This window comes from Gobio gobio (assembly GCF_949357685.1).
Source record: "Gobio gobio genome assembly, chromosome: 7".
In the NCBI taxonomy this organism is placed as follows: Eukaryota; Metazoa; Chordata; class Actinopteri; order Cypriniformes; family Gobionidae; genus Gobio; species Gobio gobio.
In genome coordinates this window covers 4,445,890-4,506,837 of record NC_137103.1, presented here as the reverse complement: position 1 = coordinate 4,506,837, position 60,948 = coordinate 4,445,890, and the positions used below count along the sequence as shown (strand labels likewise).

The 60,948-nt window shown below is 43.1% G+C and overlaps 3 protein-coding genes across 4 annotated transcripts in view; 2 read left to right on the top strand and 1 right to left on the bottom strand.

The window, feature by feature from the left end:
* The first annotated feature begins 2,061 nt into the window (after positions 1-2,061).
* Positions 2,062-7,604, top strand: LOC307128960 (uncharacterized protein). The gene is made up of 3 exons (XM_079821051.1): positions 2,062-2,160; positions 2,596-2,722; positions 6,660-7,604. The coding sequence occupies exons 2-3, from the start codon at positions 2,641-2,643 to the stop codon at positions 7,343-7,345; spliced, it is 768 nt and encodes a 255-aa protein (XP_079677177.1). The 5' UTR covers positions 2,062-2,160; positions 2,596-2,640; the 3' UTR covers positions 7,346-7,604.
* Positions 7,605-9,356: 1,752 nt separating this feature from the next.
* On the top strand, positions 9,357-29,547 carry LOC307128948 (NACHT, LRR and PYD domains-containing protein 3-like). The gene is made up of 8 exons (XM_079821035.1): positions 9,357-9,443; positions 11,849-12,040; positions 15,053-15,166; positions 18,628-20,730; positions 20,976-21,149; positions 21,564-21,737; positions 23,141-23,187; positions 26,239-29,547. The coding sequence occupies exons 2-8, from the start codon at positions 11,886-11,888 to the stop codon at positions 26,784-26,786; spliced, it is 3,315 nt and encodes a 1,104-aa protein (XP_079677161.1). The 5' UTR covers positions 9,357-9,443; positions 11,849-11,885; the 3' UTR covers positions 26,787-29,547.
* Positions 29,548-51,810: 22,263 nt separating this feature from the next.
* LOC307129271 (piggyBac transposable element-derived protein 4-like) overlaps positions 51,811-60,948 on the bottom strand; it is a 15,757-nt gene continuing 6,619 nt past the window's right edge. The window contains exons 3-5 of one of the 2 annotated variants that reach the window (XM_079821531.1): positions 59,938-60,948; positions 59,467-59,783; positions 51,811-53,250 (exon numbers count right to left, since the gene is read on the bottom strand). The exon at positions 59,938-60,948 is cut by the window's right edge and continues 239 nt beyond it. In XM_079821531.1, coding sequence (XP_079677657.1) covers positions 53,211-53,250; positions 59,467-59,783; positions 59,938-60,948 — 1,368 coding nt within the window. In that variant the 3' untranslated portion in view covers positions 51,811-53,210. Of the gene's footprint in view, positions 53,251-59,211; positions 59,784-59,937 lie in introns of those variants that run through there. The other variant, XM_079821530.1, reaches the window with a different exon arrangement.

Here is a 60,948-nt window from a genome sequence, read left to right as displayed (position 1 = left end):
ATTCTACACTCGCTTTGAGACGGGCAATACCTGCTGACCATGACACCTGCCCTCTGGTTCTACCACACCTGAATGAGAGAGTCAACAGCCAGAAGGCTCCAGGTCCTGATGCCATACACGGACGTGTCCTGAGGGCCTGCGCTGTCCAGTGAGGCTTCACCAACATCTTCAAACTCTCTTTGAGTCTTGGGATACCTGGTCCCCCAAAAAACTGACAACACTGACATCAGTCATATATGATATATGATGATATGAAGTGCTTTGAGCGTCTAGCCAAATCCCAATTCTGCTCCTCTCTACCTGACACCCTTTCCAGTTTGCTTACCGCACTAACAGATCCACTGAAGATGTCATCGCAATGGCCATAGAATATACAACACAATACAATACCAAAGTACCAACAATTGCATGCTTTATTTTAAAGGTCTGCTTCAAAATTAGGCTTTATTCCACTCCACCGTTGGTCTTTTATTTGAAACTCCAGCAGAGAGCCTGTGCCTCTACTTAAGACAGCAGAACCTCCATCTCACAAGAGAAGGGTTTTTTTCGGCTTGGCTTTGTCCATTATTTTACCCAACAAATCTATTGAAAATTACTGGTTATTAAAATATGCAGCCAGATCATGAATATTCAAAAAAGGTATTCTTCATATAAAACCTCTATATAATGTTATTTCAGGGAGGGGACGGAGGACAACCTGAAACCACTACACCTGAGATAATAGTTAGATAATAGTTATTTATAAAAACCATCCTTGTGCAGTTTCTGGCGTACGTACGGTTTAATAAATCAGAAAACTTTTGTGTGTACGCACACTTTTAAGATGAAATCTGGTCTCCTTTGCCTTAAAAGAAGATCATCTTGGTGATGATAAAGATGAACTGCTGGATCTTCTGGGTCGTTTGGGTGTAACCACCATGCCAACACAACAAAACCGAGAAGAACTGATGCTGAAAGCTGGCCTCAAACAGATCATCCAACTTTTGGACAGCGTGTCTGGAGAAGCCAAACCGCCACCAATCCAGTGGATGAACAACAGATGTATGAAGACAAACGGTCGACAACAAGAAGGTTTTTGAAGTTGCTGGATGTCTCACCTCAAAATCTAAATAATCAGCGTCATTGCACCCAATTTCTGTTCACTGACTGAGAGATATGATGGTCTTGTGGTGTATTTGTTTGTTATAGTGCAGGCGGTCCTGCTCAATCAGTGATTGATTGCATTTTATAGAAAACCTAATAACATACATATTATTATATATTAAGATGACCAGATTTCTGAAAACGGGTACATTTCCTAAGTCACTGAAATCTCATTTGTTATTATCTATTCATTAAATAACGGGGAAATACATTTGGAATGTTGTTTTTCATTTGTTGTGGGTTCCCTATTATTATTAACATTAATTATTAGTATTATTTAGTTTTAATACAATACAATAAAATTACTTTTAATACAATTTATGTTAAAACCCAACGGAAACGGTTAATGGTAACCATTGTAAATAGCAAGCAGTTCAAAACAATATTATAATAAAACATTAATATGATATGACAGACTATTTAACAAATATTTTTACATTTTATAATTATATTTAACATTTAAATTTTCACAAGCTGTTTATGATACAGAAATCACAACGTTTTAACTTAATTGGGCTTGTTATTTTGCATTTTAGTCTTATTTTAAGCAGAAAGTGTGTGTATTCTGCAAGTAAAGTGAAGATGTGTGTAAATTACTGCGTTGTGACCGCGGGTCTTTTGGGGACGTTTAAAATTGTGCAAAACAATCCCGCATACAAACTAAAAAAATTAGCCTACTTTAATTTAACATGAATAGTTAGTATTTTACTACCTTCTGGTCACATAAAGGCTTATGGTTCTTTCTGGAAAAGATGGCTTGCTGAAAAATATATAGTTATTTTATGTATTTTATTAGGATATCATTGAACATACATTTAAATGTGTATTTCACTAAGAATTAAACGCAGTGTTTCTCTGATATGTTATCTTGTTTGCACATTTCTATGCACTTTAACGGGACTTTTATTTTGTTGTGACGTCATACCTCCGCGCCGCGCTCCTGCGCCTGTTGTGATGCAGCTGAAGCGATGAATGAGCGATTACTGAGCGTAACACTGCATTAATTAACGCTATTTTGTGAGTAATACACACCCACACATTCACACGCGCGAATAACAGAAGAGGTGCGTCTCATTTCGCTCCCTTTATCGTAAACAAGAAGTGATGGGAGAAACCGCTCCGAGTCATTTGAATCTGTTAAACGATTCCTCTGCTCGACTCACCGCGGACGAAACCTGATCAAAACACTGCAGCTATAACGAGAATAAGCGTTCAATGACAACTTTATAAACAAATATCTAATGTTGTCGTGAAAGTGGAGAGTGTTAATTATAACAGTTAAATATTTAATGTAATGAGTTCGTGGTTTTAAACGTTTTTTGTGTGTAATCAGGTCATGTAAGGCCATTAACCCTCACCAGTGACTCAACTAGAACCAGAGATTTGCTGTGTATTTATTCCTGTTTCTGTTAGTTATTCTCCTCTTAAACATGACTTTGTCCAAACACCCAGGAAAACTGGAAAAGCCTCTGAGATCCACGTGACACTGTTATAAAGATGGCATTGATTAAAGAGGAGAATGAAGACATAAAGATTGAAGAACTCCGTGTGAAACATGAAGAAACTGAGGAGCAAACAGGTTAGTGTCATTCTCAAAGCTCAACTCATTTGACCCTCACAGCAGGGTTTAATTCAGGGTTAGACATATCAGTGTCAATAAATAAGCTAAAATAAGCCTTAAAAATTATTGTATTTACTTGGAAATGTGGTACCCAATAGTATGCAGATATAAGACCATAATAAGTAAAAACTTGATAATTTAAAGCTGTGCAACGATTTTCTGTGCGAAAATGTAACTGTATTTTATCATAGCGGTGTGCTTATTGATAATTAACATAAAACTATAATAAAAAATATTCCCAAGCGCAATCAACATCCGGTATTCAAATAATATTGTATCCCAATCATATCTAGCCAGATCATATAAGAATGCTTGTTAATTAAAGTATTTCATAGACCGCCTTGTAATAATTCTCGGGTTCTGCTTAGGCAACTTCATATCTCTAACCACAGCGGTCACTGATGGCATTTGTGAATACAGAAAGTGAAGAGAGAAGGAGAAAATCAGAGGACCTAATACCGAGCCCTGTGGCACTCCATACATGTGTCTAATGAGTAGGGCTGGGTATCGAGTTCGATACTTTTTATGTACAATAATACCCATCAAAATAAGAGTCCCTCATTAGTAAGACAGATAATGCAGACCATAAACATATCTAAACTCACAGAAATATCAAAAATATATACAAAAACAAATAGTTTTTGTTAACGTTACATGACTTGAGAACAGTTAGTTAATTCGGTTTGTATGTTAGCAGGGGCTCAGTAACTTTAATCGTAACTTAAAGGGAGAGTTCACCCAAAAATGTCAATTCTGTCATCATTTACTCACCCTCAAGTTGTTCCAAACCTGTATGAGTTTCTTTGTTCTGCTGAACTGAAAAAGAAGATATTTGGAAGAATGTTTGTAATAAAGCAGAGAGAGCAACTATTGACTACCATAGTAGGGAAAAAAATACTATGGTAGTCAATGGTTGCTCTCTGTTTTGTTACAAACATTCTTCCAAATATTTTCTTTTTCGGTTCAGCAGAACAAAGAAACTCATACAGGTTTGGAATAACTTGAGGGTGAGTAAATGATGACAGAATTGACATTTTTGGGTGAACTTTCCCTTTAATGAGAGTATGACCACCAGAAAATCCTCTCAGGATCCCTGAAGTCAGTGTTACAGTACCTCAGGCACGACGTTTAGCATTTTTGTAGCATAAACACCATCAAACCGATGAGAGCTTCGGATTTTCCAATGTTTCTCTATGGCGCTGAAACCTAAAGATGTCCGAGTTCCGGTCCCAGCGCAACTGATACTCAACTGCCATTGGCTCATCGGCGTTCGAGGGGAGGGGCTTACCGATAGGTCAATTGCCTCTGTACTATTTCGAGAATTTTAAACGTTCTTGTCGTTCGATATCAAATTTCTATACCTAAGGGTTTAATCTTGTCAACGTCAGTGAGCCAATAAGCATTCAGCATGATTGGCTGTGGTGGAAAAAAACAAGTTTATGGCGGTTACGCTTCACCAGGCTTGATACCAACAGCACGCAATGCAATATTCATGACCAGATCATTGCTACTAACACCGACAACACGACAAATCTGCAGCACTTGACAGTGCACGGAATAAACGAAAGAGCAGAAAGTTTCCCCGTATTCGACTGGACCTATAGAAAGCTTGACATATCTATGTTTAAACAAACCAATTCAAATCGAGAACAAATACTTTAAATATTTAACCCGTATGAAAGGTGCATTTCCCTCACTACTGCGGAGATGAAGAGTCCGCATCGTCAACTTCATCTTTGCAGACCAACAAAGACTCAGAAAACACTAGTTTATTAAAAAACAATTAAAATGATTGTCTTCTTGCTATTTCTACATTTGTAAACATTAGGCCACTTTTGTGTGCGCTTGAGCGTGAGGCGTATACTCCGCCCCCAGTGCCCGAGTCTTTGAGTCTGGAAAACAAGTGGTTTTTTTAAAGGTAATGTAATCTTGTTAAAACAGAAAAATACATTTGGTATCGGAAAAAGTATCATTCAGGAACCGGTATCGATATCACATTTTTTAACGATATCCAGCCCTACTGATGAGACGTCGGTTCATTTAAACAGGAAATGGTAGTGGATAGATGGGACCTAAAAAGTGCTAGTGCTTGTCCACAAATGCCAGCATAATTCTCAAGATATCCAAGAAAATGTTGTGTTGTTGAAAGGTCTAACAGCACTAGAAGAGAGATGTAACATTCATGGGGTTTAGATACTGACCGAAGGACCATTTCAGTGCGAAACTGGACATAGTTGAGGAGACAGTATTTTGGACATGAGTAGCCGATTTGGCACCAGTCTTTAATAAGCCTATTTTCCTGGGTCAAGCTGTGTTTGATAAGAGTCCTAAAGAATCTGAAGTCGTTACAGTATCGGGATTTCAGACAACAGGTCTTTCGTCAACTTTTCGTCATGCGTCTCATGGGTAAATTGCCAACAATACATTGCAATTCGATTTTTCTTTTATGCCAAAAATCATTAGGATATTAAGATCATGTTCCATGAAGATATTTTGTAAATTTCCTACCGTAAATATATAAAAAATTTATTATTAGTAGTAGGGCTGCCACTAACAACTATTTTTATATTGATTAAGCTGTGGACTAATTTATCGATTAATCTATCGACTAATTTATCACAATAATTTTCAACAATTTTACTAAAAAACATTTAATTTAACTTGCATCGTTGGCCTTCAGTAGTGTACTATAAAAAAAGTATAAATGTAAACAAGCCCTTGACAAAAAACTAAGAGTAAAAATGTAAAATGGTACAAATTTGTAAACCAACATAACAAAAAAGAGAATATCAGCAAATACTTGTTATATAGAATAGTGTTGTCATGATACCAAAATTATGACTTCGACACGATACCAGACTAAAATACCTCAATACGATACTGAATCCATACCATGGTAAAAAACTGTAAAAGTAATTGAATAATATGACAGAACTTACTATTCATTGTTTTATCATTGTTTTAGGGTTAAAAACCCCCTAAAAACTCACTTGTCCGGCATGTTCCTGTCCTGCTTCACACTGAATATGAGGTCCGGCCCTTTAAGAGCTGCACGGACCACATTCATTGTAACACCCGATTTCTCATTCAACTCTGTATACGTTCACTAAAGACATACCCGACTGCGTTTACCCGAATACTTGCCAGGACGTGAATTTTTACAGATTTTTGACCATTCAAAGCCAATAATCCGCGAAACTGGCGTCGCGATCTGTCCGAGTGAAAGACGTGTGTGCGGCTGCGCTACAGGTCAGGGTCCGGCAGCGAGAGCACGTTTTCTGTTGCGTTCTTTTTCCTGAGCTGCGCAAATATATTTGACTGTTCTGCTTCCATTGTTTAGTGAACGGTCTCACACACACACACACACACACACACACACACACACACACACACACACACACACACACACACACACACACACACACACACACACGTCCTCACTCCTGCTGTCACACATTGACACAGATTAAGAAATACTGCTATTATTAGAGTGCTGTCGTTTTTAAAGTACTGGTACTAATACAATTTCATATCGTACCCAACTTACCCAGTCGACTAAAAATATTGACGTCAACTAATTAACAGCGTCAACGCAGTCGATTGTATCGACCAATCGCGACAGGCCTAATTAGTAGTGATATGCATTTGGATAAAGGAGATTTTCTCAATATTTAGACTTTTTTGCACCCTCAGATTTTCAAATAGATATATCTCGACCAAATATTGTCCTATATCAATGGAAACATAACAAACCATACATCAATGGAAAGCTTACTTATGACTGCTTTTGTGGTCCAGGGTCGCATTTTATACGTTTTTATGCTTTGTTGTTTTGATGTCTCTTTCTTTTGCCATTAAGCTGGTGTTAACTAATATTTGTATATTTTCGCTTTAGGTCTGATGCCACTGAAAGAGGAGAAACGTGATTTCATGATCGGAGAAAAACCCACACCGACTGAAGGGACTTGCGCACAGAAAGCAGCCCCGAAGAGCAGATCTATCCGTTATTACACCTGCAGTTATTGTGAAAGGAGTTTCGATCATAAACGAAACTTTGAAGTCCACGTGAGAACTCACACTGGAGAGAGGCCGTTCACCTGCCAGCAGTGTGGAAAGAGCTTCACTCAAATACAAAACCTCAAAGTCCACATGAGGCTTCACACCGGAGAGAAGCCATTCACCTGCCAACACTGTGGAAAGACTTACCATTTTAAAGGAAACCTGACAGTGCACTTGAGAGTTCACACCGGAGAGAAGCCGTACTCCTGCGATTACTGTGGGAAGAGCTTCACTCAGAATGGAAACCTCGAGGTTCACATGAGGCTTCACACCGGAGAGAAGCCTTACAAGTGTCCTCGGTGTGAAAAGAGCTTCACTTATCAGAGAGACCTCAAACACCATTTGCAGACGCACTCTGGACAGGTGTGGCATTGTTCTGAGTGTGGCAAGGTGTTTAAGAGATACAGGAATTTCAAAGATCATCTGCGCCTTCACCCTGAGGGAAGACCATTAAGTCCTGATGACCAGTGTAATAAAAACAATGCTTTTTCTGTCACACTTACAGATGCAACTAAACCGTAATGCAGATGTCGGACAAATCTGACTGTCCACCTCCTTCATGACCGTTTCTTTCTTCACCTTCTTATATTTTCTTTTGTCGTAGAGAACGGCCACGCATGACCACTTCCTTTGCTGTTGCTGTAGACAGCCTCTAATTTGGGTTGTTTAGAGGCGTCACACTATTTCATATTTTGAAATATTAGTTAAGCTTCTGTCTTTCTGTGAAATGCGATAATGTAAATGAAAGATTATAAATAAAACAGACTGAAATTAACATCACAATCTGTGTATCATTCGTTCATGGTTTTTTTACATTTGAATGTTGAATGTTGGATATTTACTCACACAGGCTATAGCAACACTAAAATGCTGTAGTAGGCCTCAATTTCTTTCCCCTTAAAAACCTCGGGCATAGCTCACCTTATAGGGATAGTTCAAAAATGAAAATTAGCCCATGATTTCCTCTCCCTCAAGTCATCCTAGGTGTGTATGACATTCTTCTTTCAGACGAATACAATCTGAGTTAGGACATTTTTTAATAAGATAATATTAAATTAAGTGACATTTTAGACAGAATATTGCCTTTTTTGCTATATTTCAGCAATGACTATTTCAGCAATCTAAAAACCCTGCAGCAGTGAAGGAGAAGTGTAACTTGGCCATGATGAGAGTGTCCTTCGTGGCTTCCTCCACAAATTAAAGTCATCAATAGATTATGTACAATAGTATTTTGATATGTATTTTAAGGCGGAAAATGCCAGAAAAGAGCTTTAAATGGAAATATTCGCCTCAAGTCTTTAACGGCATCTTTTATTAAACTGAAGAGTCACTTTTAGTATAGTGGGTTTCTTATGTCTTATTTACAAGTTTTTAAAAGTCTTTTAATAGAGAGTTGTTATCAACAGATTCACATGAGCGTCAGAAGCAACAAAAAAAAAAACATGTGGGTGGGTCCTCTCCCAGAAAATGTTTACTGGAGTAGATGCCATTTACATTGAGTACAAATCTACTGCCTTGTCTACTAAACGTCTGGTTGGGCCAGACAAAATGACGGAAAACACAGAATAATATACAGCAACAATAGCGTAGAGGTAAGACATGGCATCAAGTTTTGAGGCAATTCGACACGAGGTTCAAATCCGCCTTTTGCCGAACTCGCTATACTCCCTTTTCCCCCCACATATCAGATTTTTTAGAATAAAAATGTAGAAAATATTAGAAAAGTGGAAATAAAGCATCTAACGTGTTTAATAATAAGTGTTTATCGGTTAGGGATATGTGAACAGACTGAATTAAGAGACGATAAAAGTGAGTGGGTCCAATAGCATTGATTGTAAAAAGTTGGTGGTTCATGTCCTGACGCCCATGACAGATTCACATGTTATTTCATTCTTTTTTATTTATCTTCACGATCAACCCGAATTTAGTTTCACTTAAGGAAATGAAACGGCATTAATATTTATATGTAATATTTCAGAATTGATTAGCTTTGTGTGTTCGTTTTGTATCCAAGAGGATTCTCTATTTTAAGCTTCAAGCATTAGTGTTTAACATACCCTGTCATGCGCTTTGACAGATATGTGTGTGTGCGTCCTCCACGCAAAATGTTAATTTTACAGGTTATATCCACTGATATAAATAGAGAACAGGAGTTATATCCTCATCTGTAAATGCTACTAATTCATGCCAGTATGAAAAAGGGGGAAAAAAGAACAGAAAAAGGTCTTAAACCATGATTATTAGTGCAAGTGCAAGCCAAGTGTTTGTTTCAGTGATGTTCCTACTTCACGCTGTGTTAAGCAATTATGTTTAATTTTATGTGTTGATTAAGTGACTACAATCATTCTGGAAGTTTGTATGTCTTAAATAATATTTGTAGTATGAAAATGTATGTTTCTATGTTATTGTTTTCTTTTATTTGTCTGATATGGACCTAAGGGTCTGAAATAAAGAGGGAAATGAATTGACACAACAGCACAGAAGGTGGCGATATGCACACAGAATGAAATGCTCCAAACACAAAACAGGAAGAAGACAGAAATCGAAACCAAAAAGTTTGAATTCAGCTTTTGATAAGGCGCCATTTCATTCTGCAGCAAAGCAAAGCTCATTCTCACAGGTAAGTCCAGTCCTTCTCATACACATTTATATGACAACATCATTGACGTTATGTGTTATATATGTGGGTGTAGTTTAATACCAAATTACTATCATTTTACTATCAAAGTTTTGGCTGAGGAATCAGGCACAATTATGAATAGCTAAAGTTTTTAAACAATGTATTTAATACACATTTCTGCGAGATCTGTAGCTTTGAATCCGAATGCTAGAGATGTGACAAGAGCGATAGATTTGTTTACTATTCACAAACATAAAATCTTTCATAAAATTGGGTGCATTATTCAAATCAAGCTGAAGTTTCCCCTTTCCAAAAGATTGCTGGAGTTTAGGGCGTCTTTAGCATTTTATAAGGAGAGTGTCGGTTACACAAATTATAATCATTCATCATCGCAGAAAGATAATTAATAAAACTAAATAACAAAACTAGCCTAATAAAGCAGCTGTCAATGGAGTGGGTTTGTGCATAAAAGATCTCGGGATGAATATGAAATAGTGCCTGATACGTGGCCCATTAAAAGACATGTTTAGCGTGTGTGTGTGTGTGTGTGTGTGTGTGTGTGTGTGTGTGTGTGTGTGTGTGTGGCAATAACACGTCTTGGAAACTAGATAAGATACTAGATAGGGTACAAAGGTAAAGGCACACATGAGGAATCATGCTTTTCACTACTCCTGTAGTGTGTATGATGGCTCAAAACATATATACACAGTTTGTTTGCACTGAATATAAATAATACATAGTTTATTCTGTTTAAAAATCTTATAAATGTATGGGGTGGTGAATGAGGTCTTTTACCCCACAGACACACGATATAGATACAAATACTTCAGCTAAAATCATGTTTTTAATCATGTCTAAGTTAATAGTTCAAAACGATCGATCACTTTGGCAACGTTTGTACTATTTTCAGTTTATTTTGATAAATAAAATAATACATTTTTGTTCAATAAATATACTGTCATTAAAATATGTTAATATAGAAATATATTTTTATACAGAAACCAATTTTTAAAGAGTAAAGATTCTGAAAGCATTGAATGATATCCCATAATAATTTAATACAGATTTACAGTAGTAACAATAAATATATTTTATTATATGACATGATTAATATATATATATATATATATATATATATATATATATATATATATATATATATATTTTTTTTTTTTTTTTTTTTAAATATGATGGTTTCATTATAAATATGGGGATTATCTATGATATTTACAATCTGAATCTAACCATGTCATGTCAACAAATTCAGCGGCTGTTTATTATCATGTTAATTATTAATTATAGTCTTTCACCTCAACAGCAGCGGTGCCTTTTACCACAAATACCATACTTTTACATATTCTTCACTTATTGAAAAACGTTTGCTTTAATTAGCTTGAACAAATAAAAATATATATTATGTACACTTATATTTATATATATATATTGTACTCTCACACATTATTTGCTTCTATTTTAGAACACCTTGACTATCTAATAAAAAAAACAAAATATGTATTAAAATTACGATAAAAACCCTGAAATCGAATGTGTTTCTGTCGGTTACAGTTTGCTTTCTCATGTCACTCGCTTTAAATATGCCACTTTGCTGCATAACGAATGCATACGCAACCAGCTGGATATAAACATACGCAAATAGAGGGTAACAATCGTGACGATAAACATTTGGGTCGGACTTGCGTGTGTTTTTGTCACATTGTTTTAACCGCTTGAGGTATTGCTAATGTTAGCGTCCTCTCAGCCTCGACTGCAAACACACTACTGTTCTCCACTAATACAGCGTCTAGTCATCAAACTAATACTTTATAATGATAGCGCGCAGCCTCACGTGTTAAAACAAACAGCACGAGGCGTCAGTGATAGTGTTTATTTCTCCTTTAGAGGCCGCTCTCGTACTGTATAATGACAGCGGACCCTTCTCGGCCGCTCCAGCAACGGATGTAACCCGAAGAAACGATGGATTTTTTTTGCCAAGAAACAGTTCCAGCAATCAGTGACATTCAATCGGCAAAACCGTTCAACCGGACGACCTCAAAAATACAGTATGACAACAAATTCCAGCTTCAATACTGAAATGTATTGTTGCATTATTGTTGTAAAATTTGCCGGGTTTTTTTCTCCGTGTTCGGCCAGATGTCTTGGTTGTAGTGAATCACATGAACATGAACATAACTAGGATAAGTCTTTAATAATACCGCACACAGGAATATATCAACAAATCAAGTTTAAAAAAAGACCAGAGATAACAAGCTAACTAAAGGAACAACTAAATGTAGAAGACGTTAAAAGAAAAAAGGCTTCCCACAATCGACATTACAGAATGATATTGTTTATTAGATGTATTTTTTGTTGTTGTTGTGTGATTTATGTTCTGTTTCTGAATGCAGAACGAATGTAGGGAGACAGAAGAACATTGCTTCTAAAATGAGTCTCTATGAGGAGAGAAAGGAGGAGGATGTTGTTCAATCCCAGAACCGAAGAGCAGCTTCTCCAGAGCCCAGCTGTGTGTCTATGAAGAGTGACGCATCCATGACACCACCACCTCTCCTCAGGGATGGAGCAGTGACCACTGGCCTCAGGTGAGACATTTCTCTGCAGAAAGACACTTTATTGACTAAAATTGTCTTCTTTTTTTTTTTTTGCTTACCCTGCTCTTACCGCAGTATGACTGCACAGCAAACATGGAGCGTGACAAAAATATTTATTTTGGCTAAATGTCTTTGTTTGTCTTTTTGTAGTTTGAATAACATCAACAACATAGAGAGTGGCACATTTATTCGGCAAAAATTGGAGCTAATATGTGTTTTGTTTTTAGTTAGAATATCTGTTTAACAGTATTTCCATATTAAAAATTATTATGAAGATTTCTTTCAATACTTTTATTTTACAGCGATCACCACACATTAAAGAGACGCTAAACGCTATTTGTGGTTTACATTTCTATAAAAAAGACAACATTTTAAAGTTGAGACTTTGTTTCATATCAAAAGTAACTTTCTCTGTCCTGTCTGTCGGCGTGTGGTCAGTGTCCTCTTTGCTCCGCGATGTATTTTCTCTACGTGAGAACGTGTGTGTGTGTCGTGAGAGGCCCATGGCTTGTCGGACATAGCAACAGTAATTAAAGGGGGCAGGTCTTTGCGAACAGTCAATTCACCAGCATACGAACGTTCGTCATTCAACTGTTTGGCCGGTGACTGCGCGCACACAGTGGTGAAGTGGCAGTTTGAATTAAAGAATCGATTCTGAATTTTTGAGAATCGATTCTGAATCATTAGATAACGAATTGCGATGCATCAACCTTTTCTCCTACCCCTAATGGATCCCAAACACTGTTCCTGAAGTGTTCCTGAAGTGCAGAGACTGTGTCAATTAGACTCCCCCTAAAACTGCCTCATCGACACGGCATCCTCAATAAACCCGTCTCCGGCGTGTTGCCTCTGATCTTTCAAATATTCTGATCTATTATGACCTCTGACCTGTAAAGTTGCCAGAATAATAATCATACGCTGTTTGTTAATTGGCCAGAGGAGAACTGCCCCCCCGACTGAGCCTGGTTTCTCCCAAGGTTTATTTTTCTCCATTATGCTCCTGATGGGGTTTTGGTTTCCTTGCCACTGTTGCTTCTGGCTTGGCGTGCTCAGTTAGGGACACACATTTTTTTAAAAAATGTTCAACTAAATATCCAAATAAATCTAATTATTAAACTAAATTAACCATATAAACTAAATTACTGATCTAAAGCCAACACTGTCACTGTATGATAGTTGAAATGAGCTGATGACATTCCGTTTTCTTCAGAACGCTAGACGGCTGAATAAAATTATGCTGCATTATTTTGCTGTTTAACGCTGTGAAGCTGCTTTGAAACAATCTGCTTTGTTAAAAGCGCTATATAAATAAAGTTGACTTTACTTGACTTGACTTACTCATTCTTTCTGAACTGTTTACGTCTGTGTTTAAATTAATACTCACCCAGATGGGCATTGTGACATTATTTATGTGTATTTGACCATTAATAAGCTGGGAAAATGAGCTCATTTTTGCACTTGTATGTCAGAGGCGGCTTTATTACTGTATGTGTGTGCGCTTCACAGATGTGAGCGCGAAATCTGCGGGAATGAGTAGAATGATGTGTGAAATTCAGACCCGTCACACCAACACTATTTAACCGGAGTGAGTGAGAGGAGGCAGGTGTGTGTCAACTCGCTGTCGGTCGGAGAGGAGAGCAAGAAAGCGCAGCTGATAACGGTGTATCGTTTCATCAGGGCAGTGTGAACACAGTATGATTAAGAAGTGTTCCCCCGATTGTAAAATGACATTTTTTGTCAATTAGGCAAGTTTTTTTTCTGGAAGATCATGATTTTGGACTTTGACATGTTGATTGGTAAGGCCCAGTCGCTGCTGTACTGCTCTAACACCGAGAGGCTTTCGTGCAGACCCTCTTCATGAGGCGACAGCAGCAGAAGGTCAGCGTACAGGAGCCCTCGAGGGTCAGACCAGGACAAGAGGACTTCTCAAGTGCTGATGCCAACTCATTGATGAAGATGTTAAAGAGAGTCGGGTTGAGGCTACAGCCTTGACCGTCTGTCGTTGATCTTGACGCAGCACTATATATCTTTTATGAGATCATATGTCCTTCCTCCTATTCCACTTTGGATATGTTTAGAATGGCTTTTTTAAAATCAATGAACAGGCGAATATTTTTCCTTGGTTTTTTTTGATGAACATGTTTTTGGATCAGTGTGTAGATGTGGTTTGATGTTCTCTGATTGGTTATAAATCCGATTTGACAATTGTTTAAGATGTTGTGTTCTTGAAGGAACTGCACTAATCTGCCATTAATGATGGAGCAGAACAGTTTGTCCAGGTTACTGCTCACTGTAATGCCTCTATAATTATTTGGGTCGTACTTCTCGCCTTGTTTAAAAACTGGAGTTATCAAATGTCCTTTCCATATCTCAGGAAAGTGTCCTGATTTTAATAAGAGGTTGAACAATTTCACAATAGCATCTTTCAGTTTGGGGCTGCTGTGTTTCAGAATCTCATTAGAGATTGCATCCACGCCACAGGATTTCCTGTTTTTTAGGAATTTCATCTTGTCTGTCAGTTCCTTTTATGCTATGGGCTGGTCTAGCTGGTCTTTTATAGTGCGTTCCATTTTATGGAGTTAGGAGGTTAGATGTTTTTGGGTGAGGTTCGGTTCGTTTGGTGAATAGAGAATTCCAAAATATTATACAGGGCAGGTCTTTACTCCATGGGGGGGGGTACAGTTTAATCTTCTGATCTGAAGGTGGCAGAAGATCCACTGTGCTGTTTAGACTGAGGACTGTGGTCTGATAAAGGTAGCTGTGGCATAACTGCGAAATAATTGATTTTATTTAGGTCTAAATCTGTGATGGCGATCTAGATCTCTCTCTCGATAATTGATTAAAATAAATGCTATGATTCATTCTTTCAAATAAATACACACTACTTTGCTGGAAAATAACCATGGTATAACCCACGGCTATTTTAATGCACTTTGCAGAGTCAGGGCTGTCAGTGATATTGTGATATTTGTTTAATATAATTGTTTTTGTGTGTGTCTGTAGGGAGACGCAGAAGAACACAGCTTCTCCAGAGCCCAGCTGTGTGTCTATGAAGAGTGACGCATCCATGAATCCACCACCTTTCCTCAGTGATGGAGCAGTGACATCTGGCCTCAGGTGAGACAACTCATGTCTGTCCATCAATCACATGTTGGATAAACATGTCGAGTAAGATTGTCAGACACACCCACTGCACTGTAAGAAACTGCACCTTCAAAAACTTTGCATAGCCTTTCTAAAGATCTGAGCATTGGAATTGCATGGCTCAAGTTTATTTTTAATAATGTGCCAGAGCGACGGATAGATTGAGGCCCTGTAGAGTGCAGTTTTGTTTCCGTATGTCAGAAATAGAATAGAGCATCAGTTTGCTGTTGGGGATTAGTTGTGTCGTGTTGTCTTTTGTTGCATTGCAGACATTCAATTCAATTCAGTTTATTTATATAGCACAGTTAAAAACAGCTGCTGCTTACCAATGTGCTGTACAAAAAGAATAAATAACCGTAGGAAAAAACAGAAACAAAAAATAAGGTATAAATAAATAGACATGAAGACAATCCAGGAGAAGCCACAACAAACATGCAAGACAGATAACTCATGAATTGTAAGCCAAATCAAATAAAAATTATTTTAACTTTGATTTAAAAAGGGATAGTGTGGGAGCAGTTCTGATTTGTAAAGGCAAGCTATTCCAAAGTCTCGCGCCAGCGACAGAGAAAGCCTGGTCACCCCTAGTCTTTAATCTAGTTTTAGGGACCCCTAAGAGCCTCTGATTGGCAGACCTAAGGGCTCTCTCCCTGGGTGATGTTCAATCAGCAGGTCAGAGAGGTATTGGGGTGCTAATCCATGTAATGATTTAAAAACCAATAGCAGTACTTTAAAATCGATTCTGTGACGTACAGGCAACCAATGTAAGGAACGAAGAACAGGGGTAATGTGTTCACATTTGCAAGCTCCCGTTAGAACTCTGGCCGCAGCATTTTGAACTACTTGGAGGCGGTTTAAGGAAGATTGACCAATCCCCAAGTAGAGAGACTTACAATAGTCAAGCCTAGTGGTAATGAAAGGATAGATAACTTTTTCAAAGTTATTAAACGAGAGAAAGGACTTTGTTTTTATCAAAGCTCGCAGTTGATAAAAACTTGACTTTACAACTTGATTTACTTGCCAGACGTGGTGTTTCAGTGGTCCTCATTTACAAAATGAACGTATGACAGAAAATTGGGTGTAGAATAGGTTCGTCGCAAAACTTGGCATTATGGACGTGAGGGCTTTGATCGTATGGCTGTGATCAAATTTCATGTCAGGTCTCAAGTTGTGCTGGCAGGTTTCACCAAAAATCTGTATAGTTTTATCAAATTAAACATTAAGTGACTGTGACTGTACAGATGAAGTTCATGTGTCCTTGTATAGGGCGACAGCAGATGCTGAAATCATTGGGAGTGTTACACGCGCTTCAATACGTGTAGTAGTTGATGAAACTCTGGCGCTCAATCACACAGTCACGGCAAACCGACTTCAGATTTCAATAGCAGTCTTTTTGAGCTTTAATATTCACAGACACTAGTTCGTATCGATATCTGATTCATTGTACAGCCATGCTTTTGATCTATTCATCCAAAAAATGCCAAATTATGTGACCTTCCGTTTTCTAGCATAAGCTCTATTTGTGATTGGATTCTGTGATTTCTTCCGAGTTTTCCACATCGTGAAAATCATATAGCTGAAAATGCTATTTGCAGTATTAAATAGAGTTAGTTTTGTGAGTTATTTATTATTGTTTTATAAAGTTATTACCATTAGTGTACGAAGGATATAAGCAGCTTTTTCAGCAATTTCGCAACCGCTATGGCGGTTTTTGAAAAATGTATATCGGTTGGTTTACCGTCCAGCACTAGTCTCAAGTTTTTGGTTTACCGCCCAGCATTAGTCTCAAGTTTTTGAGTTAGTGTGGACTTGTGTGCAGCTTTTTGGGGAAGTGTTATGAGAGCATTTTGTTCATTTAGATTACTTTCCTTTGCCATTAGTCGATGAGGTGGTATTTTTAATTTCCAGGGCTTTAGCTTTATATGCGCAAGTAACAGCATAAACATGCATATTCACACATCGTCAAATCACACTTCTGTGAACCGAGAAAAACAGAAATTAAGTATATAAAAGGAATAAAATAATCAGAACTAAAATACAGGGCTCCAAACTGCGACTAAAACAGTCTCATTTGCAACAAAAAATATGAATTTGCGAATTATGTGAAATTTATGTTTACCGCCCAGCACTAGTCTCAAGTTTTTGGTTTACCGCCCAGCATTAGTCTCAAGTTTTTGGTTTACCGCCCAGCACTAGTCTCAAGTTTTTGGTTTTCCGCCCAGCATTAGTCTCAAGTTTTTGGTTTACCACCCAGCATTAGTCTCAAGTTTTTGGTTTACCGCCCAGCACTAGTCTCAAGTTTTTGGTTTACCGCCCAGCACTAGTCTCAAGTTTTTGGTTTACCACCCAGCACTAGTCTCAAATTTTTTGTTTAACGCCGAGCACTAGTCAAAAAGTTTTTGGTTTACCGCCCAGCACTAGTATCAAGTTTTTGGTTTACTGCCCAGCACTAGTATCAAGTTTTTGGTTTACCGCCCAGCACTAGTCTCAAGTTTTTGGTTTACCGCCCAGCACTAGTCTCAAGTTTTTGGTTTACCGCCCAGCACTAGTCTCAAATTTTTTGTTTAACGGCGAGCACTAGTCAAAAAGTTTTTGGTTTACCGCCCAGCACTAGTCTCAAGTTTTTGGTTTACCGTCCAGCACTAGTCTCAAGTTTTTGGTTTACCGCCCAGCATTAGTCTCAAGTTTTTGAGTTAGTGTGGACTTGTGTGCAGCTTTTTGGGGAAGTGTTATGAGAGCATTTTGTTCATTTAGATTACTTTCCTTTGCTCATTAGTCGATGAGGTGGTATTTTTAATTTCCAGGGCTTTAGCTTTATATGCGCAAGTAACAGCATAAACATGCATATTCACACATCGTCAAATCACACTTCTGTGAACCGAGAAAAACAGAAATTAAGTATATAAAAGGAATAAAATTATCAGAACTAAAATACAGGGCGACTAAAACAGTCTCATTTGCAACAAAAAATATGAATTTGCGAATTATGTTTTTGCTGAAATTGCCACTGGCGACAATATAAATGTACAAGTTATAATTAAAAATCGCGTGCCTTTTCACTGGCATGTTTTGTGATGAGTAACCAATCACATCTTTAGTTTTGTTGACGTAATAATGAGACGACGTGCAGCAAAATTGCAGTTGCAGTTTGAGAGCCAAAATTCGCACAGGGACAGTGAGGATCAGCTCTCCATGTCAGAAACGTGTGTCAAAATGATAAAAATCTGGCTCTTTCAAAGCCAAAGCCATCACTATCGAGCAACAACGCTGACAGCTGTGCCAGCATGAGATCGATAGAAAACAACGGCGACATGTCAATGAAACTGTAGCACAGGGTGCAGCACACGAATCAGGGGCACAAAAAACTTGATTGGGACATCCCTAATTTCTAATATAAATAAAAACTGTGTTTTCTTTCTCTCTTATATTTGCAGTGTGGAGAATGATCTGTTCCACCTTCAGTCCAAATGTGGAATTTGTGAGAAGTTTCTGAAAGATCCTGTCTCTATCAGCTGTATGCACAGTTTTTGCAGAAAGTGCATCAACAGCTACTGGGATTTGTTCAGTCCATCAAAAGACTTTGACTGTCCTCGATGTAGAAAGAGATCTAGAGAACGTGTTTTTTTAGAAAACGTCACAGGAGGATCCACTTCTGCTGGTTCATCTCATTGTTACACAGAAGAAGCCATGCTGAAGGAGACTAGCGAACTACAGCAGGATTCTCAACAACCAATATATGATGAACTGCAGAGAGTCAAAAAACAACACAAAACCAGCATGAAGAACAAGTATGAGAGATTATATGAGGGGATGAAACTCCAGGAGAATGAAACCCTCCTGAACAGGATCTACACACAGCTCTACATCATAGAGGGAGAGAGAGAAGGTGTGAATGAACAACATGAGGTTTTTCAGATGGAGAAAACAGCCAGAACACAACACTCACAAGACACTCCAATCTACTGCAATGACATCTTTACAGCCTCACCTGAACCAGGATGTGAGGAGAAAGAGCAGATCAAGACTGTACTTACTAAAGGCATCGCTGGAATCGGAAAAACCGTCTCTGTGCAGAAGTTCATTCTGGACTGGGCCGAGGGAAAAGCCAATCAGGATGTAGATTTCATGTTTGTGCTTCCATTTCGAGAGCTGAACTTGATCCGAGATCATCAGTGCTGTCTTCACAGACTTCTGCTGGACTTTCATCCTGAACTTCAAGATCTGGACCCAAAGATTTATGAGGAGTGTAAAGTTGTGTTCATCTTTGATGGTCTGGATGAAAGCAGAATCCCACTGATGTTTTCAGATGCTCAGGGAGTTTCTGATGTGACTGAGACTTCATCAGTGGGTGTGTTGATGTCAAAGCTCATTAAAGGAGAGCTGCTTCCCTCTGCTCTCATCTGGATCTCCTCCAGACCAGCAGCAGCCAATCAGATCCCCTCCAAATACATCAACCGTCTGACAGAGATTCAGGGATTTAATGAGCCTCAGAAGGAGGAATATTTCAGGAAGAGAATCAGTGACGAGCATCAAGCCAGCAGAATCATCTCACACATCAGAAGAGCAAGAAGCCTCCACATCATGTGCCACATACCCGTCTTCTGCTGGATCTCATCCACTGTGCTTCAGAAGCTCCTGGAAGAAGATCTGAGTGCAGAAATCCCTCAAACTCTGACTGAAATGTACATCCACTTCCTGCTGATTCAGATCAACATGAGGAATCAGAAGTATGAAGAAAGAGATCCAGAGAAACTCCTGCAGTCCAACAGAGAAATGATTGTGAAACTTGCTGAACTGGCTTTCAATCAGCTGATGAAGGGCAATGTGATGTTCTATGAGGAGGACCTGAGAGAGAGCGGTATAGACGTCACTGATGCCTCAGTGTATTCTGGGATTTGCACTGAGATCTTTAAGGAGGAATCTGTGATCCATCAGAGGAAAGTCTACAGCTTCTTACATTTGAGCTTTCAGGAGTTTTTGGCAGCATTTTTCATGTTTGTTTCATATTTACACAATAATAACGAGGTTTTGAAATTGTTTCTGAGAGGAAAGTCCAGAACACAACGTGAGAATCTTCATCTGGACGTACTTCTGAAAGGAGTAATAAATAAAGCCCTCCAGAGTAAAAATGGACACCTGGATCTTTTCCTGCGGTTTCTGCTGGGAATCTCACTGGAGTCCAATCAGAGACTCTTACAGGATCTACTGACACACAAAGAGAACAGCTCAGAAAGCATTGAAAAAGTGATCCAACACATCAAGCAATTTCAAAAGAAGAATGTCAAGCCTGAAAGATGGATAAATCTCTCACACTGCTTGCTTGAAATTAAGGACAATTCTCTTTTTGAAGAAATGAAGATATTTTTAAGCTCAGAAACAAGTAAAACACTTTCTCTTTCACAATGTTCAACTTTGGCAAACATGATTTTGATGTCAGAGGAGGTGATGGATGTGTTAGATCTTGGAAAGTATAACATAAAATCAAGAGATGGTCAGAAGAGGCTGGTACCTGCTGTTAGGAACTGCAGAAAAGCTCTGTGAGTGCAATTATCAACTGTAAACAAATGTGATGCGATTGAGCACAAGCATGAAGTCATGGGAGCTGATACCTTAACATAGATTTACTGTTTTGTTTTGTTGTGTTTTAATTTGCTCTTTCACTGTGCTATTAAATTCAGAGTAAACTAAATGTTCAGTAATGTTAAACTTAATCTAAAATTGGTGTAAAAGTTGTGTTGTGAAAACTGGTAGAAAACTGACACATTTGTTTTTATCTTTTAAGATTGGCAAGCTGTAACCTTACTGATCAGTGTTGTGAAATTGTGGCATCAGCTCTACAATCATCAAACTCCTGTCTGAGAGAGCTGGACCTGAGTAACAATGACCTGAGGGATTCAGGAGTGAAGTCACTCTCTGCTGGACTGAAAAGTCCAAACTGTCAGCTGGAGATCCTGAGGTATATAAAAGGGGTATTTAAATAGTCTGTCATATCAGGATAATATATCAGAATATAGCAGCTACACAGTTCATTACTGTCTGCAGGACACTGGCCCTCAAGGGTTGAAATTGAAGATCACTGCTGTAGATTATTTGACTGTTGATGCGTGTTTAAGTCTATAGATTTTCTGACTTGATTTGAGTCTGTAGAATAAGGGTAGCCAAACCGGCTCCTGAAGGGCTACCTTCCTGTAGACTTCAGTTCAAACTTTTGCTCCAACACACCTTCATGTTACCTTCAAGTAATTTTGAACAACTTGATTAATTGGTTCAGATGTGTTTAATTAGGGTCAGAGCTAAAATATAATGTAGATTTTATGACTGTTGATGCATGTCTGCAGATTATCTGACTGTTAATTTTTTTTGTCTGTAGATTGGCTGGCTGTATGTTGACAGAGGAAAGCTGCTGTTATCTGGCTTCAGCACTGAGTTCAAATCCATCACACCTGAGAGAGCTGGATCTGAGCTACAATCACCTGGGACAATCAGGAGTTAAGAAGCTCTCTGATACACTGAACAATCCTAACTGCACATTGGAAATACTTAAGTATGTATGGCACTAATACTGATCAAAATAATCCCTAATAATCATACTATACTGTGTGAGTGTGCCTGTTATAATCTTGAATTATATTGGGTTAATCACTGTTTCTCAAACTATAGGCTGCAGCTTCTTTGAAGATCATGCAAAAATACAAACATTCCTAAATAAGTATTGTGGTAGAAAGATGAGGCACCGACAACTTAGTGTTTATTAAAAAAAAAGTATTTTAAGTGGAGGATAGAGAATAGGCAAAGCCGAAAGGGGTCAAGTGCTTCTAGGCAGGGCAAGTGTTTTATCGGTGTAGATCGTCTTGTTGCCAGAGGAAAGCTATTGTTATCCGACTTGAGCTCATACCATTCACACATGAGAGAGCTTGCAGGTGACGGAGGAGAGTGAATTAGTTGATGGATTGCATTTTGCAGACTGAGAAAAAGCTCACCTGAGAAAAAGTCAAGACTTGCACGCTATAAAAACTGCTACTGCCAATGACCTTCTGGCAAGCCTTTACCACATTATACGGTGGACTGTGGTATGTGCTTTCAAAGTACTAATAAATAGCCAATATCCTATTAATAGTCATGGTAATAAGCAACTAGTTAATAGTGAGAACTGGACCCTAAACTAAAGTTTTACCAATATTGCTTACCCTCAGGACTCCATGCATTGGATAATATCCAAATGTTACCCCTTATCCCGTCAACTTCTAATCTTTTTCACCATAATTTTTTTTAAATCCTTTTGTATTCCGTGCATTAAAGTTTTTAACCAAATTTTCCTTTACTACTGGAGTCCAGGCTTTTTTTTTGTTCGCCTCTTTTTTATCAGCCCAGAATTGCCTTTCAAATAGCACAAGAGGCCTGTTTCGTCTACTTGGTGACAGATATTATGAGTTTATCTATTAGCAACAATTACAGAAACTAAGCATAATAATTGTAGCTTGACTGACTGCCTCATTTCCACTTAAGGGGTTAAAACTTTTAATAGTAGATCAATTGTTACTTGCATTGGCTTTGGTGCTCAACAGTGTATTTATAGATGTTATTTCAGAAAGTAATTATAGCTGTAATTAAATTTGCAATGTAAACTCCTGTATGTACACAACATGTGCATTATATCAAATTAATTTAAACGTTAGCACATATTATTTAAAGACACATAATAAAAAGTGGGACCTTTTATTTTAAATGAAGAGTGAATTAGAAAGAGAGGAGAGGATCTTGTGCTTCAATGCAGTGTGCGAATGGTGTGAACAGGGCTGTGTCTCAATCATCAGACTAAACTGTGTCTGCAAAGGGTCGGGGACCACCAGTTATATGTTATGTATGTGACTAATTTGTTTACAAATACATTAATATTGATTGAAATGTACAGAATGTGACATGTCTGTGCATGTTTTTTTTTTTCAGCATAGATCATGGAGGAGAGATAAGGATCACACCAGGACCAAAAAAATGTAGGTTTACACACACACACACACAAAGGCTGGGTGGAATAGCATTATACAGTTATCAGTGGACAGGACAGCTTTAAATCCTTTTTGTGGCACAATTGAGGGGTATTTAAATCACGTACATGTTTAAGTAGTTGAAAAAACATGGATGAATTAAAAAAGACACATTTGTGGCACAATTGAGGGGTATTTTTCAAACTTATTGGTCATAGCACACAAAATAATTGTATAATTATTTTGTTACTAATTATTATTAGTATTAATTATTGTACTAATTATTGTCCAACTGCTCTGTTTTAAAGGACCATCCGTCAAATGTGCATAGACACCTAGGGCCCTATTTTAACGATCTGAAACGCAAGTGTCAAAGCGCGAAGCGCAAGTAACTTTGTGGGCGGGTCTCGACGCTGTTGCTATTTTCCCGGCGGGATAAATGGCTCTTGCGCCCGGCGCAAATCTAAAATGGGTTGGTCTGAAGGAGCTTCATTATTCATAGGTGTGGTTTGGGCGTAACGTGAATAAACCAATCCGAGCGTCATCCAACATTCCCTTTAAAAGCAGGTGCGCAAGTTCCATTATGGATTGCTATTATTATGGCGTATTTACCAGGCGCACGCCAGGAGCGGTTCACAGCCGAGGAGACTGATGTTCTTGTAAGAGCAGTGAAAGACAGAGAAGTGAAGTTGTAATGTTGTACATTATGGTAAAGGTGATTTCACAGTCTTTTTTTTTTTCAGTCTTTCAGTTTTTTCAGTTTTTCAGTCGATTTTTTTTCCTGGTTCTTGACGGACAAACCAATTTGTCAGATGTCCTTATATACATATATGTCTTGCCACTATTGGGCAAACAGGTTTTATCCTTAATTATTACAATTAGCCTGAATCATTTGTAAGCTAGATTTATGCCTATTTTTTCACATCTTCGTGGCACACCACAATGATTTCCGTCATCTCATGTGTTAATATTTTTTTAGTGTAACAATTTATGATTTGCAAAAATAACTGTTGCATCTGTGTAGGTTACATGAGCAAAGTGTATGCGCGTTGTGCACGCTATACATTATGGTCAAGCATGCGCCCTTAAAATAGCATAATGAACAACGCGCAACGCGCCACTGACTTTAGACTAGGTTTTTTCTGGTCAGTGGCGCAATTGTTTAATGGAACAGCAAAATAGCACCAGGGATTGTTTGCGCCGGAACACGCCTCCTTTTTTGCGCTGAACCGCCCAGGGAGCGCAAGTTCATTCACTAGTTTAGCGACGTGCTTCTGTGGAGGGAAAAGCGCGCTTTGCGCGGGTGCAAAATAGGAATGACACATGCGTCGGTGTACAAAGTCAATTGCGCTGGTTGCAAGATAGGGCCCTTAGTGTTCTAAGTCTATGGCCGCCTATAAAACCATACAAAGGAAAGTTATGAAATATGGCACACATATAGAGAACAGTCTCTATATACCATAGAAAAATTTAAATCACAATTCAAACTCATTCTAGACCTTTTAACTAGTATTTGATTTGACTCACCATTAGGCCATGGAGGTCAGAATAAAACTTTATGAAAAACCAAACCGGTCTCATTTAACATGTTAACAAATTTGATAGGGAGCATGCTACCATTTGATGCAAGACTAAACCTGGTATATGACAGTTTCAGCACAGCACCATCTACAGGTCAAGAAAAAAGAAAAATGGCTGTTTTGTTTATAACATCTCAATAGTTTTTGACCAAAAATGATACGATTTAAATTTAGTGTAGCGTGCAGACTCAATTTTCCTGTGTCAATCATTTTGGGTGTTGGCCATTCTGAATTTTGTCATTAAAGAATTTTATATTGGCATATCATTTAGACAAATAAACATGAGCAAAAGTCTCAAAATCACACAGCTTCAGAAAGAGTTCAGAGACCACTACAAAATTAGCATCTCTCTGAAGTTAAACCATTAGTATTGCGTTGTTTAAAAATTACTATATATTGCCAGTAGTTTATATAGAATGTTGTTTTAGTTTATGTATATTAGGGGTGTAACGGTACACGTATTCGTACCGAACCGTTTTGGTACAGGACTTCCAGTATGGTGCAAGTGTGTACCGAACGCAATCTTTAACAGTCGGCTTGTTTTACGCGCGGAACATACTTCAATCACGAACATATTAAGTATTCAGTCCATTTATCACGAAATTCAAAAGATCACTGTATAGGCCCGTCAGTTCAAGCGTCGGCACGCAGCGTGAGTGAACGCGATCATCTCTTCCTAAAGAATAAACATGAATGAACAGCTGAAGGTATGTTGAGGATACATTAACACTGAAACATATCACATGTCGTGTAATTGCTCAATCAATGTTTCAACGGCGGAAACAATAAAACAGTGTCCCGTAGCATCACATTTACCTCAGATGTCCTTCAGTGTCCAAAGCTGTTAGTTCACTAGAGAAATCAACTCTTTCACTAAATATATGACCTATATTAGCCTATATATTCATTATATTCTTCTTCACCTATTAGTGATGTCTGGATTATTTAATGTGTGTTTAAATAAATCTGTCATGAAAATGACAGACACTGTGTATAAATGATTATATTTCAACAATGAATTGGAGAAAAAACATAATTTTATAATTAGATAAGTTAATGCAAAAACTGCCTAATGTTAAGTTTGCACACAATGTGTTATTTGAGTGTTGATTATTATATCTAAACATAAATATCAGCTGAATTTAGGCTAATAGTTTGGGCTCTTTTGTTATATTATAGTAATATGTGAGTAAGAGCTCCCTATAGTTTACAGCATTATCTTTAAGAAACTTTTAGTTATAATTTAATTAATTTAAGGCAGACACAAAATGTTCTGTAAACCGTTTAATATATCTTTAATATATATATTAGCTGAGTTGAGTTGTAAGTTAAAGCACACACCATATCGTTTGTATATTTCTTGAAATGGTGATACTTCTGGAAAGATGTGTAAACCGCATAAATCCTAGTGTTTGACTGTGGTCTAAACACTCGTGTTGAGAAGGCTGTTGTTTAAAATGTGCTCTCTTCTTGTGTTCAGATGCTTGTGATCTCACACTGGATCCAAACACAGCTCACACTTATCTCGCTCTGTCTGAGCAGAACAGAAAGGTAACATATGTGAGCGAGGAGCAGCCATATCCTGATCATCCAGAGAGATTTGAGCAGGTTCATCAGGTTCTGTGTAGAGAGAGTCTAACTGGACGCTGTTACTGGGAGGCTGAATGGAGTGGAGATGCTGATGTATCTGTGGCGTATAAAGGAGGAAGTGATGACTGTGAGTTTGGATCCAGCGAAATGTCCTGGAGTCTGATCTGCTCTGAAAACAGGTTCACTGTCCGTCACAATAATAAGAGAACTAAAACACGTGTCCCTTCAGGCTCCTCTAATAGAGTAGCCGTGTATCTGGATTGGTCAGCCGGCACGCTGTCCTTCTACAGCGTCTCTGACACAAACACACTCACACACTTACACACATTCAACACCACATTCACAGAACCCCTCTATGCTGGATTTGGGCTTTATTTCCACACCTCAGTGTGTCTGTGTCAGATTTCTGTTTCAGACACAAGACCCACACCGGACTGAAAAAAAACTCAAATAGCGAAGTGCATATAGTCCTGGTCCGTTTAGATTCCTGATCTGACTTAAAATAGGGCAAAGTATCATCCACTTCCTTTCAATATTTCACGATTAGGGCTGTCAAAATTAATGTGTTATCTTTTTCAGTTTAACATGTTAAAAATAATTAAGGTCCCACTTTATAGTAGGTGTCCTTACTACTACGTCAAAAAAGAAATACAATGTACTTACGGTGTTCATATTGTATTGTAAAACACATAAGCACCGATTTGTCTATGATCTAGGGCAGTGGTCACCAACCTTTACAAGCCAAAGATCCCTGACCTCAGCCTTGATGTAAGGCAAGATCTACCTATAGATTTTTCATGGCCGATTCATAGTTTTTTTTACAAGCAAATTGGCTATTTCCGATACCAGCTGCCGTTTTTTTTTTATTTAAGCAAATTTATTTGTTGTTTATTTACTCTAAATTTGCTCAAAAAAATTAGCCATATGAAATGAGAGGCAACCACTGCATTTTAATCACGATCCAAACAAAGATACACACATGTAGCATGAGCAGTTGTTTTTCATTTAAATTAGATTGCATAATTTCAAGACTTAAAGCAAATACAGAATGGTTTGACTTTAGCTTTGTGAAATTGTTACATAAGACAAAAGCAGATGGACTGAATAAATTCACTCTCTGACAGCAGGTGGTGCTTATGGAAAAGAAGCGTGTCTCTGGTACTGGTGTAAAAATGCCATCGAAACTATTCTGAAGACGGTTTCGTTCAGAGATACATTCATGTAACCCCCCTCCCCAATTCAATATTTATATTTTTCTTCCTATATTTCAAGCATCGCAAACAGTTATCTTGCTGGACCTATTTATACCTGGCCCACTTCATGTGTTTTTACAGATCAGATATCTATCTGATTTATCAGAACGAGTTAATTTACACTTGGTCACATAAATGTGTCTCCGCAAAACGGATATAAATCTGATCTTCAATTCCCGCACTATATGCATTTTTAATGGAGTTCACGTCACCGAAAACAACAGATATGAGCTGCATTTTATTAATCATCAGCTTTAAAATCAAAGACTGCCATAGGAGAGATAGTGGCATTAGCATTGATCATTTAGTTTCTTTACTTTTAATGATGACGATTCTGCAACTTTTACTTTCATTAGTGGCAGTTTGATGAAGAGATACTCAGCTGCTGTCTGCGGCGATGCGTGCTGCAGCGCTGTCATATCTAACTATAACATGTCATATAGCCCATAACATGCTATCACACATTGATTTATTAGCATTGTTGGGAGTAAAATTTACATGTGGTTTCAACAACCAGATGCATTTACACTTGTCCAGTTGCATCTGGAATGCGTCCCAGACCACCTCCTGTAGTGGCTTGAGTGCACTCTCCTCTTTGCTTTCGTCTTCAGCGTGTCCCATCAATGGCCTGTGTTACCGTCCATTAACAGACTTCGTAATATTTTCACAGAAATGACATTCGGGAAATGATTGCAATGCAGTTCATGTGCAAGTCCGTAATAGAGATCAGCCAAAATTAATCTAAAAACCGTCCGGTTGCTAATTGTGTGTTTGGAGCACAAAACCGGCTGTTTCTGATTTATGACCAGTTGATTTGTGCGGTGCGAATTTTGAGGTTGCAGAGAATACATTTTGGGAGCATATGGAGCAATTTCGAGCCTTGATAATGTGTTGTTACTTATTTTTTGGCGGTTATTTATCGGGAGCTACCAGGAAAGTGATAAAGATCTACCAGTCGATCGCGATCAACAGGTTGGAGACCACTGATCTAGGGCATTTGTCGTCGATTTCGCAAAACCTGTCGGCGAGTCAAAATCAGGGCTAAAATTGTGCAGTGTACTCACACTAGGCACGGTTGCCCCTGGCCTGCACTCACATTGCACTTAACGTACCGGACCGGAGCACGCTTACGTCATTCACGATGCAACTTTTTGTTTTGAAGAAGACAGGAAGAAAGGCGATACAATTCCTGTTCGTCAATAAGGTGAGAACCAGACCCTTTTTAAACCTAAATATACTCAAATTAATTGAAAAGTGTACTTTCCAAGTAGTACTAGAAGATGTTTGCTGTCGTAATGATGACAGTAGCACACACAAGAGTAGTAGTTGTTCCGTTATCACACTACATACGAACCCCACCTGAGCCCAACTGAACCGAGTCTGGTCCACCTCTTCCAAACGGGCCAGGGGCGGTTAAACGAACCGCGGTACAGAGCAAACCAGACTTTCCAAACAAATTAGATGTTAATTCGGGGTTAGATGAGGGCACGGTTCAGATTGCCTGTGAGTACACCCTTAATGAACTGCATTAAAAAAGTGGAAACACTAAAAGTATATTATGTTACACTGCTTAATTCTTGTGCTAAAACAGCAATGTATATCACATCCCGGGATGTGCTGTGCTAGTTTCTCTCTTGCTCACCGAAGCAAATTTGATCTTTTATTGTACTGGTTGTTGTTATTGTACACATTCTGGTTTTAAAAGCTTTAGAAATAAAGATGGGTTGAGTTTGTAGAGGATTGTGAACCATTTCTTTTTGGATTACAATAGTATCTCTCCTGTGTTTGGGGAGGGAGGGAAGGGAGTTTATTTCAGTTTATTCTCATAACTATTTCAGCTTCTAAACAAAGCCATTTAACCTGGGTTTTTGTTATTTTGTCATATGCCCATCCCTGAAGCCTTTCATATCGGCTATATAAAGAAGAAATAAAAAATGTATAATCAGAAAGATTTTGTTGTACATGTGTGTTTCATTATTTATGTTACCCTCGAGCCTAGGCTGTAACACAGCATCAGATGTCAGAGAAACTCACTCTCTTCTCTACACTGGCCAAAAGGGGATATTACAACTCATGAGCCTTGTAAAGGTGTAAAGTGAAGTAGCATGGCACGTTGAGTACATCGATCTAATACCCTGTTGACAATAAAAAAATATTGTCAACAGGGTACAACAATGACTCCCTAAACATTCTGGCACATGTACAGACCCTGGCCATTTGGCATCAACATTAGTGATGAGGAGGTTTCATCACATGTTACCTAGTTATAGGGGAGCAATAATGGGGGGGATTTAATGGCTTAAACACCCAAAGATTTAGAACCCAAAAAATCTGCACATTGATGCTATGGATTAACTTCCTATTAAACTTCATTGACTGAAGGAGCTTTAATAGGAATGTGGGATCCACCAATGCACCCAATGACATTTGGGAACCCTGACATTGAAAGTTATATAATTAGTAACATTATAAAAATGATGGTGGCTGTGTATGGATTTATGGATAGATTAAAGGTGCACTTTGTAACTATTCCGTCCGCTAGAGGTCACCTATTTAAAACGAAGGCATAGTTTGATGACGTCACGTTTGAGCGCAGAGTCTTGGGACATGTGGTCTTCAGCTCACAGCCGGTGGGAAAGAATCGGGATAGGAAATCATGTTGATGGATGTGATTATTAACGTTACTGTAGTCTGAAGCAGAGCAGGACCGAGTTCTGTGGAACTGAGGAACCGCTGGAGCGATTGTTAATAAGATGAACGCAACACACGCCTCGTGAGCAGGGGGACTTTTATTATGCCACAGTCGCCGATGCCACTTCCGCTTTTCCGGTCATGAGTATGAGGTAACGCAGCTCTGTTGATCATATTAGACACATCTGAGTGTGTTGATGATGTTATGACGTTACTCTGTGCGTTCGCTCAGCGGCTGCTATGACACTTGTTCACACTGCAGTGAGAGGAAAGCGTTTAATCATTGCTGGACTGCCCTACAGCACTTAGATTTCAGTGACGTTGTGCTGTCGCCACTCACACCCCGGCTGGTGATGGATTCAAAAGACCAAATTCTGCTGGATGGATGTTGGAGGATTGAAAACAATCAGGTCCTGCCTCACAATGCCCTTCGTGTGCCAGTCTTATGGTCTACAGGTGCTGGTCATATTATTAGAAAGTATAAAAAGTTGATTTATTTCACTAATTCCATTCAAAAAGAGAAACTTGTATAGTATATTCATTCATTACACACAGACTGATGTATTTCAAATGTTTATTTCTTTTAATTTTGATGATTATAACTGACAACTAAGGAAAATTAGAATTGAACTTAAAGGTTCAATATTGAAGACACCTGGTGCCACACTCTAATCAGCTAATTAACTCAAAACACCTGCAAAGGCCTTTAAATGGTCTCTCAGTCTAGTTCTGTAGGCTACACAATCATGGGGAAGACTGCTGACTTGACAGTTGTCCAAAAGACAACCATTGACACCTTGCACAAGGAGGGCAATACACAAAAGGTCATTGCAAAAGAGGCTCGCTGTTCACAGAGCTCTGTGTCCAAACACATTACAGTTTTTTTTCAATTGCTAAGAAGCGTTTGCCAATTCTTAAAATATTTTTTTCTAAACTGTTAACACAGCAACACACCTACATCACACAATTAGCTAAATAGTTAATTTTCTGCCCAAAACCACATTTTCTTAAATAAATACAAACTCTACATTTCAAAATGCAAAAAAACTATTTCAATATACACTAACTCTATCAAAACACTGCAAACCCCTTTCAAAATAGAATAATTTCGTTAAAACTCTAGCATTTGTTTTCTATCCAACATGAACATATGGGCAATCATAGTGCAATGACTGTCAAAATACTAACAGTTGGTGGCATTTACAAAAACTGCATTACTTGTCATATTTCAGCTCTATCTGTATAGAACATACAGAATGAAATCCATTTTTTTTTTTATTCATTCAGCTGTGTGTGTGTGTGTGGGCATGTTTTTGTGAAATATAAGGACACAAATGTGTATAATGACATGGGTATGACATAGGTATTACAAAAAGAGGGTGAAATATGAGGACGTTCCCCATGTCCTCACTTTTCAAAATGCTTATAAATCATACAGAATGAGGTTTTTTTCACAGAAAGTAAACTACACAGTCTCCTGTGATGGGTAGGTTTAGGGGCAGGGGCAGTGTAAGGGGATAGAAAATACGGTTTGTACGGTATAAAAACCATTACGCCTATGGTGTGTGTGTGTGTGTGTGTGTGTGTGTGTGTGTGTGTGTGTGTGTGTGTGTGTGGGCATGTTTTTGTGAAATATCAGGACACAAATGTGTATAATGACATGGGTATGACATGGGTATTACAAAAAGAGGGTGAAATATGAGGACGTTACCCATGTCCTCACTTTTCAAAATGCTTATAAATTATACAGGATGAGTTTTTTTTTAGTACGGTATAAAAACTATTACGCCTATGGAATGTCCTCACATTTCACAAAAACAAACGTGTGTGTGTGTGTGTGTGTGTGTGTGTGTGTGTGTTCATGGTGCATTAGATAGTATATTGTACACATAGTCATCAATACTTTATAGAATGTACAACTGAAAATAAAAAAACAGTAAGTGACAGATTTTCTGCAGTAAAGGCGTTATTAGCAATATGAAATTGCAGTCAGTGATCAACAAAACGAAACAAAAAAGACAAACATACATGGCCTTTGGTTTACTAAAGTGTGGAAAAAAAAAAAAAAAGAAAAAAAAAAGTCCTGTTCTCATCTATGCGATCTTCATCATTTGGTCACATGTTCCCTTTCGTTCAGTCACTACGACGTACGTTAGTGACTAACGAATGGGGGTTTCGCTTAGAAGCCAATCATCTTCTAGTATTCAACAGCGCCCAATGGCAGTGCCAATGCCATGGGCATGCGGAATTTGCATGCGTAACTCCGCCCCACCTCGTGGGTATATAAGGAAGTACGCTGGCAACATCGCATTATGTTTCTGCTTTGGAGCCAAGAGGATCTCTTCACTCCTACAAGCCTGATCTGAGTCTTCGACAGCTTTTCGAGACGAGCAGCTTTCCAGAGGCGTTGGTGTTACGGCGCGTTCCAGTGATCATCATACTGCCTGCCTGCTGATCTGCGCAGTGGTCCGCTGACAGCTGGTGTGTGGTCCCTGGGCGCTTCGGCGTTCTCTGCGAGGCTTTCCTCTCCTAAAAGAGCTTACACGTGGCGCGTCCTTTTCAGGATGTCTCGTCCGTGTACTTCTGGGTGTGGTCGGTTGCTTTCTCCCTCTGATGGGCACGAACACTGTCTGGTATGTTTGGGCTTTCAGCATGCCCAGACAGCGTTCGTGGATGAGTCATGTTCTCACTGCGGGAACATGACCATCGCAGTGTTGCGGTCAAGACTCCATGACCTTTGTAAAGAAGTGAGAGTCCCCTCTACCACACCCCGATCTACTGAGTCCCAGAGGCCCAGTACTTCGGCTGGTGGTCAGGGTGACTTGACGGTTACGGTGTGGAACAAAGCCCCGACGCTCATGCCTCGGGCCACACCCCCGTCTTGCACACTGCAACCCGCGAGCGTTCAGACGCAGATCGCGGGGCCGGCTCCGGCCCCCCCGCGCATCTCGTTTGGCGCTCCGGAGGAAGATGCGATGTCGATCACCGCATCACAAGGTGGGCTCGATTCCTCTGGAGATGATGATTCGGCTGTGCTGCCGCCTTCGGGCGCGCCAGCATTGCCCGAGTCAGATCCAGAGCTGACAGCCATGTTGTCTCGGGCAGCCGCGAGCTTAGGGATAGAGTGGAACCCTCCACCCTGTCCCGAACGTTCAAGGCTCGATGATTGGTTTTTGGGAGCCCGCGCTGACACCCGTCAGTCCCCGCCCCCAATACCTTTCTTTCCCGAGCTGCATGAGGAACTCACGCGGTCCTGGAAGTCCCCGTTGTCTTCCCGCGACCGTTCGGTGACTTCCTCCGCCTTCTCCGTCCTCGATGGGGCGGCAGCTAAAGGGTACACTGGGATCCCTCCAGTTGAACGTTCTGTTGCGATGCAACTGTGTCCTCAGAGCGCTTCAACCTGGCGTGGTGATCCTAAGCACCCCTCCAAAGCCTGTCGGTTCACATCAACCTTGGTGTCGAAATCGCACAGAGCCACGGGGCAGGCTGCCGCTTCGTTGCATGCCATGGCGATCCTCCAGGTCTACCAGGCCAGGATCCTCAGGGACATGCACGAGGGTGGAGTTGATCCGGGGCTCTTAAATGAGCTGCGTGCCGCCACCGACCTCGCTCTCCGGGCGACGAAGGTGACCGCACGCTCCCTGGGTCAAGTGATGTCCACAAATGTGGTCCAGGAGCGTCACTTATGGCTGAACCTGGCCGATATGCGGGACACCGAGCGGACCCGGTTCCTCGATGCCCCCATATCCCAGGCCGGCCTCTTCGGCGGGGCGGTTGAGGACTTCGCCCAACAGTTCTCAATCGCCCAGAAGCAGACTGAGGCTATAAAACACGTACTGCCCCGGCGGCCAGCCGCCGGCACAGTCGCCTCAGTCTGCTCCACGCCGAGGACGCCCTCCTAAGGCTCCCGCCCCTCCCACCCGGTCCAAGCAGCAGCCTTCACCCGGGCCGGGTCGCGGAGGAAGCCGTAGGAAGGCGTCCAAGTCCCCTCAGGCCGCCCCGCGCCCCGCTAAACGCCAGGCCAAGCGGCGCTCCTGAGACGGACGGCTCAGGGATGGGAAATTCTTTCAAGGAGATGGTAGCAGGACCACTCCTTCCCCCGGTGGAGGGCCGGGGGAGAATCCTTTGTTCAGCTGCTGGCCCCCGGGTCAGCAGCACCCTATGTTGGTCAAAGAAAGAATTAACACTCCCATCCCAGAGCCCACCCACGGGTCCCGCCACTCGCATCCCACTCTGTCGCCAGCCTCCTGGCAGAGCAGACCCCAGTGGAACGTGCGTCCTTCCCTGGTCTCCTCTGTCAGGACGCAGCTGTCAACCGTGCCCCCGCACCAGGACGCCCCACAGCCTCCCATGTCCGGGCCGGTGACGCTGCATCGCTGCAAGCCCACACCGGGTACGTCTGTACTCCGTATGACCCCGCTGGTGCAGTTTCTGGATGTCTGGCTTCAGCTTCCAGGGCTGTCCCGCTGGGTCGCGCGGACCGTGAGGCGCGGCTACGCGATTCAGTTCGCGCAGGTTCCTCCCTGCTTCCGGGGAGTCCGTTCCACCATGATCGGGGCCCATGCCCCCGTCATGCGAGCGGAGATTGCCACCCTACTGGCGAAGGGTGCAATCGAACCTGTCCCTCCAGCCGAGATGAATTTTTTTTACAGCCCGTACTTCATTGTACCCAAAAAGACCGGTGGGCTACGGCCAATCCTGGACCTGCGCGTCTTGAACCGTTACCTTCACCGGTTTCCGTTCAAGATGTTGACAGCGAAACGCCTTTTCGAATGCGTTCGTCCACACGATTGGTTTGCAGCGATCGACCTGAAGGACGCCTACTTCCATGTCTCCATTTTGCCTCGACACAGACCGTTCCTACGGTTTGCTTTCGAGGGGCGGGCATATCAGTACGCAGTTCTACCATTCGGGCTATCTCTGTCCCCTCGCGTCTTTACGAAGATTGCCGAGGCAGCCCTTGCGCCCCTTCGGCAGCACGGGGTTCGGATCCTGAATTACCTCGACGACTGGCTCATACTGGGTCACTCTCGAGAGCAGGTTTGCGGACACAGAGATCTGGTGCTCCATCACCTAGCCCGTCTGGGCCTTCGGGTCAACTGGGAGAAGAGCAAACTTTGCCCCGCGCAGAGGATCTCTTTTCTCGGTATGGATATCGACTCGGTCGCCATGTGCGCGCAGCTTTCGAGCGAGCGCGCGCAGTCTCTGCTGACTTCACTTCGGCAAATCGAGGGCAAGAGTGCGGTTCCACTGAAACTGTTTCAGAGGCTCCTGGGGCATATGGCATCTGCAGCCGCGGTAACGCCGCTCGGATTGCTTCATATGAGACCGCTTCCGCACTGGCTACGCGATCGAGTCCCGAGATGGGCATGGCGGTCTGGCACGCTCCGGGTACAAGTGACTCGGGCCTGCTTACAGACACTCACCCCGTGGTCGAACCTCAGTTTTCTACGGACCGGAGTGTCCTTAGAACGAGCTTCCAGGCATGTTGTTGTGACAACAGATGCATCATCCACGGGCTGGGGTGCCATGTGCAATGGACAAGCAGCCGCAGGCTCCTGGACAGGACCCCAGCGCCTTCTGCATGTCAATTGCCTCGAGTTACTGGCAGTACGGTTCGCCCTGCACCGCTTCCGAGCGTTGCTGAGGGGTCAACATGTACTAGTCAGGACAGACAACACGGCCGTAGTAGCGTATATCAACCACCAGGGCGGTCTACGCTCCCACCGTATGTCTCAACTCGCCCGCCATCTCGTTTTGTGGAGTCAGAAGCGCCTGAGGTCCCTTCGTGCTGTCCACATCCCGGGAGACCTGAACCATGCAGCCGACGAGCTCTCACGGATTCAGCCTCTCCCCGGAGAGTGGAGACTCCACCCCCAGACGGTCCAGCTGATATGGGAACGGTTCGGCGACGCACAGGTAGATCTGTTTGCCTCCCAGGACTCTTCCCATTGCTCCCTGTATTATTCCCTGTCCGAGGGCACCCTCGGCACGGATGCACTGGCGCACAGCTGGCCGTCAGGGCTACGCAAGTATGCGTTTCCCCCAGTGAGCCTTCTTGCACGGGTACTGTGCAAGATCAGGGAGGACAAGGAGCAGGTCATTTTGGTCGCCCCGTATTGGCACGGCCAGACCTGGTTCCCAGAACTTTTACTCCTTGCGACAGCCCCTCCCTGGCCTATTCCTCTGAGACCGGACCTCCTCACTCAGAGACGGGGCACCCTTTGGCACCCGCGTCCAGCGCTCTGGAAGCTCCACGTGTGGCTTCTGGACGGGACGCGGCAGGTTTGAGTAGCCTTCCACCTGCGGTGGTCGCTACCATCACTTCCGCTAGAGCTGAGTCTACGCGACGCCTCTATGCGTTGAAGTGGAACCTCTTCGTCACATGGTGCTCTTCCCGCCAAGAAGACCCCTGGAAATGCCCGATCGGGTCCGTGCTATCGTTTCTCCAGGAGGGGGTGGAGCGAAGGCTGTCTCCCTCCACCCTTAAAGTATATGTGGCCGCAATATCTGCCTACCACGATCTCCTGGGAGACAAAAAGGTAAGTCAGCACGACCTGATCATCAGGTTCCTGAGGGGGGTGAGGAGACTGAATCCTCCTCGCTCTCCTCTCGTTCCCTCTTGGGACCTCTCAGTAGTCTTAAGTGCTCTGCAGAGGCCTCCCTTTGAGCCTTTGCGGTCGGCTGAGATTAAGTTCTTGTCTATGAAGACGGCTCTGCTGACCGCATTGGCCTCGCTTAAGAGGGTCGGGGACCTGCAAGCATTTTCGGTTGACGAAGCGTGCCTTGAGTTCGGGCCGGCTAACTCTCACGTGATCCTGAGACCCCGGCCCGGATATGTGCCCAAGGTTCCTACCACTCCGTTCCGAGATCAGGTGGTGAACCTGCAAGCGCTGCCTTTGGAGGAGGCAGACCCAGCCTTGGCATTGCTCTGTCCAGTACGCGCTCTCCGCGCCTACGTAGACATGACGCAGTGTTTCAGGACCTCAGACCAGCTCTTTGTCTGTTATGGTGGAGAGCGGAAGGGAAGTGCTCTCTCAAAGCAGAGGTTGTCTCACTGGATAGTGGACACCATTGTTTTGGCGTACCAGCAGCAAGGCCGACCATGTCCCCTTGGTGTGAGGGCACACTCCACCCGGAGTGTGGCCTCCTCTTGGGCTCTAGCGCATGGCGCCTCGCTAACAGACATCTGCAGAGCTGCAGGCTGGGCGACACCCAACACATTCGCCAGATTCTACAATCTCAGAGTGGAGCCAGTGTCCGACTATGTACTCGCCCCTACGGGTGGCCGGTAATGGGCCAGGCTCAGGTGTCTTCGCTTGCTCGCCATTCCACTCCCAGGACTGGATACGTGCGATATTTTCCTCAGGTGAGCTCCCCGAGAGCCCTGAGCTCCTCCAGCACTGCTTACGCCGACATCAGTTCAGTCTGCCCTTTCGAGCCCAGACCCTCATGTCCGGCCAGGTGCTCCGTGTGCATGGTTCCCTCCGGCGACCCCCACACGAGTATTTCCACCGTAAGCCTCCTCAGTGAGCAGGTGTCTTTCCCTTGGCAAGTCCCTGCCACCCCTAGGGTTAAAAATCCACCTTCGGCTGGTACCCTAGTGATCTTCCATATGCAGCCCTCAGCGGGTCATATGTGTATTCTCTAAGCCCTCCCTACGGTAGGCATCTTGGCATTCCCTCACTGGGATATGCTTCCCAGTGTACCTTGGTATTCCTGTGATAAGTGGGAGTCCTTCGTCCGTACTAGTCTTACGACAGGGTACTCACACTTACGCAGGGCACTGGATGACAGCTGAGTGGCGTTGTTGTATTGGAACCCCCATTCGTTAGTCACTAACGTACGTCGTAGTGACTGAACGAAAGGGAACGTCTCGGTTACGTATGCAACCCTCGTTCCCTGAGGAGGGAACGGAGACGTACGTTTCCTTTGCCACGTCAGCTGTGCTGCACTGGAACGCGGAGTTCAGTCTTGGCTCCTGCAGCAGTAACATAATGCGATGTTGCCAGCGTACTTCCTTATATACCACGAGGTGGGGCGGAGTTACGCATGCAAATTCCGCATGCCCATGGCATTGGCACTGCCATTGGGCGCTGTTGAATACTCGAAGATGATTGGCTTCTAAGCGAAACCCCCATTCGTTAGTCACTAACGTACGTCTCCGTTCCCTCCTCAGGGAACGAGGGTTACATACGTAACCGAGACGTTCTCGTCAACATCACATCGTATGTTGTCCCTCGCTATACACCTTGGATAGAAACGCTTAGCATGCCTTATCCACCCCTGACAGTCTTCAATTGAGATGTCTCTGCAGCCAGCATCCATGGCATCCAGAAGGGACATTTGGTCATGTGGCCGATGATCATATACTTTCCACCTCCAAGCAGAAAAAAATTCCCTCAATGTGGTTGAGGAACGGAGAGTACGGAGGAAGAAAAAGGGAAATCACTCTTGGATGTGCTGCAAACCAGTTTGTGATTGCATGTGAATGGTGGAATGCTACATTGTCCCATGTAATCACAAATGTCCTCATGTTTCCTCCCACCTGTTCTGCTTCTGGCACCAGTTGTTGGCGGAGGTCATCTAAAAACCAAAGAAGGCGCTCTGTGTTGTAGGGACCAATCTACCAGGACCAAACCAGCACTTGAGATTGCAGCACACATTGTGATGTTTGCTCCTCTGACCCGGCACATCAACGGTGGCACTTTTCCCAATTACATTTCTTCTTTGTCTACGTTTTTGCCAGGTTAAACCCTGCCTCGTCTACATAAGTGAATTCATGCAGTGTCTGATTAGCCTCCAACTCCAAAATCAATTTTTTTTTACATAAATGCTTTCCATTATGTGGGTATGTTTACTTGTAGAGTAGCTATAGAGAATAGTAAAAAAAAGTAGTGTGGAATAGTCACTGTAGAATCAGACATGGTGTATAGACATCATACCTGGACGTATTGGTGCCGGAGTTCCTTGACCCGATCACTGTTTCTCTCAAAGGGAACCGTGCACAGCTGTTTCATCCGAATTCTGTGTTTGGTCAGAGTCCGAGCAATGGTAGCCAGGCTGATGCTTTCCACATTCTGGAATACCAGGTTGTCCTCTACAATTCTGGTCTGAATTTCTCTCAGTTTTATTGCATTGTCAGCAATGATCCATGCTACAATGGCATGTTCTTGGTCTTCACTGAGAAGCTTTCTTCTTCCCCCAGAGCGAGGAAGTCGTTGTGTCCTTTAGAAGAACAAAAATACAACACATCTGTATTTGTAACTCCTGGTGGCCAGCAGTTACTGTAATACCGTAAATAGCAACTGCATTGATAGCCCTCATGAAATGCATGACTTACCTGTTGGTTTGTTGAAATATCCGGATAATGGAAGCAACAGTTGACCGTCTGAGATTAGGCTGGACTCTTTCACCAGCCTCTCTCAATGATAGTCCATGGTTTATCACATGGTCTATGATGGTGGCTCTTATTTCATCCGTGACATTCGTGTCACATCCGTGGACATCTCCTTCTCCCTTGTCCTGGTCCAACTAATTCTCCTCTCCCTGGTCCAACTAGTCCTCCTCTCCCTGGTCCAACTAGTCCTCTCCCTCGACCATCTAGTCCTCTTCCTCGTCTAACTAGTCCTCTTCCTCGTCTAGACATTTTCTTTCTTTTTTCTTTTTTGCTCCTCTGTGTTGTTCTGTGTTGCTTTGAACAAAACCAATCCAAAGAGTGCCTTTTTATTGTGTATGTCCATGTAATGGAAAGTCTTCAACACCTGGCTATGTCTCTGATTGAGATTGGAATTAGCTATTTCTTACTCTAATGATCAGCTAATTTAAAAATGCTTATCAGCTGCTTATCATATATTTTTTATTTTATTTGTTTCAATATTTTTGAGCTGATATTGTTGGAGAAGTAGAGACTTTATACTATATCTATGGTTTGGAACATTAGGTCTTCATTTTTGGCATGTTGCGTTTAAGCATTTGTAAAAAAATACTATAAAGATCTATGATTTTGGTATTGGGTGTGCTTATATGTAAAGAAAATGTAGGTATTCTAGAAACGTGTTAATTGACTGCATTTTGTGTGAAAACAACATGAATTGTGTTAATGGTATGGTCACAACAGACAGATGTTGTGCTAATTGTGTTTAGAGTTTTGAAAATGTGACTACAGATTGGACAAAAGGATGGTAACAATTGAAAAAAACTGTAATAGAGAGGCGAAGGGAAGGAAAAGATGTGGTAGAAAAAAGTGTACAAGCAATAGGGATAACCGCACCCTGGAGAGGATTGTGAAACAAAACCCATTCAAAAATGTGGGGGAGATTCACAAAGAGTGGACTGCAGCTGGAGTCAGTGCTTCAAGAACCACTACGCACAGACGTATGCAAGACATGGGTTTCAGCTGTCGCATTCCTTGTGTCAAGCCACTCTTGAACAACAGACAGCGTCAGAAGCGTCTCGCCTGGGCTAAAGACAAAAAGAACTGGACTGCTGCTGAGTGGTCCAAAGTTATGTTCTCTGATGAAAGTAAAGAACCCACATTTCCTATGGAAATTAGGGTCCCAGAGTCTGGAGGAAGAGAGGAGAGGCACACAATCCCAGTTGCTTGAGGTCCAGTGTAAAGTTTCCACAGTCAGTGATGGTTTGGGGTGCCATGTCATCTGCTGGTGTTGGTCCGCTGTATTTTCTGAGGTCAACGCAGCCGTACACCAAGAAGTTTCAGAGCACTTCATGCTTCCTGCTGCTGACCAACTTTATGGAGATGCAGATTTCATTTTCCAACAGGACTTGGCACCTGCACACAGTGCCAAAGCAACCAGTACCTGGTTTAAGGACCATGGTATCCCTGTTCTTAATTGGCCAGCCAACTCGCCTGACCTTAACCTCAACTTTAAGGTATTGTGAAGAGGAAGATGCGATATGCCAGACCCAACAATGCAGAAGAGCTGAAGGCCACTATCAGAGCAACCTGGGCTCTCATAACACCTGAGCAGTGCCACAGACTGATCGACTCCATGCCACGCCGCATTGCTGCAGTAATTCAGGCAAAAGGAGTCTAAACTAGGTATTGAGTGCTGTACATGCTTATAGTTTTCATGTTCATACTTTTCAGTTAGGCAAGATTTCTAAAAATCCTTTCTTTGTATTGGTCTTAAGTAATATTCAAATTTTCTGAGATACTGAATTTGGGATTTTCCTTAGTTGTCAGTTATAATCATCAAAATTAAAAGAAATAAACATTTGAAATACATCAGTCTGTGTGTAATGAATGAATATAATATACAAGTTTCTCTTTTTGAATGGAATTAGTGAAATAAATCAACTTTTTATACTTTCTAATTAAATGACCAGCACCTGTATACTCCATGATTTAAAAAATAAATAGAAATTATGTGCTTAAAAAAAACGTCTAAACTGCTCAGGTGGTTATTGATCGTTGTTTTGTCGACATCTTATTTATTTACAATTTAATTTATACATTTGGCAGATGCTTTTATCCAAAGTGATTTACAATAACAGTATGAACAATAACACTAATATACAATGCCATGTTTATTAGACACGATTAGGAAACAAGATAGAGGAGAAATGCAGGGAAGAAAAAGACATTTGTGTGTGTGTGTTTGTAAATGCATTGGTTTTAAGGTGTGGGGTGGTTAAGTTCTTGCAGAAGAGGCAAGGCAAGATGAACAATCCACCGGAAGTCTCAAACTGGTCATGAAAAGTCTTACTTTGGACTTACTCGTACAGTTTTACAGGGTAATAAAATGAAGAGACCAGACGCTGACTGTATCTGTGCTGGGGTGAGATGGTGTCCATGATGAAGGGATGAAGGGGAATAGGTGAGCTTGATTGATGGCGACATCCACTTCCACCAACAAAGGGAGATAGAGGTTGGGATGAATACTCTTTACACAGTCATGACATAAAACTGTTCTCTGCCGAATGAATCCGCATGTGGCATTTAAGGGTTGCTTAACGCAAGAAAATCTTCCCACACTCATCACATGTGAACGGTTTCCCTCCTATGAATGTTCATGTGATACCAAAGATTTACTACTGTTGTGAAGCTCTTTCCACATTGATCACATATGAACAGCTTTTCTCCAGTGTGAATTCTCATGTGGATTTTAAGGCTGTTTTTATCTGAAAAACTCTGTCCACAATGAGAGCAAGAATAAGGCTTCTCTCCAGTGTGAATTCTCATGTGGTCTTTAAGGTTTTGATTTTGAGTGAAACTCTTTCCACACTGTTGGCAGGTGAATCATCTGTCTCCAGTGTGAATGCTCATGTGGACTTTAAGGTTTTGTTTTTGAGTGAAGCTCTTTCCACACTGTTGGCAGGTGAAACGTTTCTTTCCGGTGTGAATTCTCTTGTGGACATTAAGGCTTTGTATTTGAGTGAAACTCTTTCCACACTGTTTGCAGGAGTAAGGCTTCTCTCCAGTGTGAACTCTCATGTGGACTTTAAGGGTTCCTTTTATATTGAAACTCTTTCCACACTGTTTGCAGGAGTAAGGCTTCTCTCCAGTGTGAACGCTCATGTGGACTTTAAGGCTGCTTTTATGTGCAAAACTCTGTGCACAATGAGAGCAAGAATAAGGCTTCTCTCCAGTGTGAATTCTCATGTGGACTTTAAGGTTTTGATTTTGAGTGAAGCTCTTTCCACACTGTTGGCAGGTGAAACAGCTCATTCCGGTGTGGATTCTCCTGTGGACATTAAGGCTTTGTATTTGAGTGAAACTCTTTCCACACTGTTGGCAGGTGTAAGGCTTCTCTCCAGTGTGAACTCTCATGTGGACTTCCAGGTTTTGTCTTTGACTGAAACTTTTTCCACACTGACCACAATTTAAATAACTCTTAGATTTGGTCTTCTGAATCTTTTCCATCTTCATGGATTTCTTTCCAGAGATGAAATCCTGATGTTTCTCACACTGATCTTTATCTTCCATATTATTCAGTTCCTGACTCTCCTCTTTCAGCGGCATCAGGCCTAAAGCGAAAAAAGACAAATACAAGTTAACACCAGTTTAATGGCACAGAACAACAGACATAAAAAACAACAAAAGGCATTAAAACCTACGGAAATAAGTTTACTGAAGAGGGGTTTAATATGGAGTCGGCCCACCCTTTGCAGCTCTAACAGCTTCAACTCTTCTGGGAAGGCTTTCCACAAGGTTTAGGAGTGTGTTTATGGGGATTTCTGACCATTCTTCTAGATCGAATGTGTGAAGTCAGGCACTGATGTTGGACGAGAAGGCCTGGTTCTCAGTCTCCGCTCTAATTCATCCCAAAGTTGTTCTATCGGGTTGAGGTCAGGACTCAAGTTCCTCCACACCAAACTCGCTCATCCATGTCTTTATGGACCGACGCTTTGTGAACTGGAGTGCAGTCATGTTGGGACAGGAAGGGGCCGTCCCCACAAAGTGGGAGCATGAAATTGGTCACTCCAGAGAACACGTCTCCACTGCTCTAGAGTCCAGTGGCGGCGCGCTTTACCCCACTGCATCCCACGCTTTGCATTGCACTTGGTGATGTAAGGCTTGGATGAGCTGCTCGGCCATATAAACCCATTCCATGAAGCTCTACACACTGTTCTTGAGCTCATCTGAAGGCCACAGAAGTTTGGAGGTCTGGAGCTCTTGACTCTGCAGAAAGTTGGCCACTTCTGTGACCCTCAGCATGCGCTGACCCCGCTCTGTGATTTCACTTCGTGGCTGAGTTGCTGTTGTTCCCAATTGCTTCCACTTTGTTATAATCCCACTAACAGTTGAGCATGGAATATTTAGTAGTGAGGAAATTTCACGAATGAACTTATTGCACAGGTGGCAACCGATCACGGCCCCACGCTTGAGTTCTCTGAGCTCCTGAGAGCGGCCCATTCTCTCACAAACGTTTGTAGAAGTGTCTGCACGCCTAGTGCTTGATTTATACACCTTTGGCCATGGAAGTGATTAAGGGTGTACTCACACTAGCCACACTATTACTCGCAAAATACAATTCATGTTCATCAATAAGGTGAGAACCAGGACTGTTATAAAGAGTGTATCAGTTGTTGTTTGCTGTCGTAATGATGACAGTAGCGCACAGCTGTTCCGTGCTCCAGTACTACTCTGGCCCACCTCTGGCGCCCATTTCAGGCACAGTTCGGCACAGTTCAGATCGCCTAGTGTGAGTACACCCTAAGAAACTCAGACATATATTGTGGCAGGAGGGTTGCGTCTAGTACACATTTAGTATGCCTCCCTAATCAAACACTCCAGATTCAACTCATGATGCACCGATCATGATTTTACATGGCCGATTCCGGTCCCGATTTTTTTTCAATAAAACTGGCCGATTCCGATATTTTTACACAATAAAAGAACAAAAGTATACATGAACAAGATGTTTATTTGATATTTAACAGGCTAAATTGGCTTTTGGCTAATGAAAACAAGTCCGCAATCTGAAATGAACGGGAAATTGAATTGGAAAATAAAAGGCTGTAAGGTGAAATTAAAGGCAACAACTGCATATTCTGCAATCCAAACAAAGATGTTACTTAAATCAGCATTTGTTTTTAAATTCTGTGTAAAAAGAAAAAGTCTTTACCAGTGAAATTAAATAAAACCAAAGTATATAATTGTTCCAAAATGTTAAATCAAATAATGTTTAGTGCAACGAAAAAAAATAAGATGCTACAGCAGGTGCTTTTTAAATCAAATTAAGTCAATGTAATTTTAAGGTAAAATAAAAATGATCATCCTATACAGAACTGATAGTATTTAATTTCAAACGTGCATGCATGTTCTTCTTTGGACTACAAAAAGAAGTATTTCGGCTTTGTCACAAGTTAGTCTGTTTCGTTCTCATCCGATCCAACACGTGAGAAGCTGAGCTGAACAAACGCTCACTATCTGCGCTTGTGTAGGGCGTGGAGAGGTAGGCTCGAGCAACTTCAGCTCGCGCAGGAAAGCGGCTCTTCATTCCCTTCAGCATCTCGTCTCTTCCCTCAGTTCTCCAGTTTCCGTTTGTAACACAGTGACATGTGACATGTTCGTGTTCGCGAATGATTGCAATATAGGCGCGTATGTGCACGCGGGTGCACTTCCGGAAAAATCGGCAGAAAAATACAAAGAAAACCTAGAAGCACAAATCGGCCGGTTCCGGTTTTTGGCTGGTCAACCGGTGCATCCCTAATTCGTAGAGACTTCTGAAGTGGATGTACAGCCGTGGCCAAAAGTTTTGAGAATGACACAAATATTAATTTTCACAAAGTCTGCTGCTTCAGTGTTTTTAGATCTTTTTGTCAGATCTTATGGTATACTGAAGTATAATTTCAAGCTTTTCTTAAGTGTCAAAAGCTTTTAATGACAATTACATGAAGATTTTGCAAAGAGTCAATATTTGCAGCGTTGACCCTTCTTTTTCAAGACCACTGCAATTTGCCCTGGCATGCTGTCAATCAACTTCTGGGCCACATCCTGAAGAATGGCAGCCCATTCTTGCATAATCAATGCTTGGAGTTTGTCAGAATTTGAGGTTTTTTGTTTGTCCACCCGCTTCTTGAGGATTGACCACAAGTTCTCAATGGGATTAAGGTCTAGGGAGTTTCATGGCCCAAAAATGTTGATGTTTTGTTCCCCGAGCCACTTAGTTATCACTTTTGTCTTATGGCAAGGTGCTTCATCATGCTGGAAAAGGCATTGTTCGTCACAAAACTGCTCTTGGATGGTTGGGAGAAGATGCTCTCGGAGGATGTTTTTGTACCATTCTTTACTCATGGCTATGTTCTTAGGCAAAATTGTGAGTGATACCACTCCCTTGGCTGAGATGCAACCCCACACATCAGGATGCTTTACTGTTGGCATGACACAGGACGGATGGTAGTGCTCACCCTTTTCTTCTCTGGACAAGCCTTTTTCCGGGTGCCCCAAATAATCGGAAAGAGGATTCATCAGAGAAAATGACTTTACCCCAGTCCTCAGCAGGCCAATCCCTGTATCTTTTGCAGAATATCAGTCTGTCCCTGATGTTTTTCCTGGAGAGAAGTGGCTTCTTTGCTGCCCTTCTTGGGAAGAGAATCACTGACATGATGTCAGCTGGTCCTTTTGTGGTAGGGCTGTTTTATTTTTTATCAAAGTGCATTTTCATGGCAAAGAGGGACTTTGCAATTAATTGCAATTCCTTTGATCACTCTTCAGAACATTCTGGGGTATATTCAAATTGTCATCATAAAATATTAGGCAACAGACTTGAAAATTTATATTTGTGTCATTCTCAAACCTTTTGGCCACGACTGTACTATATACATTGAGTATATTGATGGGTTAAAAGTTTTTGTGCATCAGCTTATCATTGCAGCTGGGCAGCTTGTCAGGCACTTAAACCACAGCATCCCTGCATGCAAGGCACTGGAGGCAAAACAAGAACACAAAGATCCAAGACACAGATCATTCAATCGTGCAAAACAAGATGAAACTCAGTGTGGGACATGTTCGGAAAACGTCTCGGTTACGTATGTAACCTTGGTTCCCTGAATAGGGAACGAGACGCTGCGAACTGTCGCCATGGGAACACTTCCGGGGTGATGATTGTCTGAAGCCATTATACCATCACGCCAATTCATTGGCTAGTGGCGCTTAGCGCTGCCCTGAAATACGTCACGTATGGATCGTCATGATGAAGCGTCAAATATTCAGATTTCAGGACGAAGGAAACTACTACTCGAAGAATGTGAATGGCCGGAATCACAGCGTCTCGTTCCCTATTCAGGGAACCAAGGTTACATACATAACCGAGACGTTCCCTATCATAGGTTCACTCAACGCTGTGAACCGTCGCCTGTAAGTCTCCAATCCTCTTCAGAGAGGATAAAGCAAACAAGAGAACAGTTTTGAAAGTCAGAATCTTCTCTGCCACTGACTCCAAAGGCTCAAAGGGACCGCCCATTAGAACTTCTAGGACTATAGAAAGATCCCAAGACAGAATTCGTGCAGGGCGGAAAGGCCTAAGCCGTCTCGTCCCTTGCACAAAGCGAGAAACCAAAGGGTGTCGTCCTACCGAAGCACCCTGTACCTGTACATGTTGGGCAGAAATGGCGCCACATAAACTTTCAAAGTGGCCAGAGCAGCTCCTGCTGAAAAACGGCTTTGTAGAAACTCCAGTACTGAACCAATAGGGCAGCATACTGGGTCCTCATTTCGTGACAGACACAACGACGCAAAAAGCTTCCACTTAAAAGCATAAAGGCGTCTCGTAGATGGTGCTCTGGAGTTGAGAATGGTCTCCGAAGTCTCTGCCGAGAGACCATAACAATCTAGTGCGCCCCGCTCAGAGGCCACACCCATAACTTCCATAATTCCGGACGAGGGTGTCGAATCATGCCTTGAGCTTGCGTCAGCAAATCCGGTCTGAGGGGAACCTCCCATGGAGGGCCGACTAGCAGACTGATCAGTTCCGAAAACCAAACTTGAGTGGGTCAGTGAGGAGCTATCAGTAACAGATGTTCCACTCTGTCTGTTCGCACCCTGAGCAGTACCGCTGGAAGTAAATGAACCGGATAGAAAGCAACGAGAATGGTCTTGGGCCATGAATGGGCCAATGCGTCTATCCCCAGAGGAGACGGAGGTGAAAGGGAGAACCAAAGCGGGCAGTGCGTAGTTAGTGATAGTCTTGCAACGACAGCACAACCCTAGCTGAACTCCACAGCAGAGCAAAGGGAGCTTTAACCATGGACGTAGGGCACGAAAACCCCTGCGAGTCACCAAGACTTGGCGAGAGGGATGGCTGTGGGGCGAAATCCTCATGCTTTTGGTCCACCATTGAAATGGTCTCATATGGAGCAGGCCCAACTGTACTACAGGGGATGCCACTGCCATCATACCCATCAATCTGCGGCAAAGACCGACACAAACAAGATGGCCTATCTTGAAGTGGCTCAGGCAGTTCTGCAGAGACTGAATGCGTGCAGGAGACAGCCGTGCCCGCATTACATTCAAATCCAAATCCACGCCCAGAAAAGTTGTCTGCTGGGACAGGTGCAAAACGCTCTTCTGGTGGTTCAGACGGAAACCCAGGTTCCTCAGGTGGCAGAGAGTTAGATCTTGATGAGCCACAGCCCGTTCCTGAGATTTAGCTAATATTAGCCAATCGTCCAGGTAATTTAGGACATGGACGCCCTGGAGCCGCAATGGGGCCAGAGCAGCGTCCACACATTTCTTAAAAGTCAGAGGGGCTAAGGCTAGCCCAAAGGGAAGGACACGATACTGGTAAGCTTTGCCCTCGAAAGCGAACCTGAGGAACTTCCTGTGTCTCTTGATGATCTGGATGTGGAAATACGCATCCTTTAGATCGATGGTTTCAACCCAATCTTCGGTTTGTATCTGGGTCAGGATGGACTTTAACGTCAACATTTTGAACTTGCTTACTCTGAGTGCAAGATTTAAACGACGCAAGTCCAGAATCAGACGCAATCCGCCACCCTTTTTGGGCACCACAAAGTAATGGCTGTAAAAGCCCGCTTCTGCTTGGGAGGGGGGGTATTTCTTCTATAGCCCCTTTTTCCAAGAGAGACATAACTTCCTGTCTCATAGCTGGGGCCTCCCATGGACGCACTGACGAGGGGAGAACCCCGCCTGAAAGAGGTGGGCCTTTGCGGAACTGGATGGTGTATCCGTGACGGATGGTGCGCAGCACCCATTGTGAAACCTCGGGCAGGCGCTGTCACGCGGCCCAGTGTTCCGTTAATGGAATTAGACGATCTGTTTTGGATACGTGTCGTCTCGTAGGTGTCGATGTAGTTCCTGATTGCAGAAAGTCATCGATGTCTGTGGAACCAGGAAATGCATGTGAAACAGACATGTTTTCTCTCATAAACATGCCTGACTGCATGACGCTCCGAGGCACAAAGGTGGCTGAGACATCTTGCACAAGATACTGTCCAATTACCTGTTCGGGCTGCCCCCCATCCCTGCGCTGGGAGGGTCGAATGCCGTCATAAACGGGCCACGTGTGTGTAACCCTAAGGTTTCTTCTTGGACACCAGGAAGAACAGTGCTCGTTGATAGTGGCCGGTCCGAAACCACCCGAGGCGCATTTAGCGGCGGGACGGTTAAGGCCGGAGCCGGGAGGCCACAGTCAGAGATGCGAATACACTTGCGTGGTTCGTCCAAACTCTCCAATGGAGGGCCTGGCCTCCGAAGACGAGCGATGAGTTCAGGAGTTATTCTTGGGGACCTGAGGACGAGAGGTTTTAGCCGTTGACATCAGGTCTACTCGTTTGCGTTGGTAGTCGTTTGTCATTGGTGGGCGGGTCCTAGGTCCCCAGTCCTTGCGAAGGGGATACATAGGAGAGGGTTCGCTTCGTTGAACTTCACGCCGTTGAAGGGAAGACGAGCGCGAACGAGCCGGTTGCGGTTGGCGGTCAAATTCCCTAGACCGACATGGAATAAGCTGGCGAAACATGGCAGATTGTTGTTTCGCTGCTCAAAATTTCTCCACTACCGTGGTCACGGCCTCCTCGGAAAGGCCGTCGTTGGAAATGGGAGCGTCCAACAAAAAGGATTTCTCCTTCTCTTTAATGTCAGTGAGAGTAAGCCAAAGGTGGCACTCTACTGACACTAAACCAGCCATAGGCCTGCCTACGGCACGGGCAGTATGAGCTTGGTGGCTCACAGCGCCAAGTCAGTAGCCCGTCTGAGTTCTTTGACTGCCTCCGGTGTCATGCCCTGCCCTTCATCAAGCTCTTTTAATAAATCATCTTGATAAGCCTGAAAAACGGCCATGGAATGAACGTTGGCTGCTGCCTGTCCAGCTGTCATGTATGACTTATTGACCAGGGAGGAGGTCACTCTGCATGGTTTGGAGGGCAATAAGGGGCGAGACTTCCACGACGGAGCCGAAGTAGGCGCAAGGTGGGCCGCGAGGGTCTCTTCAACAGTTGGCAAGCTCGCGTAGCCAAAGTCCGCCATTTTAGAAATTTTGGCGAAATCCGCAGCCGCGGGTTGGTAATACGAGCCGAAAATGGTTGCTTGCCGTTTTCCAACGGCAGTGGTCGACGGAACTGAGTAGGCGCGGCTAGTGAAAAAAACGATTGTCCAGCTTCGATTGGGTTCGATCTAGCATGGGCTCGCTGTCCCAATCCAGGCCCAGTTTGTCTACAGCGCGAGTGACAACTTCTATCAGTTTGTCATACAACTGGGAAACTTGTCTCTCCTGACCGCTCGGAGGAAGAGAGGCGGCTGATTCGCCCGCGAGTTCCTCGGAATCGGAGGCCGCTGTAGAGAGCACATCATCATCGAACAGGCCGCACCCAAAAGAAACCGAGTCCCGGGCTTCTGGGGTAGGCTGCAGTTCGTCGTGCATAAACAGAACGGGCTCGACACGGTCGCGATTCTCAAGCGAGCAAACCCGACCGGGGGAAAGAGAGCGAAAAGGATCGTAATCCATCCACTCACTATCCATAAACTGTAATTCGCCAATGTCATCCCAAGCATCCAACTGCGGTATGGGCGTGCTGGATGCCCAAACACATCACGCACCTGTCATGAGTGTCGTCTCCAGCAATGAACCTGTCGCACGGGTCCAAACATTTCTTGAAGCTCATCGTGTCCGCTTTGAGGAGTAATGGAACTGCTCAAACAGGGTAAGTAGCTGAGAACACGATGGGTTAGCTTTTCAGTAGCTAAAATAGCTTTCCTAAGGGGACAGATTATCCGTTTCCTGAAGGAATGAAATCTAACGGTTTGATGCTCCATACGTGACGTATTTCAGGGCGGCGCTAAGCGCCACTAGCCAATGAATTGGCGTGATGGTATAAGGGCTTCAGACATCCGTCACACCGGAAGTGTTCCCATGGCGACGGTTCGCAGCGTTGAGTGAACCTATGATAGGGAACTTCTTGAACAACGGTGTGCTGTTACAGCCGTTCTGTCTGACCGAATGGTACCAATGGTTCTCTAGATAAGACCCTTATTCGTCGTCTGGTATCGTTTAAAGCCCTTTGAATCTGCACTGAAACTGTCATTTGGACCTTGAACTAATTGGAGCCCATTGAAGTCCATTATATGGAGAAACATTCTGGAATATTTTCATCAAAAACCTTAATTTCTTTTCGACTGCAGAAAGAAAGACATGGACATCTTGGATGACTTGGGGGTGAGTAAATTATCAGCAAAAGTTTATTTAAAAGTGAACTAATCCTTTAATTGTTCGTTCATGGACAAATGTGGGCATAGAGGTCTCAGGTGTGAATTTTTTATTTATTATATATGTTATATCACTGTCTTTGATAAAATTTATACTATCCATTTATGGTGTTTTTTATTTTTGAATTTATTTACCTCTAAAAGTACAACATTTTCTATGTAAATTATGTTTATTCTCTTATGAACTCTATGTATAAAATTAATTTGACCTCTTAAGTTTTTGACTATCACAAGTTAAAATTGTTATTTAAAAAATATATCTGTGTTAGGTGAGACTCTACAAAGATGCCAAAATATGCTTAGATAAATATGACCAAGGAAAAGACAAAGTAGTAGATCATTTATCATTTATTTCAAACAAAAAACATCAAATTTCAATAACTAATTAGTACCAAACGGGTAAGAATATACATAACAATAACTAACTCTTTACACAATCATGACATATATAATGATAACGGTTCTCTTCCGAATGAATCCTCATGTGGCAATTAAGGGTTACTTAACGCAAGAAACTCTTCCCACACTCATCACATGTGAACGGTTTCCCTCCTATGAATGTTCATGTGATACCTAAGATTTACTATTGTTGTGAAGCTCTTTCCACATTGATCACATATGAACAGCTTTTCTCCAGTGTGAATTCTCATGTGGATTTTGAGGCTGTTTTTATGTGCAAAACTCTGTCCACAATGAGAGCAAGAATAAGGCTTCTCTCCAGTGTGAATTCTCATGTGGGCTTTAAGGTTTTGATTTTGAGTGAAACTCTTTCCACACTGTTGGCAGGTGAAACGGCTCTTTCTGGTGTGAATTCTCATGTGGACATTAAGGCTTTGTATTTGAGTGAAACTCTTTCCACACTGTTTGCAGGAGTAAGGCTTCTCTCCAGTGTGAACTCTCATGTGGACTTTGAGGTTTCCTTTTATACTGAAACTCTTTCCACACAGTTGGCAGGTGAAACGTCTGTCTCCAGTGTGAACGCTCATGTGGACTTTAAGGTTTTGTTTTTGAGTGAAACTCTTTCCACACTGTTGGCAGGTGAAACGGCTCTTTCTGGTGTGAATTCTCATGTGGACATTAAGGCTTTGTATTTGAGTGAAACTCTTTCCACACTGTTTGCAGGAGTAAGGCTTCTCTCCAGTGTGAACTCTCATGTGGACTTTAAGGGTTCCTTTTATATTGAAACTTTTTCCACAATGTTGGCAGGAGTAAGGCTTCTCTCCAGTGTGAACGCTCATGTGGACATTAAGGTTTTCTTTTTGAGTGAAGCTCTTTCCACACTGTTGGCAGGTAAAACAGCTCTTTCCGGTGTGAATTCTCATGTGGAATTTAAGGCTGTTTTTATGTGCAAAACGCTGTGCACAATGAGAGCAAGAATAAGGCTTCTCTCCAGTGTGAATTCTCATGTGGGTTTTAAGGTTTTGATTTTGAGTGAAACTCTTTCCACACTGTTGGCAGGCGACACGGCTCATTCCGGTGTGAATTCTCTGGTGGACATTAAGGCTTTGTATTTGAGTGAAACTCTTTCCACACTGTTGGCAGGTGTAAGGCTTCTCTCCAGTGTGAACTCTCATGTGGACTTCCAGGTTTTGTCTTCGACTGAAACTTTTTCCACACTGACCACAAATTAAATTACTCTTAGATTTGGTCTTCTGAATCTTTTCCATCTTCGTGGATTTCTCTCCAGTCATGAAATCCTGATGTTTCTCACACTGATCTTTATCTTCTATATTATTCAGTTCCTGGCTCTCCTCTTTCAGCGGCATCAAGCCTAAAGCGAAAAAAGACAAATACAAGTTAACACCAGTTTAATGGCACAGAACAACAGACATGAAAAACCAACACAAGGCATCAAAACCTACGGAAATAAGTTTACTGAAGAGGGGTTTAATATGGAGTCGGCCCACCCTTTGCAGCTCTAACAGCTTCAACTCTTCTGGGAAGGCTTTCCACAAGGTTTAGGAGTGTGTTTATGGGGATTTCTGACCATTCTTCTAGAAGCGCATGTGTGAGGTCAGGCACTGATGTAGGACTAGAAGGCCTGGCTCTCAGTCTCCGCTCTAATTCATCCCAAAGGTGTTCTATTGGGTTGAGGTCAGGACTCTGTGCAGGCCAGTCCAGTTCCTCCACACCAAACTCGCTCATCCATGTCTTTATGGACCGACGCTTTGTGCACTGGTGCGCAGTCATGTTGGGACAGGAAGGGGCCGTCCCCACAAAGTGGGAGCATGAAATTGGTCACTCCAGAGAACACGTCTCCACTGCTCTGGAGTCCAGTGGCCACGCTTTGCATTGCACTCGGTGATGTAAGGCTTGGATGAGCTGCTCGGCCTTAGAAACCCATTCCATTAAGCTCTACACACTGTTCTTGAGCTCATCTTAAGGCCACAGAAGTTTGGAGGTCTGTAGCTCTTGACTCTGCAGAAAGTTGGTGACTTCTGTGACCCTCAGCATGCGCTGACCCCGCTCTGTGATGGCGGAGTTGCTGTTGTTCCCAATTGCTTCCACTTTGTTATAATCCCACTAACAGTTGAGCATGGAATATTTAGTAGTGAGGAAATGTCCTGAATGGACTTATTGCACAAGTGGCAACCGATCACGGCCCCACGCTTGAGTTCTCTGAGCTCCTGAAAGCATCCCATTCTTTCACAAAAGTTTGTAGAAGTGTCTGCACGCCTAGTGCTTGATTTATACACCTTTGGCCATGGAAGTGATTAAGGGTGTACTCACACTAGCCACGCTATTACTCGCAAAATACAATACATGTTCATCAATAAGTAGAGAACCAGGACTGTTATAAAAAGTGTATCAAAGTAGTAAAAGTTTGGTGTCTGCTGTCGTAATGATGACAGTAGCGCACAGCTGTTCCGTGCTCCAGCGTGGTTAGCGATTACACTACACTACACTACACTACACTTACTGCGCCCGAGCTCAACCTTACCACGCTCTGGCCCACCCCTTTCAAGTGGGCGAGGGGCGGCTAAATGAATAGCGCCCGTTTCAGGCACAGTTCAGATCGCCTAGTGTGAGTACACCCTAAGAAACTCAGGAGGCAGGAGGGTTGCGTCTAGTGCACATTTAGTATGCCTCCCTAATCAAACACTCCAGATTCAACTCATGAACTGATTAGTAGAGACTTCTGAAGTGGATGTACAGCCGTGACCAAAAGTTTTGAGAATGACACAAATATAAATTTTCACAAAGTCTGCTGCTTCAGTGTTTTTAGATCTTTTTGTCAGATCTTATGGTATACTGAAGTATAATTACAAGCATTTCATAAGTGTCAAAGGCTTTTAATGACAATAACATGACGTTTTTGCAAAGAGTCAATATTTGCAGTGTTGACCCTTCTTTTTCAAGACCACTGCAATTTGCCCTGGCATGCTGTCACTCAACATCTGGGCCACATTCTGACTAATGGCAGCCTATTCTTGCATAATCAATGCTTGGAGTTTGTCAAAATTTGAGTTTTTTTGTTTGTCCACCCACTTCTTGAGGATTGACCACAAGTTCTCAATGGGATTAAGGTCTGGGGAGTTTCACGGCCCCAAAATGTTAATGTTTTGTTCCCCGAGCCACTTAGTTATCACTTTTGTCTTATGGCAAGGTGCTTCATCATGCTGGAAAAGGCATTGTTAGTCACAAAACTGCTCTTGGATGGTTGGAAGAAGTTGCTCTCGGAGGATGTTTTTGTACCATTCTTTACTCATAGCTATGTTCTTAGGCAAAATTGTGAGCTGAGAAGCAACCCCACACATCAGGATGCTTTACTATTGGCATGACACAGGACTGATGGTAGTGCTCACCCTTTTCATCTCTGGACAAACCTTTTTCCAGATGCATCAAACAATCTGAAAGAGGATTCATCAGAGAAAATGACTTTACCCCAGTCCTCAGCAGGCCAATCCCTGTATATTTTGCAGAATATCAGTCTGTCCCTGATGTTTTTTCTGGAGAGAAGTGGCTTCTTTGCTGCCCTTCTTGGGAAGAGAATCACTGACATGATGTCAGCTGGTCCTTTTGTGGTTAGGACTGTTTTATTTTTAAGAAAGTGCATTTTCATGGCGAAGAGGGACTTTGCAATTAATTGCAATTCCTTTGATCACTCTTCAGAACATTCTGGGGTAAATTCAAATTGTCATCATAAAATATAAGGCAACATGTCGGAATTTATGTACCTCTAAAAGTACCACATTTTCAATGTAAATTATTTTCCCATTCAGTCGGTCACTCTCGACGCCACGTCGGAGTACCGACGAATAGGAATCTCGCTCGCGAGAGCCAATCTACTTCGAGTGTAACTAAACGAGCCAATGCACATTGGCATGCAATGATTGCACCAGGTGCTCATGCCACGCCGTGCGGGTATAAATGAGACAGGTGATTGCATCAAATCAACCTTTTGCTTCGGAGCCGAGTGGTAGATGGTAACGCCAGATATCACTCACTACTTCGCAGTCCTGACTGAAGACGGAAGCCGCCTTTCGGAAGCGATCTCTTCAGTCGGTGTTGGTGTGACGGCACAGCAGCGGGTCGCGTGGTTTTCGGATCATCTCTCTGTGTTGTTTGTTAGAGCAATCACAAAGGCTGTTCTCACAGCTGGTTCGGTGCGCTAGGTGGAGAGCGGTGAAAAGTCGTTCTTACGGCTGGTAAGAGAGCGCCTTCGTGTGAGAGAGCGCGCACGTCAGGCTGCACCCACCCCCTGACTGTGTCGCCACGACCCCACCCCCTGCGTGCTTAAGCACCAAGGAGAGCGTCCTTCTGAAAGAGCAAACACAGATAGAGCTTGCGTCTTTTTCAAGATGACATTCTATCTGTTTGTTTCTGGATGCGGTGGTTACCTGTCACCAAGGGATGGTCACCAGCGCTGTATCTCGTGTTTGGGCGTTCAGCACGCTGAGGCAGCGCTGGTGGATGACTCATGTTCTCACTGCGGGAACATGACCATCTCTGAGTTGCGGTCTAGACTCCATCTCGCAAGGGGTGGAGTCCCCGTGCCTCTGCCTCGATCTAACCCGCCACAGAGGGTTACTTCAGGCAGTAGCACGGGTGATTTGAGGGTTATGGTAAATGCGCTTCCCCCAGGGAACCAACCCCCGGGGAACCCTCATCCCTCTCGCACTCCGTAGCCAGTTGAGCTGCCGTTGGAACGCAGTGGGCCGTCCTCGAGATGTGCACCATCCGTATCCTTCGGGGCTCCCCCTGATGATCAGATGTCCATCAATGCATTGGAGGGGGGGTCAGACTTCTCTGGAGATGACACGTTGGCGCAGGGGGCTCCTTCGGGAAGATCTGCTGTGCCCGATACAGATCCAGAGATGATGGCCATGCTTTCCCGGGCCGCCGAGAAGATCGGGCACATGTGGAACCCTCCAACGTATCCCGAACCTTCAAGGTTGAATGATTGGTTTCTCAGGGTGGCCCGTGCTGGTTCTCAGTGCCCCACCCCAGTTCCTTTCTGGTGCACGAGGAGCTCACTAGGTCATGGACGGCACCTTTTACTGCCCGAAACCGGCCCAGTGGATCATCCTCCCTCACCACCCACGATGGCAGACCTGCAAAGGGTTACACGCAGGGTCCTCCCGTGGAACGGGCCGTTGCTATGCAACTGTGCCCTAACTCCACATCCAGGGGGAACCCGTGTCTCCCCTCCCGAGCCTGTAGGTACTCGTCCGATGTGATCGGAAAGGCCTACCAGGCTTGTGGAGAGGCAGGCTCCGCCTTACACGCTATGGCGTTGTTGCAGTATCATCAGGCCCAGGCACTGAGCGCCGTCTACAAGACAGGCTTAAGCCTTGAAGTGGAACCTGTTCGTGGAGTGGTGTTCTTCTCGCCGGGAAGACCCCCGAAGATGTTCGTTCGCGTCTGTGCTTTCCTTCCTGCAACAGGGGCTGGAGTGTAGGCCTCCACCCTCAAAGTTTATGTTGCTGCAATATCCGCCTATCACGACCATGTAGAAGGTAAGACGGTTGGGAAGCACGACCTGGTTCACAGGTTCCTTAGGGGGGCTAGACGGTTAAATCCTCCTCGCCCCCTCTCCATACCCTATTGGGATCTTGCTCTGGTGCTCCGAGCACTTCAGAATGCCCCATTTGAGCCTTTGCAGTCAGCAGAGCTAAAGATTCTGTCTATGAAGACTTTGCTGTTGGCTGCATTGGCCTCCATCAAGAGGGTAGGGGACCTGCAGGCATTTTCGGTCGACGAATCGTGCCTAGAGTTCGGGCCGGGTGATACCCACGTGGTGTTGAGACCCCGGCCTGGCTATGTGCCCAAGGTTCCTACCACTCCCTTCAGGGACCAGGTGGCGAACCTGCAAGAGCTGCCCCCGGAGGAGGCAGACCCAGCCCTAGCTTTGCTCTGTCCCGTCCGCGCTCTGCGGGTTTACGTGGATAGAACTCAAAGCTTCAGAACCTCAGATCAGCTCTTTGTCTGTCACGGAGGCCAGCAGAAGGGAAAGGCTGTCTCCAAGCAGAGGATCGCCCACTGGATAGTGGATGCCATCACCTTGGCTTACCAAGCACAAGGTGTGCCCTGTCCGCTCAGGGTGCGAGCACACTCTACTAGAAGTGTTGCATCCTCCTGGGCACTGGCACGTGGCGCTGTCAGACATCTGTAGAGCTGCGGGCTGGCGACACCCAACAAGTTTGCTAGATTCTATAGCCTACGTGTAGAGCCGGTCTCCTCCTGTGTTCTCACCTCAAACGGGTAGAAGCACTGAGAGGCCCCAGCTCTTGTCGGCTTGCTGCGCTACGGCGCTTATGTTCTCCAGAAGCAAACTCTGTGAGTCCTCCACCGCCCTCAGGCCCCTTGCCGCTGAATCCTTGAGAACCGGTATTGGGCTTGGGCCATATGAGTGACCCTGCGGGGATCCCATATTTTCTTCCACGGTCGCTCCTACGGGAAGCCTGTGTCTTTCCCTTGGGAGAGCCTTCCCTGCAGTGGGACTGAGCCCCCTTCTCCTTGCGGGCTACGGCTCAGCATTGTATTCCACATAACTCCTTCGGGGTAAGATGTGGGCTCCGCAGCGTTCCCTTCTCTAGGGCACGCTTTCCCAGTGTTATCCAATAATCACTGAGCGGGTCATGCGGAACAGCAGTGATGGACTTCCCGGTGTGAGCCCCGTCTCATCAGGTAAGAGAGCTCAGGCGGCTCACACAGGGCCCTGGATGGGGGCAGAAGCCATGGCGCTTTGGTAGGGATTCCTATTCATCGGTACTCCGACGTGGCGTCGAGAGTGACCGACTGAATGGGAACGTCTCGGTTACGTATGTAACCCTCGTTCCCTGAAGGAGGGAACGGAGACGCCACGTCCCGTCGCCATGTCCTCTGTAACCTGCTGGGGTGCCTGTCTACCTACCTCCTCAGCAAAAGGCTGATTTGATGCAATCACCTGTGTCTCATTTATACCCGCACGGCGTGGCATGAGCACGTGGTGCAATCATTGCATGCCAATGTGCACTGGCTCGTTTAGTTACACTCGAAGTAGATTGGCTCTCGCGAGCGAGATTCCTATTCGTCGGTACTCCGACGTGGCGTCTCCGTTCCCTCCTTCAGGGAACGTGGGTTACATACGTAACCGAAGCATTTTTCTGTTCTGAACCACTATATAAAATGAATTTGACCTCAAGTTTTTGACTATCACAAGATAAAATAATTTTAAAAATATATATCTGTGTTAGGTGAGACTATACAAAGATGCCAAAATATGTTTAGATAAATATGACCATGCTATAAGGAAAAGAACATAGTAGATCATTTATTTCAAACAAAAAACATCACATTTCAATAACTAATTAGTACCAAACGGGTAAGAATATACATAACAATTAGAATAAACAGGTAAGAACAAACAATAATAGTTATTTACATTATTTACATGCACTTGTGGCAGAAGGTAATTGTAACCGAATGTTCTTTGCAGATATATTCTCTGCATTTTCCACATACAGTGCTGGTTTTTTTCCTGTTGGAAGTACAGACATGGCACCTTTTTCTCTTTGTTGGGGGAGTTGCTGTGGATGTGCCAGGGAAAACATCCGAGTAGGGTTGTCTGATCTGATTCAGCATCCTCAGAGAGGCTGCTCCACGGGGAACGCCCTTCCGTCGCTCAATCTGTGGAGACACCAGAGCCTTCCCAAGCTCTTCCAGAAAGATCCGCCTTCTGAGGGTCTTCCCTGCATTCCAGGCAGGATTGATTTCCGACCACAGGACGAAGGCATTCAGGGCTGACACATCCAGCATATTGGAAAACACAACCATGGGCCAACGGTTGGATTTTCGCTTACAAGTGTAAGCAGCGACCATCTTGAATAATACACACAGAAAAAGAATAAAAATCAAACACTATACTGACAAAAGTACATTTATTCACTTAGCAATTCATACATTTGTTACAATTTATAAACCACAAGCAATTTGTCATAGGAAAATTAGAAAACAATGCAAATTAGTAAAATACCTGGTCAAGGCTGTCCACTCCTCCTTTGGTCTTGTTGTAATCCAGGATTACATCTGGCCTCCTCTCTTCACCTGTGCTGACTGTGGCTTTCTTGTGAACGGTGCTCATCAAGAGCACATTTTTGTTTGTTTTGGGACAGTAAGACACAAGTGTGTGTGTACTGGTAAACGCAAACACTGAAGAGAATTTCTCTCTGCCCCTTGTCTTCACCAGTGCAGATGGGAGCTCAGGCTTGTTCTTCCTCACCGTTCCCAGCATGCCCAGTTTCCTCTTCAGGAGCTCCTGGCCAAGGGCATACGATGTGAAGTAATTGTCACATGTGATGGTGTGCCCTTGGAGACCCGCGGACATGTCGAGGACAACGCGCATTGCCAGGTTTTCGTCTCGTTGCCCATTAGCTGGCTTGCCGGTGTAGATTTGCAGATTATATGCATAACTGGTCTTAGCATCACAGGCTGCCCAGATTTTGATTCCATATCTGGCTGGTTTGCTTGGCATGTACTGCTTGAAGCTACAGCGTCCTCTGAAAGGTACCAGGCATTCATCTACTGTAACTTCTTGGCCTGGGTGGTACATTTTAGGCAGATTTTCGACCCATGTGTCCCAGATATTTCGTATCGCAGCCAGTTTGTCGTCTCTCCAACGGTCAGGTCTTGTGTCTCGGTTGTCAAACCGGATGACCCTGGTCATGATTTCAAATGCACCCAGAGACATTGTGGCACGAAAAATGGCTCTCCCTGTGTCTGCACTCCACAAGCTCCTTGTGGCCTCGTTGTGAGAACGATAAACACCGGCCAGCAATAGCAGACCAATGTAGGCCTGTAAGTCCACCCAGTCCACCGCTTTCCATGACTCCCCATACACTCTTTTCCCCTCTAAATTGGTCATGTCAATCAGTGTCTTTTGAGTTTCCTCAGGAATAAACAGCTCAAAAGCTGACCTGATGTTCTCCACAAGTGAACAGGCATATCTGGTTGGCCCAGGGGTCATTCTCATCACATGCTCATCAGG

Bases quoted from the DNA above. Each gene is read 5' to 3' on its own strand.
- LOC307128960 (XM_079821051.1), top strand. From the start codon at position 2,641: ATGGCATTGATTAAAGAGGAGAATGAAGACATAAAGATTGAAGAACTC. The intron at 2,723-6,659 runs GTTAGTGTCATT...TTTTCGCTTTAG, and splicing joins AGAAACTGAGGAGCAAACAG to GTCTGATGCCACTGAAAGAG.
- LOC307128948 (XM_079821035.1), top strand. From the start codon at position 11,886: ATGAGTCTCTATGAGGAGAGAAAGGAGGAGGATGTTGTTCAATCCCAG. The intron at 21,738-23,140 runs GTATGTATGGCA...TTTTTTTTTCAG, and splicing joins TGCACATTGGAAATACTTAA to CATAGATCATGGAGGAGAGA. The intron at 23,188-26,238 runs GTAGGTTTACAC...TCTTGTGTTCAG, and splicing joins CACACCAGGACCAAAAAAAT to ATGCTTGTGATCTCACACTG.